This window comes from Leptodactylus fuscus, chromosome 2 (genome assembly GCF_031893055.1).
Source record: "Leptodactylus fuscus isolate aLepFus1 chromosome 2, aLepFus1.hap2, whole genome shotgun sequence".
In the NCBI taxonomy this organism is placed as follows: domain Eukaryota; kingdom Metazoa; phylum Chordata; class Amphibia; order Anura; family Leptodactylidae; genus Leptodactylus; species Leptodactylus fuscus.
In genome coordinates, this window is record NC_134266.1 from 226,986,168 (window position 1) to 227,058,256 (window position 72,089).

At 43.3% G+C, this 72,089-nt stretch overlaps 3 protein-coding genes across 3 annotated transcripts in view; all 3 read left to right on the forward strand.

The window, feature by feature from the left end:
* The first annotated feature begins 2,062 nt into the window (after positions 1 to 2,062).
* LOC142193867 (retinol dehydrogenase 7-like) lies at positions 2,063 to 12,933 on the forward strand. The gene is made up of 5 exons (XM_075262881.1): positions 2,063 to 2,360; positions 5,714 to 6,049; positions 10,619 to 10,877; positions 12,214 to 12,377; positions 12,500 to 12,933. The coding sequence occupies exons 2-5, from the start codon at positions 5,737 to 5,739 to the stop codon at positions 12,715 to 12,717; spliced, it is 954 nt and encodes a 317-aa protein (XP_075118982.1). The 5' UTR covers positions 2,063 to 2,360; positions 5,714 to 5,736; the 3' UTR covers positions 12,718 to 12,933.
* Positions 12,934 to 39,765: 26,832 nt separating this feature from the next.
* Positions 39,766 to 56,669, forward strand: LOC142195737 (retinol dehydrogenase 7-like). Its single transcript, XM_075265754.1, has 5 exons — positions 39,766 to 39,847; positions 44,664 to 45,006; positions 47,465 to 47,723; positions 54,678 to 54,841; positions 55,434 to 56,669. Exons 2-5 carry the CDS (start codon positions 44,694 to 44,696, stop codon positions 55,652 to 55,654), a joined length of 957 nt encoding a protein of 318 aa, XP_075121855.1. The 5' UTR covers positions 39,766 to 39,847; positions 44,664 to 44,693; the 3' UTR covers positions 55,655 to 56,669.
* Positions 56,670 to 69,427: 12,758 nt separating this feature from the next.
* The window catches only part of LOC142195739 (retinol dehydrogenase 7-like), a 14,918-nt gene continuing 12,256 nt past the window's right edge, over positions 69,428 to 72,089 (forward strand). The window contains exon 1 of the mRNA XM_075265756.1: positions 69,428 to 69,468. The gene's annotated coding sequence lies outside the window, so the exon portion shown is untranslated. The remainder of the gene's footprint in view (positions 69,469 to 72,089) is intronic.

Genomic DNA, 72,089 nt, shown 5'->3' on the forward strand with positions numbered 1-72,089 from the left:
TATAATCACTCCCAGCTTTCCTGACCATGCTCATAGATGGTTCTTTTCCTGTGGCATGCCTGCATGGTAGATGCTAGACTGGAATGGGTACTTGCCCTATACTTGCAGTTAAGTGTTCCTGGATCTCCTATGTTTTTGCTCTTATACAGTTACTCCTGGTAGAATTGCATGTAAACAACCAAACTGGTTATAATGGGTAGGGGATTGGCAGACTTCTCCTTTTGTACAAACCCACACCCTCTGACAAATGCAATATGTGTTTCAGCTACAATTTAAGAGTATCAGAAAAACTGATAGGACACAGTGTTTGAAGGTTTAGACAGTCATAGAACAGACTGCCCAACAAGATCCTGCACATACTTGAACTTATGAAAACTCAGGTACCCTTTAAGTCTTGTCCTCTGGCCTGCTGCAAATGAGACAAACTCACAACTTTGGGTGGGGTTTGCATATGTTACACCCATCCTGGGCAGAGTTTACTGATGACAAGTTGAATTTGTTGAGATTGTTTCTAAAAATTCATGACAGTAGGCAAGTATTCACCAAACAAGACACACAAATGGGCTACAGGGATATTAGTCTGGTGATTCACAAGGATTAGATGGGAAGGGGTTAAGGAAGGAAAAGGAAAATATCCAAAACATTCAGGCTATTCCATCTGCATATGCTGTATAAAGCATTAGGTCTTCTGGTTTCACCCAATCATTGTTCTGAGCAGAACAAGAACTTGTGAACTCCCTGCGAGTATTGTCATCTACCACCCCTGTTAGAGAGGCATTCCGTGAATACAACACCCTTTTCGGGAAGAAGTACTTCCTTATGTTTCCCTTGTGTAAGGTTAACAAACCCTATCAAAGCATGACCTCCTGTTTAGCATTTCCCCTCTAAAACACATTTCCTTTCATTGCTACACTATTCAATATATGCAATTTTCCATCTCTTCTGTAACCTCTATATGTACAGTTACATAGGAAAGCTTTGACTGTGGAATAGACCATCTCTGTACAACGTACAGAACTTACATTCTTCGGAGTACAGAAACTGAGACTGAACATAGGAAGAATATTGTATTTCTCCAAAGGTATGCTCTCTTGCTACAACATGGGAGACTTGGTTTGGGGTTTTCAGCATATTCAGATTCTGAACTGAAGCGTGACCATACAAACAGCAAAATAAAGGTACTATACTACTACCATACCACTAGTATACCGTATATGAGCCCTTTCCTTTTGATCCTAGTTTTTCTTTGCTGTATTGATCATGTGCTGTATCAAAGAATATATGAAATCTAACTCTAGCATCTTAAAAAGGAATAATACACTATGGAGTTTGAGCCATATTGTCAGTGCCTATAGGATAAGACCTTATGCCTGATAGGTCCTAAAGGGCATGGAAATGGATGCAAACAGATGGCCACGGAGATCATTCAAAGCTAATCTGTTTTTAGAATTTTTTTTTTTTTTGACTGTGTATAATACTTGTGTTGTCAGTAAAGACAAAAACAGATCAGATCTTTATATTTTGTACATTGATCTCGATGTAAAGAGTAGCCATTAATTTGCACCATTTTTTGCATCCATTAAATGGATGTTAAAAATATAAAAAAATAAAAAAAAAGAATTTTAGAAAACCATGGTGCGAATAGAGTCGAATACTGTATTTGTCCAGATTCATATCCCATGGCAAGCCTTGTTCTGTGTTACTCGTATATGACACAATAAGATATAATACACTTCTCTTATGCTGACATACAGCAAGGGGAGAAAATATCGCTTTTCCCACACTTTGTGGTTTTTGAGGACTTTTAATCCCTAAATTAGAAAACCTAAAATATGACAATCATACAGTAAATAAATCCGATAGACTATTATATATATTTCAGTCTACAGCATTGACTTGATCTCGCTCCTCTTTATAGCATTAATCCTAAATTACGTTGGCATTTTGGCCCAGGGTTTACGCGTTTCCCATTCAAAGGCATTTCCTGCTTACACAAAAGATCTTTGTCTTCTTATAAGCAGTTATGTACCTTTGCCAACCACTCTGTGATGAGAATTACAATCCTATTTATCCTTGACATCCAAGACACATCTGGAAGCTCCAGGCCCAGACTGTCTCATAGCAGTACAGTACATCCCAGGTCAGGAATGGGAGGCCTCATGTATGTGCTCCGAGTATTAGAGTCCAGTCAGATGTTGCAGCCGGTACAGCTTACTATAGACAGGTAAGTGGAAGACAACAGGAGACTGAAAAGTCCTTACAGATAGTCAATGCTATATCTGTATAGGAATATCTCTGGGACTTTGGCATTAATTCACATGTAACATTCTCTCTTGCTGTGATCAAGCTAATGCTGAATGGTCAGTGTGTTCTTCTTGGCATAATATATCCCTAAACCTATGTAGTTATACCGTTATCCTCTGCTTTGGCCATATACTTGTGACATCACTGTTTATCTTTCTACTGAATTATGCAGCTTTTATTTTCTAAAGTGTTTTTTTTTTCAGAAATGTGATTGGTTCTTCTAGGCATTTCTTTTAGACGGGTTATCTTTGTACTATGGCATCACAATGTTTGCTATCCCTGTACTGTTATGTCACTGTTAATCAGTATGTTATCACACCACTCATTATCTGTGTACATTAGTCAGACCAAAATAACCACAGGGTTTCCATTTTCTGAACCTGGTTATGGCAGAGTAGGGCCACATTCCAAGTTTTAATATGGGATCCCATGGTTTCTTATGACTTGTGTTTGGATAGATATGGCTCTGTGGATCAGGATCCGTGGTTTTTCATAACTTGGGATTAGTGGGTTTTCATGATTTAGTAATTTTAGTGACTTTGTAATTGTGACATTTTGAGCTCTTAATCTTGTCACTCTGGAAATAAATCATGGCAAATGACGGTTTCATGCTTCTAATAAAATCCAGTTTTAGGGGTAACAGTGGCTCAGTGGTTAGCTTTGCAGCACTGGAGTCCTGGGTTTGAATCCACCAGGAACAACATCTGCAAGGAGTTTGTATGTTCTCCCCATATTTGCGTGGATTTCCTCCCATTCTTCAAAGACATACTGATAGGAAGAATAAAAGTACATTGTGATCCCTATATGAGGCTCACAATCTACATTAAAGAATAAAAGTAAAATCCAGTTTTGCAAACAGCCTTTAGTGGCATATTTGGCATTTTAGGGGACTTTTTACTTCTGCCAAAATACTGTAATGAGAGGTTAGGTAAAAGCTTCTATTGAGTCATAAGTATAAAGGGGACACACACATACATTTAACTAGTGACTAAGTTTTAGACAGTGCAAATTTAGACTAGACATTACTAACCTGCAGCAGATTTATCAGTGTCTGATGCTATCTGATACATCTGTCTTATTGTTACACTGTCTAGTCTAACATTACACTACTTATTGGTTGGCTTGGTGCATTGTTGACGCACCTTAGGCCACGTCCCATTCCACAAGGGTGCTCTGTGTTCTCAAAGTTGGAAAAATATCCAACACAAAAATCCGAAAACTTGATAATTTTGACAGCATGGTGTTGTTGGTTGGTTTTTTTTTTTTTTTGAGGCTTTTGTAGTGTTTTTGAAGTAAATGATGGTTTTTAGCAAACTGCAGCAAGCTCTAGGTATGGTACTTATTCATGAGACTGTGCAGTGCAACTATGAAGCGGCAGCAAATATACTTTTACGAAGTTATACTAAATCCTGAATGCTGCTAAAACCACAAGTCCAATGTGAAGCAGGCCAGAAATCATATGTGTGCACTCTAATGTAATGTGCTTGTTGATCTAGTCAGCTCTATAAGCTTATCACACGGCTCACTGAACCTTATCCTGCTTCTCTGTATCACTCACACACTATGGATGTGAATGTGCAGGGCATGTTCCTTTATTACAGTCTCGCTAGTTTGGCACTCATAACAATGAACTTGATTCATAAGGTTTTGATTCTCTTATGTGGATCATGTGGAAACAATAGTTCCTTTTTCTCTGCTCGTGACTGTTGGTCTTTATTGTATTTACTGGAATTGCACATTTTTTATTTATATTTTTTTAAATTGCCCTAAATATTTTCCCTTACAGTAAAGTCATGTAACTTATTTTATGGGGTCTTGGAATCTGAATAGTTAATTCTGTAGGAGCAGCTACAAATATCCATAAATATTCAATTATCAGTTGAGAACAGAGATTTTGTTACAATTTCTCTGTTACATACTTCCAACTTGTCTCTTGAGTTGTTACAAAACTACAAATTCCAGCAGGAAACGAGTGCTGGAGCGAGCTAACATGGTGTCATAATAAAAATAACCAGAAGATGGTGATAAAGGTGTAACGCCAGAGGAAAATGCTTAATAGATTTAAGTCTCTATACAGTACACAAGACTGGAGAGTGCTGTATGTAGTTCTTCAAAAAGTAGTGCATGCTGTACTTCGTTTGATCTCCTATTGCAGACCCGGTCTTTCCTATTGAATGTCTGGATGCCACACAGATCACAGTTGTGTGAATATAGCATAGTCCTCAAAATCATTAGACATGCAGTTATTAAAGGGGTTGTGTCGCAAAGACACTCTCTGAACAGCATCTGCTTTCCTAACAAAGTGAGAACCAGTACTATACACCGATTAATATGGTTAAGACAGTGCCGTGTGTCCGACACCCCTGGGGCACACCAACTCTAACCCTACAATGGTTTTCACCACATCCTCAGATGGTGGGGATGGACTTGGCTGCACTACTGGGCAGAGCGGTACGGGTTAGGGAACTCCAAACACAGCGCACCACAAATCACAGTAGAACCAGACACTGAGATCTTACCAGCAGATGTTTCAGGTTGAAATGTTGGTCCAAGGATCCAGAAGGCTGTGGCAGGTGGCAGCAGAGGGTAAATCGTAGTTTTATGGTCTGGGTTGTTGGCAAGAGGGGAAACGCAATACAGTGGGTAATTGAAATGAAGTGTCAAAGGCAGAGTCAGTAACAGGAGCGGTAGCAAAGTACAAAAGAGTTCAGGGAGCAGAGGTGTAGAGGCAAGCCGAGGTCATGAACAGGAAGAGTACGGAATTGGGAAGTAAAACCAAGGTCAAGGCAAAGGGTCAAAAACACAGGCAATCAGGACAAGAGAACGCTTACTACCAGGACATGGAGTTCAACTAAATGGCCAGCAGTGGTCTGGAGCCAGAGCCCTTTTTAAATGGGCTCCGGCCTACCACTAGGCTGAAACCGGAAGGCCCCCCTCCAGCTCAGGAGTAGACGGCACCCCCCAAATCGCCATGGAGGTCCTGGCATGCCTCCCAAGACCTCAAAAAAGGGGACTTGGGAGCACAGTGAGGATAGGGCTGGCTGTGGAAGCTCTGGTCCTCCCTGTAACACACTTATCTCTAATCCACAGAATGTCGTCTGATCTTTGTCATTACCAGAGATGTGAATAGACTGGTCACACAAGCACAATAGCACTAAATTCATATAGAATGTACCTGAACACTAAATCTTTGGTCGTTCTTATGATCGCTGGGGATCTCATGGGTCAGACCACCTGCGACTTGACACTTATCTCCTATCCTGTAAGAAATAAGTGTCTTTACTGGAACAACCCCTTTAAACTTAATCTGTTGCAGAAGGAAAGGTTACAAATTACAGCGAATTGAGTTGTCTGTAAATAGATCAGTTTCTCTACTGTATTATAACACATTAATAACCTCTTATTGCAGCTTTAGTTCTCCATCCTCTATAAATGTGGATCCTCGTGCCGGCATTATTGGGTCTCATTCCCTTGTACAGATGGTACAGGCAGTGTTGGATACTAAGGAATCTCACAGATAAATACGTCTTCATTACTGGATGTGACACTGGATTTGGAAACCTGCTGGCCAAGCAATTGGACAAACGTGGAATGAAGGTTCTGGCTGCTTGTTTGACACAGGCAGGAGCTGAAAATCTGAAGAATGAGGCATCAAGTAGACTGCAAACCATCATCTTAGATGTCACTGATAGTCAGGGTGTGAGATCTGCCATTGACTGGATTGAGCAGCATGTTAAAGGAGAAGGTAAAGATTACACAATCCCTTATATTCATTTATAACCATTGATAAGATGCTAGTTATACGTGCAACATGAGATCTTGATATTGGAGTATTACGTTGTGTTGGAGCGCTGACAATCCAATAGGTCAGAACTGTTCTATACAGCAGGACCCATTTAAAGGCAGCCTGTTATCATATCAGCCCAGTCCTGCAGGTAGACAGTTTCAGGTGGCCCTAACTTGTCTTCCCCTTATGAATTGCTGAGATTTCTGTTTTTTTTTTTTTTTAATCAATATGCAAATGCCACCTATAGGGATCAGTAAGATCTATCTGCTAAAGCTTTCAGACAGATGTTTATACCATTAGGTTTGCTGTGACTTAAAAGGGTTTTCTGGGCCAAATCTTTAAAAAAAAAAAAAAAAAAGCCTGTTAGTGGTTAGTAAGTGCACCCAAATACCTTTAGCAGTGATTTCTGGGTTTCTATGGGTGAGCCTGGCATCTTCTGCATTTGTTTACAAGGTGTAGCTTTCTGCGGCCTTAGCTAATGCAATGCATTCTGGTAGTTGTAGGTTCTAGAGATGAGCGAACACTAAAATGTTCGAGGTTCGAAATTCGATTCGAACAGCCGCTCACTGTTCGAGTGTTCGAATGGGTTTCGAACCCCATTATAGTCTATGGGGAACATAAACTCGTTAAGGGGGAAACCCAAATTCGTGTCTGGAGGGTCACCAAGTCCACTATGACACCCCAGGAAATGATACCAACACCCTGGAATGACACTGGGACAGCAGGGGAAGCATGTCTGGGGACATAAAAGTCACTTTATTTCATGGAAATCCCTGTCAGTTTGCGATTTTCGCAAGCTAACTTTTCCCCATAGAAATGCATTGGCCAGTGCTGATTGGCCAGAGTACGGAACTTGACCAATCAGCGCTGGCTCTGCTGGAGGAGGCGGAGTCTAAGATCGCTCCACACCAGTCTCCATTCAGGTCCGACCTTAGACTCCGCCTCCTCCGGCAGAGCCAGCGCTGATTGGCCGAAGGCTGGCCAATGCATTCCTATGCGAATGCAGAGACTTAGCAGTGCTGAGTCAGTTTTGCTCAACTACACATCTGATGCACACTCGGCACTGCTACATCAGATGTAGCAATCTGATGTAGCAGAGCCGAGGGTGCACTAGAACCCCTGTGCAAACTCAGTTCACGCTAATAGAATGCATTGGCCAGCGCTGATTGGCCAATGCATTCTATTAGCCCGATGAAGTAGAGCTGAATGTGTGTGCTAAGCACACACATTCAGCACTGCTTCATCACGCCAATACAATGCATTAGCCAGTGCTGATTGGCCAGAGTACGGAATTCGGCCAATCAGCGCTGGCTCTGCTGGAGGAGGCGGAGTCTAAGGTCGGACATGAATGGAGACTGGTGTGGAGCGATCTTAGACTCCGCCTCCTCCAGCAGAGCCAGCGCTGATTGGTCGAGTTCCGTACTCTGGCCAATCAGCGCTGGCCAATGCATCCCTATGGGAAAAAGTTTATCTCACAAAAATCACAATTACACACCCGATAGAGCCCCAAAAAGTTATTTTTAATAACATTCCCCCCTAAATAAAGGTTATCCCTAGCTATCCCTGCCTGTACAGCTATCCCTGTCTCATAGTCACAAAGTTCACATTCTCATATGACCCGGATTTGAAATCCACTATTCGTCTAAAATGGAGGTCACCTGATTTCGGCAGCCAATGACTTTTTCCAATTTTTTTCAATGCCCCCGGTGTCGTAGTTCCTGTCCCACCTCCCCTGCGCTGTTATTGGTGCAAAAAAGGCGCCAGGGAAGGTGGGAGGGGAATCGAATTTTGGCGCACTTTACCACGCGGTGTTCGATTCGAACATGGCGAACACCCTGATATCCGATCGAACATGTGTTCGATAGAACACTGTTCGCTCATCTCTAGTAGGTTCACACCATCTCCCTCTAACACCCCTCCCTGTCTCCCTAGCTATCCTGTCCACTACTAGCCCTTCCCAATTAACTCTGCACCCCACCCCATTATACATGACTCCCAACTTTTGAAAAGTAGAAAGAGGGACAAAATGTGTGGCGCACGCAGTGTACTGTGGCAAATTTGACTCCGCCCATTCTCATTCATTTTTCACTTGCTCCCACACTGCATAATTTTCCTACAGTCACCCATAAATTATATGTCCCCCCCCCTCTCTCCCCCAGTTTCATATACCCCCTTCATCTCTGCCCACAGTGTCATGACGTTTCCCCCCCCCCTGTTCATCTGCCCCCAGTTTTCATGTTCCACCTCAATGTGTACATACATTAAACTCTCCTTTTCCTCGCTCCTCCGCCGCTCTCTCCGCACTGTCGCTAATATTGTTGCAGGCGCGATGTGACATCATCACATTGTGTCTACACAGCCACTAGCCGGAGTGCAGTGGCAAAGCAAGGAGCTGAGCTGTGACAGCTCCTTGCTTTAGTCGCGTATGTATTCAACTTCCTTCTGCAGAGTGACTCCTCCTCTTCTCTGATTATGCCTGTGCAGCACTTTTGGCACACTGCTGTAGCCTTCACTCAATCCGTACTGCACATATGGGTGACGTGGGCAGAGGTCACAGAAGGAGGAAGAGACTTTCCTTGCAAGGGGGAGTCTAGAAGGAAGAAGTGTGATGGTGAAGGGGATTAGTAGTGACTTTCTATCCTGGACAACACCTTTAAAGGGATTCTATCATTATCAGAGAGGCTATTCTTCCCCCTACTTTTAGAAGTCTTCAAGGCTGCCGCTATTTCGTAGATATCCCGGTTTTCATCAATATGCAAATGAGTTTTCTTGCAGCTCTGGGGGCTGTCCCCCCAATGCTGCAAGAGAACTCCAGCAACAGCCTCTTATTCCTCTGGAACACCCTCTCTGTGACATGTTCTTCTGATGGTGGCTTCTGGCTTTAAATAAGATGCATGCACAGTATGCTCGTGTAAGCAGCCACAAGAAAATGGCTGCAGGCACACGCAGTCACTCTGCCTGATGGCAGAGGTGACAGCGCATGCATCCCATTTAAAGACAGAAGAAGCCATCCGAAGAACACAGAGGACACCCCCAGTGCTGCAAGAGAACTAGTTTGCATAAAAATTAAAACCAGGATATCTACAGAACGACAGTGCGGAGAAGACTTCTAAAGGTAGGTAAAGATTAGGGGGGGAAACAATTTTAATGATAGAATCACTTTAAGCAGAATTAAGAGACTTCCTTCCCCTATCCCATACACGTGACCCCATGAACCTGGGGGCTTGGCTGGGGTGGTGTGGATACTTTCTTATATTACTGAAGTTGATATCTGGGATGTTCATGTTCTGACAGAAAGCTGGTGTAAGTTATAGTGAATATATCTTGCTGAGGTGCCCCCCGCCATAGCCCACCGTGCTACCCACTCATTTGTACAGTGTGGCGAGCAACGGCTCACATTTGGCACAAGAAACAGCCTGGTGTTAAATGTGTCACAATATTGCCCATCTGTGCCAGAAATCTGATACATTGTGGAATTTCTTGCCACAAAAAAAGAGAAATTTTAAATATTTTTACAAAAATTCATAATTGTTCTTATGCCAGATTTTATGCTATCCCTTGCCACTTTTTTCAAAAAATTCCTTAAGGAGAATATTTCTCTCAAGCTGTTAAGGATACAGCCTGGTTTGATGCTTAAGGATGTGGGAACTTGCTGACTACGAAGATTGAGCTTGTCCATTGTCATGTATTTCAAGATCGGAAAGTGAAAGCCTTACAATATAAAACTTTGGCAATAAGAAGTTTTTATAAAGGCTTGTGAAGATGACACAGGGAGCCTTCAGTAAACTTTACAGGTTCCCGGTTACTGGTCAGTGGTTACAGGAGAATGTCAGCTGTGTTGGTTATTCAGCTTTGGAGCCCCATTTCCATTAGATTTCCTTTGCCAGTGTCCATTTCACTGCAGCACACTCCTATCATGTATATGTAGATGACTGAATCCACCAGCTACAATGGGTGACTTCACGGCTTATATCCTTCCCTCTTTGCACAGGTCACAGAGACTATGAAGGAAACTCTCCAGTCTATACAGTCTTCTCCAGACCATTATGTCCATGGTCCACCTCTAGAGAACAGGAAGTGACAGACTATTTTTAGATTTAATTGCCAACAGTTGTAACTTATAGGGGTTGTCCAGGACATGGGATAAATATCCGAACATATGGGGCTTGATCACCAGAACCCTCAGTGATCAGGAGAATCGAGGACTGAAAATAGTAGCCGTGCACTTCTGTAACTGACACTCCATCCACTTCTATGGGGCTGCAGGTACTGCCGGACATTAGTCCTGGCAGCGCAATAGAAATAAATGCAGCGCCGGTCATGCAAGTACAATTGTGTTCCATTCACAAGGAAGCTTTAGGGGGACAACCCCTTCAATGACTGAGGAATTCAAGTATATTTCCTACATTGGGTATTAGAAGTGTATGGCTATAGAGATTTTCACGACCTACATGCAGAATAGCTACAATCGTGTTAATTGTAGTTGGTAATTATATTGGATTTAACCTTTTTAATACTGTCTTTTAGGTTTGTGGGGGCTTGTGAACAATGCTGGTATTTCTATACCTATGGCCCCAAATGGGTGGCTTAGCAAAAATGACTTTGTCAAAGTGCTGAATGTGAATTTACTTGGGACGGTTGATGTGACACTGCAATTACTTCCTCTCATCATAAGAGCCAAAGGACGGATTATTAACTTATCCAGCGTGATGGGCAGGCTAGCAATTGTAGGAGGAGGATACTGCATTTCCAGATTTGGAGTAGAAGCTTTCTCCGACTCAATAAGGTACAAATTGTACTAGATTTTAGTTTCCATTGTAATAACCACTTTATAGATGTCCTTCAGGAATATATTTGTGACGCATGAACTGCATCCTATTACTCCAGGCAGGGATTATACAACCAGGCTAATTGAGTAAAAGTCTCGGGCCAGAAATCTTTAGGCATATTGGTGTGGCACTTCCATTTCAGTTATGCATGAATGGGACATCTAATAGAACATAATTATACAAGTAGCTACTAGTAGTAGTATCAAGTAATGCTAAAGTTTGTTTTCCTAACGTATATTCTCGTATCAATTCATAAAACGATGAATCCATACAGGGTATTTCCAGAGTGCACTTTGCTAGCTAATTACCATATCAATAAAAGCAGGCTAATTCAAAAACTACTGGGAGGACTAACAAATTAAAGGAATGTCTGTAATAGCCTTTCTAAAGGCTATGCAAATATATGTTTAGTTAAAAATGCGTTTTCCCGATGATAGAATCCCTTTAAGATAGGCCTTTTAGTTCTAAATTGGTGGAGGTCTGACTGTTCAAACTCCTTTAAGGCACCTCTTTTTAGCTGACCATGACACCTGACATTGTTTACATGCTGAAAGCCATGGTCACATAAATACAGCTGATCTGTAGAAGTCATGAAACTTGGTAGCTCATATGCAACGTACTATATGTTTTGCCACCTTTGCATTGTATTGCCAGGCTGGTAAGTCATCACTCTCACATGCATCAATAAGCCTACAGTATAACACAGATGATCCGGCCGCTGTTTAAGTTGTATTATTGTGGATTACTTTTGGTAGGTACGAACTACTTTGTAAGGCCAATTTTTCTGCTTTCAAAATATCAAGTTTAACCCCTTCCTGGCATCTGGTGTTCAGCAGATGAAGGACTTTAAACAGGAACTGAGAGGGGGCAATAGGTGCCAGGTTTCAGCTGTTTTACAGATGGAAGACCTTATGGCAATGTCCACAATCAAAGTCCTCCAGTTTTCAAATGCCAAGATTCCAGGGCGGTGATCTTGTGTCATGACAGTAGGCAGCCTATTGATTACAATATACTGCAATACACTTGGGCTCCACAGTAGTGTCTGGTCGTCTTTCCCAGGCGTATTTGGCATGTTCCATCTCTCGATCCTAGGTCAACATTGAAGCCCAATTATATGGGGTGCAACTTTTGATTAATTTGGCACAAATTCTAGTGCAGTCTTGCACAGTCTATAAAACTAATGAAGTCATTTTACATGTATTTCACTAAACCTCTTAAAAGCTTGCGTAGATGTATAGAAGAAAAATCTATGTATAGTTATTGCATGAATACTAACATGTCTGTTTTTATTAGGCGTGAACTTAAAACTTTTGGGGTTAAAGTTTCTATCATTGAACCAAGATCATATAAAACACCGGCTACAGATGTGGAGAACACGCTACAAAGCCTCCAAACTGCCTGGTCCGAGGCTCCACAATGGGCAAAGGAAACCTATGGCCAGCAGTACTTTGACGCCTGTGAGTAATGTTTTACGTTTTACTTCAGGAGACTGGATTCTGAAACTGAGTTCCTATATTACTATACCTGGTGCTTTATTTTTGGTTTGGTAAATATATTTTGACATGTTTTTCTATTCCAGATTGCCAATTCATCCAGTATAGATTATCTAAGTGTAGCCCTCACATAAAGCAGGTGACTGACTGCATGGAACATGCGCTGACTGCTGTATATCCTTGGACACGATATTCTGCAGGATGGAATACCAAACTCTTCTTCCTTCCAGTCTCTTATCTTCCAACTTTTATGTCAGATTATCTACTGGCACATCCTTTGCCAAAGCCATCATATTTACAGTGACAAAACATTTTTTTTTTTTTTTCATGTTTGAGGTAGAATATTAAATTTGTATTGCTCTATTTTTATTTAACTTCAAATGACCATGTGACCACCTGTGTGTCCTGACCTTAAATACAATGACGACTCCTGCCCCTCTCTCTCTGGAGAAAGCTGTAGAATGAACTAAACCAAAGTTTTCTATGTAAATTTTAGGCCTATTTTGAGCCTTCTAATTAAAGACTAGCATTTCAAAATTGATTGATTGGTCATTTGTCACTTTTATGTTTTCTTGGCTTCCTCCTCACAAAGGGGGTAAATAATATATAGTATATTGCCATGTGCTAAGCAGTTGCTTCTGTCCCTCGCTTACTGTGTAAGCGGCCATTTTTCTTGTGGCTGTGGGCATGTGCAGTCTGCTCTGCTTGAGGCCTAGAAGTTTGACTGCACGCACCTGAAGAAGATGGAGGCGGCACTGGAGAGTTCTCACTGCATTGTGGACGCCCCCAGCACTGTTTGAGCGCTGGGGCCTTCCCCTAGTACTGCAAGAGAAATCATTTGCATACCGATGAAAGCCGGGGTTTGTACCGAACAGCGGTAGGAGAAGAATAGCCTTTCTTAAGGCTATTCCTACATGTCAATGAGGAAAAAAATAGATTTTTAATGGTAGAATCCCTTTTAAATAAATATCTTCATTATATAGGTCCTTTATTAGTACCCCCATATGTCTCACATGTTAACACTTATGTGAAGCGCACTGGGGTTAATGTAAGGGACATGATGGGGTTAATTGCAATTAATGTGAGGCACATGGAGTTACTAAAACTAAATTAATAAGCCCAAATGCCTGACACTATTAAGAATAGTTACTAACTAGAGTTGAGCGAACAGTGACATGTTAAAAATTTGATTCGAGTAGCCGCTCAATACTCGACTGTTTGATCGAACCCCATTATAGTCTATGGGAGAAAAAATACTCGTTAAGGGGGAAACCACTATTCGACTCAGGAGGGTCACCAAGTCCATTATGACACTTCAGCAAATGATGACAACACCTCTGCAATGCAACTGGGACAGCAGGGGAAGCATGTCTGGGGGCATCTAACAAGCTCAAGTTAGTTTTACACAACTATCACAGACCATCAACTACACACTTTCCACATTCCATACAACCTCTATGGAAACTGGGAAAACACCTGGAAACGTTCTTTCCTCCCCAATTGTATGGACAGAAACCCAAATTTTAAGCTAAAGAGAGATTAGCATGCGCTCCCCACAATTCCTAATATGACATGTGTTAAGCAGGGTACAATGCAGACCAGGCACTAGCACCAGGAACCTGTGTTACAATAGCTAGTGGATAATGCTTACAGCTCCTTATCCACCAGCCAGTCAGCCACTACCTCAAGTCCTCTTCCTTGCCAAGAGTCTGCTGGAACAAGAGAAGAAGAAAAATACGGCACCGAGCCGACCCTAGTGTAGTAAATTCAGCACAAGTATGAGTAAAGGTAAGCAAATGGAAAGCCGCACACCTTAGGGGGTTGTGTAGGACACAACAACCCCAGCAATTAAAAAGATATTAGAAACAGAGAGGGAAGCAGCTGGAAGAAACGTCACTGGGACGTAGAGGCATCAACAGACTTGGACCAAAATCTTCAGAAGGTTTGGCAAGGAGAAGCGCTCACCCAGTTGGATAACGATATGTTTATTAACCCCTTCCTGCCGATGGCATTTTTTTTTTTTTCGTTTTTGACTCCCCTCCTTCTAAACCCCATAACTTTTTTTTTTTTTTTTTTTTTTTTTTTTTTTATTTCTCCGCTCCCAGAGCCATGTGAGGTCTTAATTTTTGCGGGACAAATTTTTCTTCATGATGCTACCATTAATTATTCTATATAATGTACTGGGAAGCAGGAAAAAAATTCAGAATGGGGTGGATTTGAAGGAAAAAAATGCATTTCTGCGACTTTCTTACGGGCTTTGGTTTTACGGCGTTTACTGTGCAGCCAAAATGACATGTCCCCTATATTCTGTGTTTCGGTACGGTTCCAGGGATACCAAATTTATATGGTTTTATTTACATTTTGACCCCTAAAAAAATTTCCAAAACAGTGTTAAAATTTTTTTTTTCTAAAAGTCTCCATATTCCGACGGCCGTAACTTTTTTTATACATAGGTGTACGGGGATGCATAGGGCGTCTTTTTTTGCGGGGCCGGGTGTACTTTTTAGTTCTACCATTTTTGGGAAATGCTATTGCTTTGATCACTTTTTATTCAAATTTTTATCAGAATCAAAACAGTGAAAAAATGGCACTTTTGACTATTTTTCCTGCTACGGCGTTTACCGAACAGGAAAAATATTTTTATAGATTTGTAGAGCGGGCGATTTCGGTCGCGGGGATACCTAACATGTATATGTTTCACAGTTTTTAACTACTTTTATATGTGTTCTAGGGAAAGGGGGAGATTTGAACTTTTAATACTTTTTATTTTTTTTTATATTTATTTATTTTTTTTGCATTTATTAGACCCCCTAGGGGTGTTGAACCCCAGGGGGGTCTGATCACTAATGCAATGCATTACAATGCTAATGCATTGCAAAAAAATCATCATCTCTTTTGCAGGCTGCATACACCATGTCGGGAAGGGGTTAAGGCACAATGCGTTTCAGGCACTTAGGCCCTTTATCAAGTGCAATAAATCACCTTAAAAATAAGTACAACATACAGACAAAAGGAACATCATCTAAAATTTAAATAGTAGACAACAATTAAGCTGGTCAACAATGTAAAATCAGTTTTTTTCACAAAAAACATTTTGCATATATCTTATAAAAACCCTAAATCACAATATAAAATTATAAAACTATAATATGTTGCCATATGAATAAAAAGACCCTGCATGGCCGTAATAACAATGCTAAAATAATAAATCACTAGGAGGTAATCCCCACAAGTTCCTATAGGACGTGAAGGTCCACAGGTATAAAGTAGCCCATCTTGTTACCCAATTATTCCCGAGCACAGGCATACCCCATTTGTCGTCAAAAAACGCTATTTGGGCACAGAGGAGGGTTCAGAGACAAAGGAGTGTTATTTCTTTTGGAGCTCTGATTTTACACAAATGATTTATAGTTGTGTTTGCAGATCCCTAGAGGTACCACAACAGTGGGAAATTCCCAGAATGACCCCATTTTGGAAACTAGACCCCTTATGTTTGTATAAGGATTTAGTGACACTACTTGCTTTTCTAACCCCTTAGAGACACAGCCCAAAAGTGACTTAAGGACCAGGCCTCTTTTTTCAAATCTGACATGTGTCACTTTAAATGGCGATAACTTTGAGACGCTTTAACTTACACAAGTGATTCTGAGATTGTTTTTTCGTAACACATTGTACTTCATGTCAGTAGTAAATTTTCGTCTATGTTTTGTCTTTAATTATGAAAAAATAGGAAATTTGGTGGAAATTTTGAAAAAAATGCAGTTTTCAAACTTTGAAATTGCAAGCCTTTCAAATAGAAAGTCATACTACCCAAATTTTTTCATAAATATAATTAACCATGTCTCTGATTTATGTAGCAATCAAATTTTAATCACCCTTTCATTTTTTTTCAGATATTATAAGGCTTACAAGTCAAGCAGTAATTTTCCAAATTTTCCAGAAAATTTCCAAAACACATTTTTCAAGGGACCAGTTCAGTTCTGAAGGGAACTTGAAAGGCCTCTCTAATAACCCCCCCCCCCCAAAAGTCACCCCATTCTAAAAACTGCACTCCTGAAAAAATCTAAAACAGCAGGTAGAAAGTTTCTTAACCCTTTCAGCATTTCACAACAGTTAACACAAAATGGAGGTCAAATTTACATTTTTCAATTTCTGTTACTAATATATTCATTTAGCCCTAGAATTTACACATTTACTAAGGGTTAAAGGAGAAACTGCACCCCACATTTTGTTACACAATTTCTCCCGAACACATTACCCCATATGTGCTGGTACCCTAATGTATGGGCACACGGTCGCTCTCAGAACAGATGAAGCGCTAATTGGATTTTGTAGGCCAGATTTTGCTAGAATATTTTTCAGGCGCCATGCCCCGATTGCAAAGCCCCCAAGGTGCCAAAACAGTGGAAAACCCCAAAATGTCACCCCATTTTGGAAACTAGACCCCTCAAGGAATTTATCAAGGGGTATAGTGAGCACTTGGACCCTACAGGTGTTTCACAGATTTTTTTTTTACCATTGAGATGTGAAAATGAAAAATTACTTTTTTTTTATAATAAAATGTCACTGTAGCCCCAAATTTTTCATCTTCACAAAGGGTTAAAGGAGAAACTGCACCCCACATTTTGCTACACAATTTCTCCTGAACACGACAATACCCCATATGTGCTGGTACCCTAATGTACGGGCACACGGTCGCTCTCAGAACGGATAGAGCGCTAATTGGATTTTGTAGGCCAGATTTTGCTAGAATACTTTTCAGGCACCATGTCCCTTTTGCAGAGCCCCCAATGTGCCAAAACAGTGGAAACCCCCAAAATGTGACCCCATTTTGGAAACTCTACCCCTCAAGGAATTTAACAAGGGGTTTAGTGAGCCCTTTGACCCTACAGGAGTGTAACAGAATTGGCCCAACAAAAGGAAAAGTGACATTTTTTTGCTATAAAATGTAGCTTTAACCCCAAATTATGCATTTCCGCAAGGGGTCAAAAGAGAAAATGCACCCCACAAATTGTCAAGCACTTTGCCCCAACTACAGAAATGCCCCACATGTGGATGTAAAGTGATGTATGGGCACACTGTAAAGTCCAGAGCTGAAGGATCGCTATTGGGATTTTGGAGGGCAAATTTAGCTGAAATCTGTTTCAGGCACCATGTTGCATTTGGAGAGCCCCTGAAGTGCTAGAACAGTGGAACCCCCCCCCCCCCCCCCAAACGACCCCATTTTGAAAACTAGACCCCTCAAGGAATTTATTAAGGGGTTTAGTGAGCACTTGGACCCTATAGGTGTTTCACAGCTTTTTTTTACCATTGAGATGTGAAAATGAAAAATTACTTTTTTTCCAATAAATCGTCCATTTGGCGCCATATTTTTAATTTTTGCAAGTAGTTAGAGAATTAAGAGTCCCCCACAGTTTGTTACACAATTTCCCCTGAACACGGCAATACCCCATATGGGATCATAATCTGCTGTATGGGTACATGTTGGGGCTCAGAATGGAAAGAGCGCTATTTGGATTATGGAGGACATATATTGCTGGAATAGTTTTGAGGTGCCATGTCGCATTTGCTGAGCCCCTAAAGTATCAATACAATAGAAACCCCTCAAAAGTGACCCCATTTTAGAAACTACACCTGTCAAGGAATGTATCATGGGGTATTATGATTTTGAGACTAAAAATGCTTCCCAAAAATTGAAATTTTTAAAGAAATCTGCCATTTTGGTGTCCAATACATTGCACCCACTTTGTGTTGTCAGAGACCTGCACTTCTAAAACTATTAAGTGGGCCATCCAGGGGGTCAAAAAATTATATATGTGGGTATAAACTGCTGCTTGGGCACACAGCAGGGCTCAGAAGGGAAGGAGCACTGCGCTTTTTAGCTTTTGGGGTACAGATTTAGAGGGACTTTCTGGGTGCCATGTTGTTTTTGCAGAGCCCTGGAGGTGCCAGTAAACTGGAATTCCCCAAGAAGTGACCCCATTTTGTAGGGGAAATTTTAGAGTCTCTGCAAAAGTGCCATGGCATCCAAAAACCAAACCGTCTAAGTCTGTGCTCCAAAAACCAAATAACCTTCTTCCCTTCTGTGTCCGGCTGGGCCCTAATATCAGTTTATACTCACATGACATTACCCCGGTTACACCAGTATCATACATGTGGCATAAACTGCAGTTTGGGCGCACAGCAGAGGGCAGAAGGGAAGGAGCGCGATGCGGCTTTTGGAGCACAGATTCTGAGGTTTGGTATCTAGACGCCATGTCATGTTTGTAGAGCCTGTAAGGTACCAGAAAAGTGGATTCCCCAAAGGAGTGACCGCAGTTTGAAAACTGCACCCCTCAAAGAATTTATCAGGGGGTGTAGTGAGTATTAGTATCTCAGACGTGACTGCACAGCGGATGGCGAAGAGGGAATGTGTGAACTTTGCGGAGTACATTGCAAACTCCAGATTCCCTACTATGTCCCAGTAGCTCCTATGATTGGGGGAGTCACACTGGGGTCACTTCTGGTATATTTTCCCTCGTAAGCTCTAAATCTGGGGTGTCCCCTGATATTCGCTCGCACAGCTTATATATTCCCTTCCTGCGGCAGCCAGTTGTGTTCTAATAATTTGGCGATTTTGCGGGATTTTGTCTTCACATTGGTAGAGGCTATATTTTCTTTATTTTTCTGCTGACGCGCCCATATAAGGGCTTGTTTGCGGGATGCGATGTATTTTGTAATGACACCATCTTGGGTGCCTACAACTTACTGATTACATTTTATTAACACTTTTTTTGCTGGATTTAAAAGAGAAAAAAATCAATTCTGGTATTGAGTTTTACCTTTTACATTTTTCACCATGCAGTGTACAGTATAAGTAACATGTAGCCTTTATTCTGTGGGTCGGTACGGTTACGGCGATACCTCATTTATGTTATTTTTTTATGCGATACTAAGTCTGCAGAACAAAAACACATTTGGGGACATAAATCAGTGATTTTTGCATCACCATCTTCTGAGAGGCGTAACATTTTTATTTTTCGCTTGACAGTGTTGGTTGAGGGCTTATTTTTTGCAGGACAACCTGTGCATTTTATTAGTACTATTTTGGGGTGCATATGACTTTTTGATCACTTTTTATAGCACATTTTGTAAGGTGAGATGGCGAAAAATCACTACTTCCGGCGGGTTTTTTCCGTTATTTTTTCCCGCCGTTCACTGTGTACATTAAATATTGTCTCAGTTTTGTTGTACAGGTTGTTACGGACACGATAATACCAAATATGTATTGTTTTTATTAATTTTTTTGTGTTTTTTTACATAATTCATTTTTTATAGAAAAAAGGGATTTTTGGGACTTTATAACTTTATTAATTGTTTTCAAATACTTTATTTTTTACTAGAGATGAGCGAACACTAAAATGTTCGAGGTTCGAAATTCGATTCGAACAGCCGCTCAATGTTCGTGTGTTCGAACGGGTTTCGAACCCCATTATAGTCTATGGGGAACATATACCCGTTAAGGGGGAAACCCAAATCCGTGTCTGGAGGGTCACCAAGTCCACTATGACACCCCAGGAAATGATGCCAACACCTCTGGAATGACACTGGGACAGCAGGGGAAGCATGTCTGGGGGCATCTAACACACCAAAGACCCTCTATTACCCCAACATCACAGCCTAACAACTACACACTTTACACACTCAATACCACCTCTCTGACAGTAGGAAAACACCTTGAAACATGTGTATTTGGCACTTGCAGTGAGGAGAGCTTGTCACCAGCAGTGAATTTGGCCCTTGTAGTAAGTTGAGGTTGGCACCAACATTTTCTTCACAGGGGTATAGTACAACCACTATTTCAGTATTGTCACAGCCTGGCTGACTGGTCTAAAGATTAATGTATTTCACTAAAATATATAACTTTTATTATTTGCCACTTAGGCTAAAAACGTCTAAACACATTACAACATAAACACCCTTATAGGTTAAAGTTGCACAGCTAAATATGCTGACGTGCCCTCCCTTAGGACAATTCACAATATTTGCACTATGTGGGTGATAAGGTGCCGTTCACACATAGATGTTAAGTTGCACAGCTAAATATGTTAACATATTTAATCTTTAGACCAGTCAGCCAGGCTGTGATGGCACCAACATTTGTTTTGAAAATCAGGGTGGATTGAGCCTCTAACCAGCAGAGTTTGGGCAAATTCATGGTGGAGGGAGCCTCTAAAAACCCCAGTTTGGACCAATTCATGGTGGAGGGAGCCTCTAAACAGCCCAGTTTGGGCAAATTCATGGTGGAGGGAGCCTCTAAACAGCCCAGTTTGGACCAATTCATGGTGGAGGGAGCCTCTAAACAGCTCAGTTTGGGCAAATTCATGGTGGAGGGAGCCTCTAAAAACCCCAGTTTGGACCAATTCATGGTGGAGGGAGCCTCTAAAAACCCCAGTTTGGACCAATTCATGGTGGAGGGAGCCTCTAAACAGCCCAGTTTGGACCAATTCATGGTGGAGGGAGCCTCTAAAAACCCCAGTTTGGACCAATTCATGGTGGAGGGAGCCTATAAACAGCCCAGTTTGGACCAATTCATGGTGGAGGGAGCCTCTAAAAACCCCAGTTTGGACCAATTCATGGTGGAGGGAGCCTCTAAAAACCCCAGTTTGGACCAATTCATGATGGAGGGAGCCTCTAAACAGCCCAGTTTGGGCAAATTCATGGTGGAGGGAGCCTCTAAAAACCCCCAGTTTGGACCAATTCATGGTGGAGGGAGCCTCTAAAAACCCCAGTTTGGACCAATTCATGGTGGAGGGAGCCTCTAAACAGCCCAGTTTGGGCAAATTCATGGTGGAGGGAGCCTCTAAAAACCCCAGTTTGGACCAATTCATGGTGGAGGGAGCCTCTAAAAACCCCAGTTTGGACCAATTCATGGTGGAGGGAGCCTCTAAAAACCCCAGTTTGGGCAAATTCATGGTGGAGGGAGCCTCTAACCAGCCCAGTTTGGACCAATTCATGGTGGAGGGAGCCTCTAAAAACCCCAGTTTGGACCAATTCATGGTGGAGGGAGCCTCTAAACAGCCCAGTTTGGACCAATTCATGGTGGAGGGAGCCTCTAAAAACCCCAGTTTGGACCAATTCATGGTGGAGGGAGCCTCTAAAAACCCCAGTTTGGACCAATTCATGGTGGAGGGAGCCTCTAAAAACCCCAGTTTGGGCAAATTCATGGTGGAGGGAGCCTCTAACCAGCAGAGTTGGTGGAAATCAGGGTGGAGGGAGCCTCTAAACAGCCCAGTTTGGACCAATTCATGGTGGAGGGAGCCTCTAAACAGCCCAGTTTGGACCAATTCATGGTGGAGGGAGCCTCTAAAAACCCCAGTTTGGACCAATTCATGGTGGAGGGAGCCTCTAAACAGCCCAGTTTGGACCAATTCATGGTGGAGGGAGCCTCTAACCAGCAGAGTTGGTGGAAATCAGGGTGGAGGGAGCCTCTAACCAGCAGAGTTGTGGGAAAGCAGGGTGGAGGGAGCCTCTAACCAGCAGAGTTGTGGGAAAGCAGGGTGGAGGGAGCCTCTAACCAGCAGAGTTGTGGGAAAGCAGGGTGGAGGGTGTTAGGAGTATTTAGGTTCTTTAATTTCTATTTTTCTTACCTGGGGAGTTTTTGGCTGCGCAGTGTCTGGGGTGGCATCCTGGCGCTGCGGGGTTGTCCTGTCGTGGGTATTGGTGCACACCTTCTGACTTGCATGCGCGCACTGCTGGTAGGCAGCTTTATCTCCTGGTTGATTAGTCTGTCCTCCCATTTGCACCTGGGAGGAGTGGTCTCTACTCTGTATTTAAACCCATGCCTCCCATGGTTCTGTGCTGAGTGTCGCTTTTACAGAGCTAGGCCTTAGCAGGAGGAGTAGGTGGTGTTCTGGGATAGAGGAAGTTCCGTGGTTGATTTTTGGGAGGTTTGGGTGAACGAGTTGGTTTGTGTGTTTTCCCTTCTGTGTTCACCAATCCTCCCTCTGTGTATAATTGACTGTGTGAGTGAATTGCCTTATCCTTTGATTTCTACTCAGTTTCCCTGTGTTTGTTTCCTAGTGTATGGTTCCTTCCCATATTGGTTTGGGGGAATCCTTTCCCACATTTTTCCTGTGTGCTGCTTGTGTTGTTAGTCAGCGCACACCCTTGTCAGTCCCTGTCAGTAGCAGCTTCACTTGTTCGTTAGGGGTGACCCCCTTTAGTCTCCAGTCCCTAGAGGTCTTATAGGGCATTCCTTCTCCCACTTCCCTCTAGGCCTACGGAATCAGTGAGAGAGGAGCTGTCGGGGTCAGGCTTAGCCTGAGTACAGCCGACCCACACCCGTGAGGCAGGGACCGGGATAGCTAGTGGGAGTAGTGCAGGGCGAGATTCCCTACTGCTATCCCTTAGCCCCTTTGCAGCTACCTGGACTGACATAACAGAGGGAGCCTCTAACCAGCAGAGTTGGTGGAAATCAGGGTGGAGGGAGCCTCTAACCAGCAGAGTTGGGGGAAATCAGGGTGGAGGGAGCCTAGTATTAGCAGAATTGTGCAACGCTTATGGTGGATGAGTATGAGGATGCGGAGGAATTGGAGAGGTTGAGTACAGACATGGAGTTTCATGTTGGGGTGCTTTACACAGGTGGGCACAAAAATGAAGGCTCTATCCAGTGGTGGTTCATTTTTATCAAAGTGAGCCGGTCGGCACTCTCAGCTGACAGACGGGTGCGCTTGTCAGTGATGATGCCACCGGCTGCACTGAACACCCTCTCAGATAGGACGCTGGCGGCAGGACAGGACAGCACCTCCAAGGCATATAGGGCAAGTTCAAGCCACAGGTCCAACTTTGACACCCAATACGTGTAGGGCGCAGAGGGGTCGGAGAGGACAGGGCTGTGGTCGGAAAGGTATTCCCGCAACATGCGCCTATACTTCTCACGCCTGGTGACACTAGGACCCTCCGTGGCGGCACTTTGGCGAGGGGGTACCATCAAGGTGTCCCAGACCTTAGACAGTGTGCCCCTCGTTTGTGTGGACCGGTGAGAACTTGGTTGCCTACTGGAGGAACTGCCCTCCCTGCCGCCAACGTCACATGCTGGAAACATCTCCATCATATTCTGCACCAATTGCCTGTGGCAAGCATTGATGCGATTGGCCCTCCCCTCTACCGGAATAAAAGACGAGATGTTGTTTTTATACCGGGGGTCAAGGATAGCAAAGATCCAGTACTGGTTGTCCTCCATGATTTTGACAATACGCTTGTCGGTTGTAAAGCACCCCAACATGAACTCAGCCATGTCTGCCACAGTGTTAGTTGGCATGACTTCTCTGGCCCCACCGGAAAGTTCAATCTCCATTTCCTCCTCATCCTCCATGTCTACCCATCCGCGCTGCAACAATGGGACGATTCGAAGTTGCCCGGAAGCCTCCTGTATCACCATCACATCATCGGACAACTCTTCTTCCTCCTCCTCCTCCTCCTCCATTAAACGCAGTGAAGCGGACAGATGTGTGGACCTACTCTCCAGCTGTGACGGATCGGATGCTATCCCTAACTCCTATGTGTGATCTGAGTTATCCCTGATGTCAATCAGGGATTCACTCAGAACACACAAGAGCGGGATTGTAAGGCTCACCATCGCATCCTCAGAGCTCACCCTCCTTGTGGACTCCTCAAAGACCCGTAGGATGTCACAAAGGTCTCTCATCCATGGCCACTCATGGATGTGAAACTGAGGCAGCTGACTTTGTGGCACCCTAGGGTTTTGTAGCTGGTATTCCATCAAAGGTCTCTGCTGCTCAACCACTCTATTCAACATCTGAAACGTTGAGTTCCAGCGTGTGGGGACGTCGCACAAAAGCCGGTGTTGTGGCACATGCAGGCGTTGCTGGAGAGATTTTAAGCTAGCAGCGGCTACTGTCGACTTGCGAAAGTGGGCGCACATGCGCCGCACTTTCACCAGTAGCTCTGGAACATTGGGGTAGCTCTTTAGGAAACGTTGCACCACTAGGTTGAAGACGTGGGCCAGGCATGGAACATGTTGGAGTCCGGCAAGCTCCAGAGCTGCTACCAGGTTCCGGCTGTTATCACAAACGACCATGCCTGGGCCCAGGTGCAGCGGCTCAAACCATATTGCCGTCTCATCGAGGAGGGCATCCCTCACCTCGGAGGCAGTGTGCTGTCTGTCCCCCAAGCTGATCAGCTTCAGCACAGCCTGCTGACGTCTACCAACGCCAGTGCTGCAACGTTTCCAACTCGTAGCTGGGGTCAATCTAACAGCGGAGGAGGAGGCGGTGGCGGAGGAGGAGGCGGTGGCGGAGGAGGAGGCGGTGGCGGAGGAGGAGGCGGTGGCGGAGGAGGAGGAGGGGGGTGTTCTTCTCGTGTCCCTGCCAGGAATGTTAGGCGGGGAGACGAGGTACACCGGGCCAGTTTGGGAAGCAGTCCCAGCCTCAACTACATTCACCCAGTGTGCCGTCAGTGAAATGTAGCGTCCCTGTCCGCATGCACTTGTCCACGCGTCGGTGGTCAAGTGGACCTTTGTGCAAAGCGCGGAACTAAGGGCCCGCCTGATGTTGAGTGACACGTGCTGGTGCAAGGCGGGGACGGCACACCGGGAGAAGTAGTGACGGCTAGGGACGGCATAGCGAGGTGCCGCAGTTGCCATCAGGTCCAGGAAGGCGGGAGTTTCAACAAGCCGGAACGCCAACATCTCCTGGGCCAGCAGTTTAGCAATGTTGGCGTTCAAGGCTTGCGCGTGTGGGTGGTTAGCAGTGTATTTCTGCCGCCGCTCCAATGTCTGAGAGATGGTGGGTTGTTGTAAAGAAGCGCCTGATGGTGCCTTTGATGGTGCAGGAGAAGGAGATAAGACAGGAACAGGGGAGGATGAGGGAGAAGTCAACAAAGTGGCGGAGGCAGATGAAGTGGTGTCCTGGCTCGTCCTCTGGAGTGCATCGCCAGCACAGTCAGCAGTGGCAGTGGCAGAGGCAGTGGCGTGAACGGCAGGCGGCCTTTGTCCTGCCGTTGCTGCCTGCCACTGATTCCAGTGCTTGGATTCCAAATGACGGCGCATTGAAGTGGTGGACAGGTTGCTCTTCTCAGAGCCCCTAATCAATTTCGAGAGGCAAATTGTGCAGACAACACTATATCTATCCTCGGCGCATTCCTTGAAAAAACTCCACACCTTCGAGAAACGTGCCCTCGAGGTGGGAGTTTTTCGGGGCTGGGTACGAACTGGAACATCTTGGGAGATTCCGGGTGTGGCCTGGCTTCGCCTAAGCTGCTGACCTCTGCCTCTGCCTCTAGCTACCCTTTTTGGTGCTGCACCTGCCTCAACATCCACACTACTTTCCCCGCTTGACATCCCCCCTGTCCAGGTCGGGTCAGTGTCCTCATCATCCACCACTTCCTCTTCCAACTCCTGTCTCATCTCCTCCTCCCGCACAATGCGCCGGTCAACTGGATGCCCTGACGGCAACTGCGTCACATCATCGTCGATGAGGGTGGGTTGCTGGTCATCCACCACCAAATCGAACGGAGATGGAGGAGACTCTAGTGTTTGAGCATCTGGACACAGATGCTCCTCTGTTAGGTTCGTGGAATCGTGACGTGGAGAGGCAGGTTGAGGGACAATGAAAGGAGCGGAGAACAGCTCTGGGGAGCAGGGACAGTTGGGGTTATTGTTCTGTGAAGCTTGGGAATTTTGGGAGGAAGGAGGACAAGACTGTTGGGTAATAGGAGGAGAGGAGGCAGAGTCTGACTGGCTGCTGGACAATGTGCTGTAAGCGTTCTCTGACAGCCATTGCAAGACCTGTTCCTGGTTCTCGGGCCAACTAAGGTTTGTACCCTGCAGTTTAGTTAGTGGCAAGCAACCCTGGCACTGTGGAGTGGCGCAATGCTTGCTGCCCCACAGGAGTAGGCACGGGACGCCCTGTGGCTTCACTGCTACCTTGCTCCCCAGAACCATTCCCCCGACCTCGCCCACGGCCTCGTCCACGTCCCTTTCCGGGAGCCTTGCGCATTTTGAATTCCCAGTTAGAAATTGGCACTATATACCAGTAGCAAAAATTGTGGGTGCACGTAACCCCAATATATTCTTTGAATTACCAGTCAGAAACTGGCACTATATGGCAGTAGCAAGAAATGAGGGTATTTGTAACCCCAATATATTCTTTGAATTCCCAGTCAGACAATGGCACTATATACCAGTAGCAAGAAATGAGGGTATTTATAACCCCAATATATTCTTTGAATTCCCAGTCAGACAATGGCACTATATACCAGTAGCAAACAATGAGGGTATTTATAACCCCAATATATTCTTTGAATTACCAGTCAGAAACTGGCACTATATGGCAGTAGCAAGAAATGAGGGTATTTGTAACCCCAATATATTCTTTGAATTCCCAGTCAGACAATGGCACTATATACCAGTAGCAAGAAATGAGGGTATTTGTAACCCCAATATATTCTTTGAATTCCCAGTCAGACAATGGCACTATATACCAGTAGCAAGAAATGAGGGTATTTGTAACCCCAATATATTCTTTGAATTCCCAGTCAGACAATGGCACTATATACCAGTAGCAAGAAATGAGGGTATTTGTAACCCCAATATATTCTTTGAATTCCCAGTGAGACAATGGCACTATATACCAGTAGCAAAAATTGTGGGTGCACGTAACCCCAATATATTCTTTGAATTACCAGTCAGAAACTGGCACTATATGGCAGTAGCAAGAAATGAGGGTATTTGTAACCCCAATATATTCTTTGAATTCCCAGTCAGACAATGGCACTATATACCCGTAGCAAGAAATGAGGGTATTTATAACCCCAATATATTCTTTGAATTCCCAGTCAGACAATGGCACTATATACCAGTAGCAAGAAATGAGGGTATTTATAACCCCAATATATTCTTTGAATTACCAGTCAGAAACTGGCACTATATGGCAGTAGCAAGAAATGAGGGTATTTATAACCCCAATATATTCTTTGAATTCCCAGTCAGACAATGGCACTGTATACCAGTAGTAAAAATTGTGGGTGCACGTAACCCCAATATATTCTTTGAATTACCAGTCAGAAACTGGCACTATATGGCAGTAGCAAGAAATGAGGGTATTTGTAACCCCAATATATTCTTTGAATTCCCAGTCAGACAATGGCACTATATACCAGTAGCAAAAATTGTGGGTGCACGTAACCCCAATATATTCTTTGAATTCCCAGTGAGACAATGGCACTATATACCAGTAGCAAAAATTGTGGGTGCACGTAACCCCAATATATTCTTTGAATTCCCAGTCAGACAATGGCACTATATGGCAGTAGCAAAAATAGTGGGTGTATAGAGCCCCAATTCTATTGCTAGGGGACTTGCAGGGTATTTCTGGGGTGAAGGTGGGGGGGCACACCGCTGGAACGGGTATCGGGGTATATATCGGGTATACGGGAATACACTGACAGTGTATTCCATTCAGGATCCTGGGAAAGCTGGGTTGCGGCGATTGAGCCCGTCAGTGCCACGTTACACTGACAAGCTTCTCCCTGGAATTTAGCTCTTATAAGAGCTGTTGGTTGTCTTCTCCTTCCTATCCTAGCCTGTCCCTGCCTACCCAGAATCTAACCCCTAGCTAACTGGACGGAAACCTCCGTCCTCGGTGAATTGCAAGCTCAGAATGACGCGAAGCTGGGCGTCGCTGTTCTTTTAAATTAGAGGTCACATGTTTTCGGCAGCCAATGGGTTTTGCCTACTTTTTTCAACGTCACCGGTGTCGTAGTTCCTGTCCCACCTACCCTGCGCTGTTATTGGAGCAAAAAAGGCGCCAGGGAAGGTGGGAGGGGAATCGAGTAATGGCGCACTTTACCACGCGGTGTTCGATTCGATTCGAACATGCCGAACAGCCTAATATCCGATCGAACATGAGTTCGATAGAACACTGTTCGCTCATCTCTATTTTTTACACTTTTTTTTTTTTTTTACTTGTTCTTGTGTCTCTATGGGACACTTGGATCAGTGATGATTGCATCACTAATCCTCTACTATAGACTGAGACACAGGCTGCAGTGACAGCCTGCACGTGTCTCACTCTAGAAACAGGAAGTGAGCTGTGCGGACGGCACAGACTCACTTCCAGAAGACGCCGGGAGCATCACCAGGTAAGTGGGGGCTCAGGGCTGCCTGGGGTCACTAACCAGACCCCAGACTACATATTACAGATACTGGCACCCCCCGATCTCGCCGCGGGGGTGCCAGCGGGGGGGGGGGGGGGGGGGGTTTGGGAGAGATCGCGGCACCCTTTGTTTGCGGTGGTCATGTTTGACCATCGCAATCAAAGGGTTAAAACCTCCGATCGGTAAAAGTACCGACCGGAGGTTATGGAAAAGGGTAATAGCTGTCAGTAACAGCTATCACCCAGTTCCGATTCCGCCCGCGCAGCTAGTGAGCGGGCGGAATCACCATGACGTACTATTACTTCATGGTGCGCGAAGTACCTCGCGTCCATGACGTAATAGTACGTCAAAGGTTGCTAAGGAGCTAAATGATATGTCACAGCAGATGATGCAGAATGAGAATTGCAATTTTCCAATCATATATGCCATTTCAGTGCCAGATATATTGTGCCCAGCACATGCCACAGGAGACACTGACCCCCTAAAGGGGTCTCTTAGACTCTAAACAGACATCCTTATGAAGCTTATAACAGAAAATGCTTACAAAATGGCTGACAGAATACAAGATGGAAGATGTGATCCTAACATCCTGAAGCCCTACAGCGCCATGCGCAAATCAAGGGTGTGGTATAAAAAACTGGCTGTGCACATCGTACAGATGGCAATGTACAATGTGTACATGTTAGTTCGATGTACAGGCCAGAGGGGAACTTTCCAGGATTTTTCAAGAAGTTGTTAACAAGAACCTCCTGTTTAGAGACCAGGAAGGGAGAAAACCCAGTACATCTGGAAGCGAGGCCCCACGCATAGTTCCAGGACAACACTTTCCAGGAGAAGTTCCTCAAACTTCCAAGAAAAGAAAGAATCAAAAGAGGTGCCGAGTCTGCGCAAAGAGCGGGATAAGGAAGTACACTATATACCAGTGTGATACGTGTCCTGAAAAACCAGGGCTCTGTATGAAAGAATGTTTTCACATTTATCATACATCCCTTGATATTTAATTTTACCCTAATGCACTCCATATTGCTTATCCCCTTGCCGCATGCTGCCTCTTTCCCTTCTCTTTCCCCTGTGTGCCCAGGTTTCACATAGCAGCCATGGGGGATTGCCATTTCCAGGAGAACCTATGGAAATAAATGCTGGGCACAATATATCGGGCACTGAAATGGCATATAGGATTTGAAAATTGCAATTCTCACTGTGTACCAGTTGCTGCACAATACCTTTTGAAAATACCTGTGGGGTATACCCATAGATGAATAAGTGAAGTTTTAAAATGGGGATAAGGCGTGTGGAATGTTAATGGTTGAGTTATAACTCCTTATCTATTTGTGGTCATCTTTGAGGGTGGGTGTAGAAACCGGTTCAAATAACCTGTTTGGTCGTTAGCCCCAAGGCCGGAGCGGACCAGCATGTGATCATTATCTCTCTGGCTGTGATATACATCTAGAATTAGTGTAAGATGTTGGTTTACACATAAATATCTTAAATTCTTCTTCATGACAGGAGAAAGGTCATCCCAGGTTGGAGTGTAATAAGGAGATGCAGACCTTATCCAATAGTCATGTGCCACAGCTTGCTTATGTCATAACCAATCATGTCAAGTCCAACCTGCTTTTGTCTGTATAAATATTGACTCCCTGTAACAATAAATCAGAACTCTTGATACACAGCCATCTTGTGTCATTAATCAGTTCTCCAGGCTTAAAAGAAGATGGCTGCAGTCCATCTAGGCCTGTTAATTAATTATTTAATTTGGAGCTCTGCAACATACTATGAGGACTCTTTAATGTCCACAACAAGGACTTGATCTGACAAGTCCACCCCTCCCATGTACCTATTGTAGTCCAGGATGCAGTCTGGTTTGGGGGTCTCTGTACTGGTACCTCTTACTGGTACATGGGTGCTGGTGTGGCCATGTATTGTTGTCAATACAAGAACTTCTCTCTTGTCCTTGTACTTGACACACAATACATTGCTGGTACATTGAGCCCTGCCCTCACCCCTTCTGAGTGTTTTCCCAAGCAGGATCAGGCCTCTCTGATTTTTTTCGGACGGTGCCGCATGCTGCAGTATTTCTGGAGGCAAGGCTACTGAAGAGTGCCATGCTGGTATAAAAATTATCCAGGTAGAGGTGGTAATTATCCAGGTAGTGGGTGTACCAAATCCCACACAATTTTGGCAGTAACTCTAGGGAGGGGAGGGGGGGGGGGGTTCTGTACCAGCGATTCATCTATAGAAATACACTTCTCGGGGAGGGGAGGGGCGGTGGGGTATGCTTGGACACTACGGTTTACTAGGGGACTCAATTTATATAAGCAATCAAAACTGGTGTCATCTCAGGGTGGGCACTGTTCATTGTCTGCATAGTGTAGGAATCAAAGTATGGCCTCATAGCGCATCCTGGACATTTTAGTTCGATATAATGGGGTGTAGTATTATGTCCATGCTCCAGTAGTCTCTAAGGGATTTTTTTTTTTTTTTACAAGCTCCATGTTTAACAGGAGTTCCCAGAATATGTACATTTCTTTTACTGTTACAGGGGTCCACCAGTGGGGTTGAGAAAGAAATGCACCAAGGTCTTTGGTTTTGTACTGTTGGGCGTACAAATTAGCCTGCACCACCATGAGCTCAATGAGGTCCTCAGTAAAAAAAAAAAAAATTAAGAAATTAAATTCTCTGAGCCCTGCCGTGTCAAATTTAATCCCTGGGGTGCCTGTGTACTCGTGGATCGGGTGAACATAGTTCTCAGGAACCGAAGTTCAAATGGGGCCACTTTGCACTGGGCTTTCTACAGTGCTGTCACTCCTTTCTGGGGTCTCAAGTGCAGTTGGCCTTGGGGGTCCCTTATCATCATGACTTGACTATTTGCTTTCAGAGGCAAGAAATGCATATGCTTCTTCAGTGGTAAAGGAGTGCTGGGACATTTGGTATGAAATGTAGGTGTGTTCACATTAAACTTTATACACAGTAAAAACTGTATAAAGAAAAAAAAAATACCCCCTAAAATCAGGTATATAAATGAAAAGTTTAGACTTCCCTACACTACACTAAGGACTCCTTAAACTACACTACACTAATTTTATGTAAACTTCCCTGATGCTAAACCTAACTAACCTAACAAAATTTTAGTAAATTTCCTGATATTAACACTAACTAATTACTAACACTGACTGAACCCCCCCCCCCCCCCACAAATAAGACAGACAAGACGCAAGTAATACAACAAAGATGGTAGAGAGAGAGGACACACCTAATTAACAGTGAACTACACTAAACTAGTCCCTATTACTAAAATTAAGGTGACTGTTTCCTGACACTAAATACTATAATATACACACACACACACACAACAAAAAAGGACAGACAAGACGCAGGCAATACAACAAAGATGGTACACAGGTACAATAAGCAGGTAGACAGACTGGGGAATTAAGTGTTGCGCAGTGTAGTCGCAGAAGACAGCTTCAGAGTAGATTATATGGGTTAATCTTCAGTTTACTTCTCAGAACATGAGGTAACATCATCAACATGTCAATACAGCAATACACAAGGAACACACTGGAAAGAACTAACCATAGATAGATGCAGCATGGTGAGATACAGACAAGTCTCCATAGCATACAATTATACTGTATTCCACATTTAACAATAAGAACATCGCCATCTAATGTCCAGAAGCTGTAAGTTCCTCCAACACAGTATAACACAATAAGTCTATATCTGTTGCATATATGTATATACCAACATTCAGGTGGTGAAATAAGGAGATGGGCAGAGGGGGAAATTCAGTTGGTACACAGAAGTGGGCACAGACACACAGGAACAGAGTTTTGGATGTATGGCAAAATACAGCACAGCAACCACTAGCAACCTCTCTCAACTATTCACTAAACCCAACAGAGAAGTTGAGGGCAGTTACAAGGAGTAGCAGCAGTTCTGTGACATCACTGATCGCTCCTATTGGTCAGTAGTCTGTGACTAACCAATAGTGGTGATCAGGAGGCAGGACTAATACTACAGTAGCCTATCACAGCAAATGGCACCAATCCCACATCTGGATAGATGGAGAAATGCAAATAGCAGCATATCGCTCACATATGCAATGGCGTTCTTCACTCACTTACTTCACTTACTGGGGCCTCCTGTTACTTACAGCAGCCATCTCAGCAGCGATTGCATATTGGTGATCACTGCCATTGCAGACATTGTTCACATGTTGCACACACTTGTTGCACACATCTTGGAAGAACCAACCACAGATCCATTGTAATATAGGCTTGTCAAATCCTTCCTGTAATCCCAGACAGGCTGGACACTGTTGGGGGCTCAGGGCTCTGTGGGTGTCATTTTATGACTACCAGGACTCCTCCCCCAAAAGGTGCTCACACGACATATTGATTTGATGTAGAACATTTCTTTTTTTTTTCGTTCTATCACTTGAGGGGAACCCGTCAGGCGTTGTTCTCCCCAGCATCTAATAATGGCCATTCCTAAAGTGGCCCTCACTAGGATTCTTGTTCCTGAAAAGTAAATTCTAAGTTTTTAAAAACACAGCTTGACATATGAAAATTTACCTTGTAGTCATTGTAACAGTCCTGTGGTCCTTATAAAACTAACTCCTTATATAAAGAGGTAGAATTTTTTTTTAAAAAAAGTCTGCAGTGGAAGATCAACAACAAATCCTTTTCGTATACCGTAGTGTGTGAACCTAACCTAACAGCACCTTCACTTCCTTCCCCTGTGTCCTATTGTTTTATGCCGTGTATGAAGGTCACCGAAGACAAATGGAAAAAAAAAGTTTTAGACTCCTGACATAAACAGAGTGTTGAAATAAGATCTAAATATATCTCCCCTTTGTGCTACTAAAATGTGCCAAGGGACTGGAATTGTACAGAACGTCTCTGTCTAATAAATCACAACAATGGCTGTCAATTATTGTCCTCTATTGGAGTTTATGACATGTCGAGAGGGAGTGGAGGTTTTGTTTTCAGTTATTATAAAAATATGATCTGAATGTTCTTGGTTTTTATAGATTGATACCACCGATCCTTCCGGTTAGGGTAATGTGACTTGGAGCAATATGTCATAACCACTTATGTCAAGATGGTTAATGCCAATTGCCAAAACCTGTTTCTTGCGTATGATTTACAAGTCTCATCAGTCAACAGAAAATATCTATATCACGATATCCTAGGTGTGATATATGATAATGCGGTATTGCACACTAAATGAGGATCATTTTCGATGTTTGGTTTTTATGGAGAGAGAAAGAGAAAAAAAAAATCTGAAAATCATAACCTTCATACATCGGCAGTGGCAAATAAACCCTTCATAGTGAAGTTTAAAGAGTTATCACAGACTTTACTAACTTACAGCAATTAGGTGGCCAAATATTACAGTGTAAATGCAGTAATACATGGCGGCCATTCAACCGTCCACTTATCAAGGATTGACTGTGTCCATCAGAACAGCTTCACCATCCATTGAGTTCACCATTCTGGCTTACGCTAGGTTCATACTAGCATTCCGCGTTCTGTTCTGGAAAACTAACCCGCTTAAAAAGTGGTTACCTGCAGACCCCATAGACTATAATGGGGTCTGCCCGATTTCCACCCAAAAAATGCAGAGGGAAAGTGCTGCTTGCAGGACTTTTCTCTCCACATTTTTTAAAGCAGGTTCAGGGATGGAAACCCTGAATGCATAGTGAGCGCTAGAGTGAACCTAGCCTTAATGAAGCAGCTTTAAAAAGCAATAAAGCCAGAATACCATTTTCAAGCCTTTCCCAACATCTGACATACTATATAATGATGGATTGTGCGAATGGAGATGGCTCAGGAGGTAGGTGAGGCCCAGCTATACTATACATCATACAAACAATACTGGGTTAGTACATAATAATACCATCAATGGCGAACGTCTGGACTACTTAATAATTTTATTTATATAGCACTGAAATATTCCGCAACATTTTACAAATCAGAGGTTACATGAACAGACAATATGAGACATTACAATAGAACAAAGAATTTAAATATCAAACAATAGAAGTGAGGGCTCTGCTGATGATCTATAAAGAAATAGGAAAACACAAGAGGTAGGAGGGTTTACAATCCTAGTACAATCCAGCCATCTTTTAATAAATAAGGTCTTAGAACTGAAGCTGTATGAGCCCGTCACCAACCAGTATCTGTGAATATACAGATGTTAACCTTCTCAGCAAAAAACTAATTGTAACCCCTGTGTGCAGTTCAAGGCAACAAGGGGTTAACAGTTTGCAGACATTGTGAATGGGGTTTGAAAGCAACTGTATTTGTTTATCAAATCCTTGGAGATGGGAGGGCTGCTTTACAACCAAGACTATGTGTTCAGGAAGTCTGCAAGATAGAGGGATCACAGGTGGATGCAACAGGACGATCTCCTGATCTCCCAGGGGCTGAAAGTAAAAAGAAAGAGTATTTCATGCTTTCAGAGAAAAGGTTACTGGCTCTGCAAGAGATTCTGCTGAAGAGACTGGGTGTTGATACCTTCCACAAAGGACGGAGGCGCCTCCCAGCTACACCTGAACATTTTTCCAGACTTAAAGGGGTTGTCCCATCACAAGCATCCTATCTATACTGCTAGTTTATGTGGATTTAAGACTTTTCCTAAATACATTGCTTTATCAAAACTGCTTTGTTTGGCCGCTATCTTAATTTCTTCACTTTATTATTTACACTCCATTTCTATGGCCCTTGGGATTATCTGCTCATTTGTCAAGTGATGTAGCTGCCTGCTCTTAAGGGGGAGGGAGGGAGGGGCTGGGAGCAGCTCTGAGCTGTTTGTGTCTTTTAAGTAGCGGAGCTTCTCGGATAGAGCTCCGGGATTTCTGAGCTCTTATCAGTCGGTTTAATTGAATTTGGCTGAGATAGGGAAACAGGCCTTGTATTAAGACTGAGTTTTTGTGATTGCTATGCATTGTCCTAGGGCTTTGCCATTTAGACCTGCCATTTTCTAGATAGGTTTATCACTTAAAGTACAACCTCTTACTGATGCTGTGAATGTTCTTGCATATGTTCTTCACCATTTCTTGCAATAAGTTCTCTATAAAAGCTTCTTTGTTTATACCACAATCCTCTCTGGTGTGTTGGTGTGGGCGTGGGTTTCCCTTGTCAAGCCTTGGGCAGAGATCTGAAGAAAGGCACTGGCAACCCGGAAACACCAGAATATAACCATCAAATTTAATATGAAAAAAAACACACCAGACTTGGCACTTACCACACCAGGGCCAAAAGTTAACCGCAGTCAGCAGCATTGTATTTCCACAGGCGGTCTAGCCACAGGTGATTTATCCATCCTGCTGCTTTATACAAGTAGTGGGATAGGTAGACCATGTGTGGAAATACAATACCACATGAGTTTTTGAAAAAGCAGCTTTTTCACAAAATGTGGATGAGATTATGCAGCAGCCAAGAACACTGTATTTCTGCAGAATGGGACCTGAGCCTAATAAAGGTTTTATTGCGGATTTATTATATAACATGTGTATATATATAAAATATTACATAACAGGTACTCTTTAATACATGCTAATAATCCTACGCTAGTTAATTTTTTATGACATTGAACTGCAAAGAAGACTTTCTCTTATCCCAGTGGGATCTCTCTGAATTTGTATTCAGTGTTCCCCTTTACCGGTGGCTGTAGATTTATTACATTTCGGTGTGCTGGCTTTGCGGATGACATCAGGGATTCAGTACTTCATAAGAGGAAAATTAATCTTTTAGGCCTCGGGCAATACAGTGTTGGCCAAAAGTATTGGCAACCCTGCAATTCTGTCAGATAATTCTCAGTTTCTTCCAGAAAATGATTGCAAGCACAAACTCTTTGGTATTAATATCTTCATTTATTTTGCTCGCAATGAAAAAACACAAAAGAGAATGAAAAAAAAGTCAAATCATTGATCATTTTACACAAAACTCCAAAAATGGACCAGACAAAAGTATTGGCACCCCTTTCACTACTTGGGGCATATGCGGTTTTATATACCGCTAGAAAGTAGACAGTGCGCTGAATTCAGTACCCCTGGTGAAGAGCTATCGGTGCCGGTACCGTAGCTCTTCACCGTCAGAAGGGCGTTTCTGACAGTCAGTCAGGAACGCCCTTCCTCATAGTAGCGCCTATAGCGCTATGGACGAGCACTATGAGGAGGGGAGAGGGCGTGACTCACTGCTCACACAGTACAGCGCTATAGGCTACCGTGAGGAAGGGCGTTCCTGACTGACTGTCAGAAACGCCCTTCTGATGGTGAAGAGCTACGGTACCGGCACCGATAGCTCTTCACCTGGGGCACAGAACATGAAAGCCGATGAAGGGCTATTGGTGTTGGTACCGTAGCTCTTCACTGTCAGAAGGGCATTTCTGACAGTCAATCAGGAAAGCCCTTCCTCACGGTAGCCTATAGTGCTGTACTGTGTGAGCAGTGAGTCACGCCCTCTCCCCTCCTCATAGTGCTCGTCTCGGCGTCTATAGAAAGTGGCATTGCTTACTGTACTGTGAGAGTGGCGTTGCTCACCGCCCAACGATGACGCTGAGCAGTGAGGAACGTCCCCCAGTACTCGTCTGTGGACAAGTACTATCAGGAGGGGAGAGGGCGTTCCTCACCTCTCTCACAGTACAGCGCTATAAACACTACTGGGAGTTCCTGACTGACTGTAGGAGACTGGAGCTCTTCACCAGGGGCACAGAACGTGAAGGCCGATAGTGAACTGAATTCAGCGCACTGTCTGCTTTCTAGCGGTATATAAAACTGCATGTGCCCAAGTGGTGAAAGGTCCTTATTAATGGCCCATTCATGTAGCACTGAGTCTTCTAGAAGTAAACAATTTGTCCTGATAGTGGACTTTATTTATGATGCCATATGGCTATATTTAAAGGAAGAAGTGAATCTTTCCTATTACTCGTTTTTTGGCTTATTGCTCAATAGGTCCGTCCTCTTTAGAGCTCTTACCTTATCTTAATCCTGTTCTATTAAAAGTCATGGGTAGCCTCTGGATCGACAACCCCCCCCCCCCCCCCTCCCCCCGTCCGCCTAAATTATTAAATGTTCCTGTTTCTTAAGCCTGGCTAGAGCTTCTTGTTCCTCTACAGTCATTCGTCTTTTCGTTGTTATATATTAGGGTCTGCATGTTCCTAGTTACCTGCTTATGGAACATATCCAACCTCCCACCTGGTTGCAAAGGGGGATCAAAGGTTAAAAAATTTCCAAAGTGGGTTCCAAGTCAATCTCGCACTATGGGATTCCTACCATGTTCAGCATACACATCTGATCATTGCTATCATAAGCAGGCATGTCAAACTCAGGGTATCCCGAGGGCCACATGAGTAACAAGAGGTTGTTGCGAGGGCCGCACACAGCAGCTAATGGCTAGGGCCTACGGGACTGATCACTAATACCATGCATCGCAAAAATCCGGCATTTCTATTACAAGGTGGGTGGGGAAAAAAACAGTCCTCAAGCCTAAGGAAGGGCCAGACAGACAACAAAAAGCCCCCCTCTCCCAGCACCCCCTCCCCCAGCACCCCACCCCTTCCCTAGCACTCCAACCCCCCCATCATCATAAATCTAGTATTTATAAATACTTGAAAAATCACAATTTCTTCTGCAGAAGCTTACCTGCCTCTGCTCTTCAGCCTGCGCAGCGGTCTTGTGAGACCGCGTAGGACGCAGGCACACGTCGGGTGCGGGCCTGATTACGTGGCCACGTCACCCGGCATGTGGGGAGGAGGGGGCGGAGCTGAGCAGGCAGAGACTTTTGTGCGGGCCGCAGATATGCCTGTAAAGGGCCGCATGTTTGACATGCCTGATCATAAGTATCGCTCAGAAAAAATCCCAAAGGATCTATGTTACAGGGTTGTATAGAGGGATGCAGTTTAGGGATTCTGGTGTACTGACGTAGGGTCCCAACCCGTAGTGATCATGCAGAAAGGAACGTCACACTTAGGATGTGCTAGTGAACTTTCTTTATCATTCACACTCGTGATAGTAGACTCTACTATCACGAGTGTGAATAATAAAGAAAGTTCACTAGCACATCCTAAGTGTGACGTTCCTTTCTATATGTTACAGGGTATTTCCTCTTCTTTACTCGTATTTTTTAACATGGGATTTTGAGAAAAGTGTTTGAGGAGACCTCAATTTCCTAAAACTCTTAAATAAATTAATTTCAAACTCAATCATAGATTGTAAGCCCTCGCGGGCAGGGCCCTCTACCCCACTGTGCCAGTCGGTCATTGTTAGTATTATATCTACCTGTATATTCTGTGTATCGTATGTAACCTCCAAATTGTATGTAACCCCCAAATGTAAAGCACCATGGAATTAATGGTGCTATATAAATAAATAATAATAATAATCATATCAAAGTCCTCGACAAATTCAAAGTTCAAGTCTCTAGCCAATACCGACAAACACTCACCGTCTAGTGATTGTCTATTCAACTTCACAACTATTGTAGTGTCCGGTCTCTCTATTGCCTCCACAAGACCTCTTTCCTTTTCTAGCCCATTGTTATGTTTCTTTCCCCATAGCAATGGTGTGGGGGGAATGTACAGCTTGGGGATTTGGTACCGGTTCTCTGGCGCTGGCCCTGCACTGCACACATGCCGGCCATCATTGGATGGGTGGAGTGAGAAAGGTCTTTTTATACCAGGCAAGTGCCCTGGGGGGTTTGTATAATTTGGCCAGAGGAAACGTTTGTAGCACGAAACAGCTTTTGCTTAGACAATTGCTTCTCTCTCCTTCTTCTGATGATTTTATGCCTCATACGGAATAAAGGTGAACTTTTATTATATGAAGATATAGTGAGTGCCCCCTTCTTTGTGATTTGGTTATACTCCTACTTTCCTTGTTTCCCATACAGGTTGTGGTTAAAAAAAACCAAAATATTGAAAATATTTGATCATTTTATTCCAAATCCTGTGGACTGTTTTTTAGTGGATTCTGTTTATGGATTGTCTGTTTCAATGAATCAATCTATTTGTATCAACAGCAGGGTATATGTTACATGGTCTTCATGGATGTAATACTTTTAAAGTCACATTAAATAACACATAAATCCTCACAAGTACATGTTATGCATGTTGTGACAAGAATGGAACTTGTATACATTTTTAGCTGTACAGCTCCCATTCCTGCTGCTGCAATGCTGTTTGTAAGAGAACACATCACTCTCTGCTGTCAGTGAGAACTGAGCGTCTGCTGTATGGGATCTCCTACAAGATCGGCATACATACAGGTGAGTTATATACAGTGCTGACTATGGTTTATATTTTGGGCAGCCTTTACTATTATGTTAGAGCACAGGTTTAATCCTTCTTATTTTATTACGGTAATGGGTAGATATAAATGATTTACATGCTTGCAGGGAATGACAAATGTCCCACATTCACCTTGAAAATCTGTCACAGTATCATCGCTACCTTTATAAGTGAAATAGAGACTATAGGGTTACGTGGGGTATTGCCAAAGCTTAGGGGCCAGTTGATGAATAAAACAAAAATGTTATTCTTTTAAATATTTTTCGCCAACCAGTTGGACACTGTGTCCAAGATGCTGATAAAGCTGTATGTGATGGGGTACAATTGGGAAGGGAGCAAACGCCATCATAAGCGGAGATTTCCATGGATAACAAACATCTAGAGACAAGAAAATGATTCAGCAAGAAGAATGATATACCTCTCTATTGGTATACAATAAAATACTGTATATAGTGTGCCCTTAGAGGGTTTTTGCTGGGACTTTTGGATCCAGACCATTGTTTGCCCAGGCACAGTAACATACATACACACATACATACTGTTGTGGCTTGTACTGATGCTCACTTAACCCATACCTAACCTCACAAGAGGACCTGTCACGAGGTATGAAAAGTCCAATGACTTACCTCATCTAGTGGGTGCTATCACCCCAAGCATTTTGGTGTTATATCCAATCATTCCAAAACTATAAGCCCTGTTATTGCTTATACAAATTTGGAACTAAAAGACAAGTGGTTGTAACACTGGTTTCCCTCAGAGAGGTGTGTCTGTGTATTGTATGTCATACAATGTTACTGCCTGTTTGGCTAGTATACCCTAATTTTTATAAACACAAACAGGGCCTATATCTTTGGAATGGCTGAACAGATTTGTGGCTGAACAGATTTGTCTAAACAAAATACTCAGGATCATATTGCCTATCAGTTGATGTATGTCATTGGGTTTTTGAAATCTGGTGATAGGTGTTCTCTAGAGATGAGTGAACACTAAAATGTTCGAGGTTTGAAATTCGATTCGAACAGCCGCTCACTGTTCGAGTGTTCGAATGGGTTTCGAACCCCATTATAGTCTATGGGGAACATATACTCGTTAAGGGGGAAACCCAAATTCGTGTCTGGAGGGTCACCAAGTCCACTATGACACCCCAGGAAATGATACCAACACCCTGGAATGACACTGGGACAGCAGGGGAAGCATGTCTGGGGGCATAAAAGTCACTTTATTTCATGGAAATCCCTGTCAGTTTGCGATTTTCGCAAGCTAACTTTTCCCCATAGAAATGCATTAGCCAGTGCTGATTGGCCAGAGTACGGAACTCGACCAATCAGCGCTGGCTCTGCTGGAGGAGGCGGAGTCTAAGATCGCTCCACACCAGTCTCCATTCAGGTCCGACCTTAGACTCCGCCTCCTCCGGCAGAGCCAGCGCTGATTGGCCGAAGGCTGGCCAATGCATTCCAATGCGAATGCAGAGACTTAGCAGTGCTGAGCCATTTCTGCTCAACTACACATCTGATGCACACTCGGCACTGCTACATCAGATGTAGCAATCTGATGTAGCAGAGCCGAGGGTGCACTAGAACCCCTGTGCAAACTCAGTTCACGCTAATAGAATGCATTGGCCAGCGCTGATTGGCCAATGCATTCTATTAGCCTGATGAAGTAGAGCTGAATGTGTGTGCTAAGCACACACATTCAGCTCTACTTCATCGGGCTAATAGAATGCATTGGCCAGCACTGATTGGCCAGAGTACGGAACTCGACCAATCAGCGCTGGCTCTGCTGGAGGAGGCGGAGTCTAAGATCGCTCCACACCAGTCTCCATTCAGGTCCTCCTCCAGCAGAGCCAGCGCTGATTGGCCGAATTCCATACTCTGGCCAATCAGTGCTGGCCAATGCATTCTATTGGCGTGATGAAGCAGTGCTGAATGTGTGTGTTTAGCTCAACTACACCGGTGGAGTAGTTGAGCTAAGCACACAGATTCAGCTCTGCTTCAATCAGCGCTGGCCAATGCATTCTATTAGCTTGATGAAGCAGAGTGTGCACAAGGGTTCAAGCGCACCCTCGGCTCTGATGTAGCAGAGCCGAGGCTGCACAAGGGTTCAAGCGCACCCTCGGCTCTGATGTAGTAGCTTCATCAAGCTAATAGAATGCATTGGCCAGCACTGATTGAAGCAGAGCTGAATCTGTGTGCTTAGCTCAACTACTCCACCGGTGTAGTTGAGCTAAACACACACATTCAGCACTGCTTCATCACGCCAATAGAATGCATTGGCCAGCACTGATTGGCCAGAGTACGGAATTCGGCCAATCAGCGCTGGCCAATGCATCCCTATGGGAAAAAGTTTATCTCACAAAAATCACAATTACACACCCGATAGAGCCCCAAAAAGTTATTTTTAATAACATTCCCCCCTAAATAAAGGTTATCCCTAGCTATCCCTGCCTGTACAGCTATCCCTGTCTCATAGTCACAAAGTTCACATTCTCATATGACCCGGATTTGAAATCCACTATTCGTCTAAAATGGAGGTCACCTGATTTCGGCAGCCAATGACTTTTTCCAATTTTTTTCAATGCCCCCGGTGTCGTAGTTCCTGTCCCACCTCCCCTGCGCTGTTATTGGTGCAAAAAATGCGCCAGGGAAGGTGGGAGGGGAATCGAATTTTGGCACACTTTACCACGCAGTGTTCGATTCGATTCGAACATGGCGAACACCCTGATATCCGATCGAACATGTGTTCGATAGAACACTGTTCGCTCATCTCTAGTGTTCTCTAAACAAACTTTGCTAAATCAATAGTACAACGTGAGGATATATATTGGATTACACTATTTCTGGATATTTGATATGTATTCTGCTATTTGTAGCAGTTTTACAATCTGTAGGTTCTATCTGAAGTTTGCAGTTTGCCCTGAGATAATGAGTGAAGACTAGCTGTCATACACTGTCCTCAGTAAGTAGAGGATAACCTGATCCATAACCATCTCTTTCCCTGACTAGTAACAGCACCATGACCATGCAGGACATATATAGAAAAGTAGTGATCAGGTGTTACTCCTAGCACAGGCTTCAGGCCTTTATGGTAATGTTCCAGACGTCACGTGGAGTAACATCGGATCCAGGAAAGGTGAGTAACAGTTTTTTATATTTCTTCACCTCCCCTGGGGCTCTGATTATTATATTCGGGGGGTCTGAAAAGAGTATAATAATAATGGTAGTTGTTGGGGTTCATGGGCCCACTCCTGCTCACAGCCACTTCAGCTCCCCTCTTCTTCATCCTATAGCAGAAAGAGAAGCGGGGTGGAGGGGCTGCCATAAGCAGGACCGGGGATAGGTAGGGGAATAGGCTGCTACCTGCTGGGGATACTCTAGCAGGTAGCGGCCTATTAAAAAAAAAAAAAAGGTATCACTCCCCCTATTTGTGATCCCTTGATGGAGAAGGAGCTGCCACTTCCACTTCATTCACCTGGCAATAAGACGTCTGCGTCTCAATGCAGGAGGTGTAATGACGTCTTATCATCACTGCCTGTGCTGAGACTCTTAGCCAGCCCATGATAGGTTCGCTCAGTTTTGTTTTCAGAGCGGCCTCTCTTGGGCTAGTTTAGAGAAAAAAAAAAAAGGAAAAAAAAAATTGTAAAATTGCCGCCCCTCCAAAAGTGCCACCTGAGGCAACCGCCTCACCTCATGAACGGTATACCCCTACCTCTAATATAGACATGGATACCACTAACCTTGATTACCAGCAGTGAAACTCGATCCATGTGTTGTCTGGATTATGTACCAAGTACAGTACAGGACATTATGTCGCTGGGAGGCAGGGAATCCTAGCAGTATAGATAAAACTGTATTGCTAGGAATCTTGCTCTCGGCATAAGGTGCAGGCTGTTAAATCCAGCCAAAACATGAATCAAGTTTGACAGCTGAAACTCAGTCGTGTGAATGTGTCTAAATAGTACTAGACCCAAAATATCAAAAATATACATAAAATACCTTGTATTCAGGACCGTTCAGACAAATGCAACATAGAATAAATCATATCAGTATAATCAAGACTTAAGTCAAGGGCAAAAGACAAGTCAAACACATGAAATAACAAAATGGAATAGTGTGTATACATTGTAGTTCAGCCATTGGGAGGGTGGCCAGAAAAGGCCCTTGCATATCACCAAAAAAAAAAAAAAAAAAAAAACTATAAAAGATTGCTGAATCATTCTGATACAAAGTCATTGGAGCTAAAATATATGATTGTATTGTTTACCCAGGTAACATTGATAAAAATACAACCAAAGGAAGAAATAACAATGGAGTGAATTCACACAACCGAGTGTGAAGCTTGTTCCGTGTATTGTCTGGATTACAGTACAGGACAGTATGTCGCTGGGAGACAGGGAAACCTAGCAGTATAGATAACTGTATTAACTCCCGAACCAGCCAACACATCAAACAAGTTTCACAGCTGAAACTTAGTCGTGTGAATGCGTCTAAATGATACTAAAAGAAAAATATCGAAAATATACATAAAATACCTTGTATGCAGGAGAGTTAAGATAAATGTAACATAGAATAAAGCATATACCAGTTAGTATAATCAAGACTTAACTCAAAGGCAACAGACAAGGCAAACACATGGAATAACAGAATGGAATGGTGTATACATTGTAGTTCAGCCATTGGGAGGGAGGCCAGGAAAGGCCCATGCATATTGCCAAAAAAATAAAATAAAAGACTGCTGAATCATTCTGATGCAAAGTTATTAGAGATAAAAAAAAACGTGATTGTGTTGTTTTCCCAGATAACATTGATATAAATATCACATTCAGTGATGTGGCTCCCCCTGCTGGTGTTGGTGGGTCTTAGTCTCTTGTACAGATGGTACAGACAGAGTCTGATCCTGCAGAATCTCGCAGATAAATATGTTTTTATCACTGGATGTGACAGTGGATTTGGAAACTTGCTGGCAAAGCAACTGGACAAACGTGGAATGAAAGTGCTGGCAGCATGCCTAACAGAGGAAGGAGTTAAAAACCTGAGCAAGGAGACATCAAGTCGCCTACAAACAGTCATTTTAGATGTTACAGACAGTGAAAGTGTGAGCTCAGCTGACAAGTGGATTACGAATATTGTTGGAGATAAAGGTAAGATACAATACAATAAAACATTACTGTATATACATAACTAGATTGTAATAGCTGGAATGTTCTATTGATCCAGAAGGTCTCTTTATTGAGAAAGAAGAACGAAGCTTAGTTTTAGGAGTGGTTACCGAAACACCCAGTTTTTAATATTTTGTTGCCATTTTATTCCTGCCTTAACATTTGTAATAATGAGCATTAACTTTGTAATATTTTGGCTTAAACAGGGCTTATTATTTGCAGGTTTATGTTGTATTTTTAATGGCACCATTTTCTGTATCATATAATGTATTATAGTAGTAAAGACGGACTTCCCACAGACGTGTAGATATAATCCATTTATTAATCACCAATCCGGTGTAATTGCAGATAAATACGGTACATCCAAAAAGCGTTGCTATTCTATTGATCCGCATCTGTAACCATACAGAATTTTCTAGAGGGCCCATTACCAGTGAGACTGAGAGTCTGAAGAAGGTCATTCTGTGACCAAAAAATGTGACCAAATGTTTTGCGCTACTTATAATACAGTAGTCTCTGTAGTGTTTGGGATATACTACAGCAACACTTTGTGGATGTATTTATCTGCAATTGCACCAATTGGTGATTAATAAATGGATTATATCAGCATGTCTGTGTGAAGTCCATCTTTACTACTATAAAATGGGTTGTGACCCTACTTCAAAACGACTCCTGAGTAAGTTACCCGCACCCTATTGATATAATGTATTATGAGACTTAAAGAGGACCTTTCACTTCCTGGGGCACATGCGGTGTTATATACTGCTAGAAAGTCGACAGTGCGCTGAATTCAGCGCATTATCGACTTTCATGTTCTGTGCCCCTGGTGAAGAGCTATCAGTGCTGGTACCGTAGCTCTTCACTGCCATATGGGAGTTTATCAGGAACGCCCTTCCTCACAGCGGCGTCTATAGAGAGTGGCGTCGCTTACTGTACCGTGAGAGTGGCGTTGCTTACCGCCCAATGATGATGCTGAGCAGTGAGGTACGCCCCCCAGTACCGCCCCCCCCCCCCCCTCATTTTTTTCAGTTCCCCGAGTATAATTGAACACTCAGGGGAGGTGAAGAAACATGATAAATTCTTTTACTTACTCACCTCTCCTGGATCCAGTGTTTCTCCTAGCACAGGCTTCAGTCTTCATTGTAATGTCCCAGATGTCACGTGGACTGTCCACATGATGTCTGGGACATTAATATAAATGCCTAAAGCCTGCTAGGAGTAACATTGGATCCAGGAGAGGTGAATAACAGTGTTTTTTACGTTTCTTCACCTCCCCTGGGGCTTCAATTATTATACTCTGGAGTATAATAATAGCGGTAGTTGTTGGGGTTCATGTCCCGCTCCTGCTCACATCTGCTTCTGCTCCCCTCTTCTGTGTCCTGTAGCAGAAGGGGAACTGGGGGGTGGCCATAAGCAGGACTGGGGAAGTAGGGAAATAGACCGTTACCTGCTGGGGATACACCAGCAGGTAGCGGCCTATTAAAATAAAAAGAAGTTATTCTCACCTACCTTGTGATTCCGAGATGGAGCTGCCTCTGCTGCTGTCACCTCTTCTTCCTTCATCCGGCCGCGCATGAGATGTCTGCGTCTCGGTACAGGAGGTGTGATGATGTCTTATCATCGCCGTCTGCACATTGATGTAGAGGTCTAAGCCAGCCCAGAACAGGTCTGCTCAGTTTTGTTTTCAGAATAAGCCAGTCTTTGGCTAGTTTAGAAAAAAAAAAAGTTAAAATTGCCGCCCCTGGAAAGTGCCGCCTGAGGCGGCTGCCTCACCTCGCCTCATTAACGGTGCACCCCTGCTACTGGGGGTCCAGTGGCTGGGACACCCCGTCATACCTTTTACCTAATTGGTTAATGTCAGATGATGTATGTGTTTACAAGTTATGACGTATGTTACGTCAGCATTTGTTAAATTTAATTTTAAAGTAATTAGTAATTAATTAATAAAGCCATGGCTGACCAGCATCCTCCTAAAGGTTAACTCTTGTGTATGAGTGTTTTATAAGAGGGTTTTTTTATGGTGCCTGGGTGGAAACTTTTGTCCCTGCAGTCTTAGCAGAGGGAGAAGTGTAGCCCCGTTCCTGTTGAAGCCACTCTTAGCTTTGGCTCAAAAAATGCAGCAAAATCTACAACAAAAAAGAAGCTATTCTGCAAAATGTGGGGCTTTAGCCTAAATATGATTGTCACTTGGTAGGTAAATGTGTCTCCATGATAGACAACAAAACAAACCTTGTGTAGACTGACCTGCAGCCATACTCCTTCCGTCTCCCACTTCTGATCTATCTACTCTACTGAAAATATGTAGGAACTAGTAGTTGACTGATGACTATGACTGCAGGATAAGACTTCATGAGTTGGACAGTCTTTTATATCTATAAAAAACATCTAAATGCACATTTTTTTTAGTAGCTGTTTGTTTATCACAGTTTTTATTTTCCAGGTTTGTGGGGTCTTGTGAACAATGCTGGTTTTGGAAATTCATTGGCACCTAATGCCTGGCAAACAAAAGCAGATTTTGCTAAGGTTCTCAATATAAATTTACTGGGCCTCTTTGATGTAACCATTCACTTATTGCCTCTCATCATAAAAGCAAGAGGACGAATTGTTAATGTTGCTAGTTGTGCTGGGAGATTGTCCACCGTTGGAGGAGGATATTGTCCTTCCAAGTTTGGAGTTGAGGCATTATCTGACAGTCTTAGGTAAGTTTCTAGTACATTTTGCAATTTTTACATAAAAAAAACATGTACCCCACCTTAAAAGCTTATAGAAAAAAAGTATATAAATGTATAAATATATCAAATGACTAACATGAGAACTCACTTATATTAGTATCTAAGCTGGAATTCCTAATGCAGGTAGAGAAGAAGACTTGGATATGCTTAAAAAGAAGTGTTCAAACTACTGTCATTAAAGTCCATTCATTCTAGGATCAGAGCAACGGATGGAACCACCAACAGAATTAATCCTCTGTCTGCATCCATCTCTAATCACTGAATTGTTATAATCTTAACAACAAGACAGAAGCTTTCTTCTTTGTTAAATGCAAGAAAAAATCCTGCAGGTGCGACTTTCTCTTCTGTATGAAAACTTTTAAGAAGGCTTTAGCCTTGTATTTTACATTGCAGTGGATAGAGAAGGATGCAGAGTAGAACGTGCTCATTTTACATTAGTTATTTTGTTGTTATCGCTGTTCCAATTTCTGATTGGTTGAGCAGCATATTGGCTACTTATCCACCAATCAATGCAGCTCTGTGATCATAAAGTAAAGAAGAGGGAGGTAAAGCCCTCTCTGTCCCTGCTACATGGAAAGACCCTCCACTTCCCTACCCCTACCCTGGATTTGGATGAAATTTGGCACATATATAGTTTGTAACCTGAATTAACATATACGCTACTTTTTTAGTATGACATGGTTTCATGACTGTTATGAATTTATGTTCATATACTATATTAAACAGCTCTTGCCTGCAGGACTATCAGCTAATTGCACTTTGCTTATAAAACCTGGTCTGTTATCTCTCTATGTAAACACTCAGATAACACTGAGTCCATTCTTATTATCTGATCTGCATAATTGTTTTGTACAGCCAGAGGGAAGAGGGGGGAAGGCAAATATACTCCTAGCAGTGTGCTGACACACTGAGATAGAAAAACGACTTTAATCCAAATTGGCAATTTCCCAATTTTAAACATGCCAGGAAAAAGAAAATCTAATTTGTCGCAAAATTCTCAAAACGCTCGAGCAGGCGGATCATTGACACCAACCAAATGCTCATTATATGGCATCCCAGCGAGCTGCTGAGATGCCGAAACAATCACAGTCACGGCATGAGGAACAAAATCAGTGGCAGGCCAGCTTGAGAGCTGGCAAAATGCCAGAGCAGGCGGATCATCGACAACAACAACAAGCTCATTATATGGCGTCCCAGTGAACTGCTGAGATGCCAGAACAATCACAAGCATGGCTCGAGGGACAAGTTCAGGCCAGGCTTGAGAGCTGTTGAAATGCCGGAGCAGACAGACCATCGACGGCAACAATTTTTTGAATATAGGATCATCCATGCCAACAACACGCAGACGAAGTCACGGGCAGAAGCTAGTTGCTTTATAATTATTAGTTACACTTGTCATGCATTTTGGTATGTAACTAAGATGTTTAACTTATTCTGAAATGTTACCTAGAAACTAGAATCTCACAATATTGTGGTCTGGTTAGTCCAAAGTTTGATTTCAGTTGCTTTGCTATACTTATAGATCATCCCAAATAACGAAAGATTATGAAGATAATCTGTTTTCCCTTAGCCCAAACAGCGGCACAACATGGGGTATTCCTGCCCCTGTGTACTGTTTAGGACAGGTGGAATAAGTTTAATCAACTAACAAGTCTGACCTCCCCCTCCCCTATATTAGGTCAGAGAGACCTCTCCCCCCCCTGTGTTAGTCACAAGAATAATCCATCTACCTTACAGACAGTAAATCTGAAAATAAAGGGAGGGAGCCTTGTGCCGCTGTTTGGGCTAAGGGAAAACAGATTATCTTCATAATCTTTCGTTCCCCCTACGCCAAACAGCGGCACAACATGGGGATCTAGCAAGAAGGTACCCCACTAGGGAGGGAGACCCTGGCAGGCCGCAGCTAAGACGGTCTGACCAAAGGCTACTGCATCGGAGGTGTGCCAGCCAAGTCTATAATGCTTAGCGAACGTGAGGTGAGTGCTCCAGGAAGCTGCACTACATATTTGGTCCACTGAGAGGGAATGCCTTTCTGCGCAGGAAGCAGATACGGCCCTGGTAGTATGGGCCCTTAGGCACTCAGGAACAGGCAGGTCCTGAGTTTGTAAGGAGCCAATGATGGCCTCCTTTATCCATCTGGACAGGGTAACCTTGGATGCCTTGTTACCCTTGTTGTGACCAAATATATTTATGAGTAAGTTCTCCGACTTCCGAAAGGGGCTTGTCCGCTCCAAATATATCCGCAAAGCCCTCACCAGGTCCAGGCTATGCAACTTCTCCTCCTGCTCTGAGGTAGGGGAAGGAAAAAAGGAGGGTAGGGATATTACCTGGTTAATGTTATCAGGGGTGGGAACCTTGGGTAGGAACCCGCGGACAAACCGCAATTGAACCCTGTCGGGAAAAAATTGAATATAAGGCTCTGAAGCTGATAGAGCCTGTAGCTCTCCAACCCTTTTGGCGGATGTTATAGCCAATAAAAATGTTACCTTAAGTGTGAGGTATCTTAGGTCCACCTCAGACAAGGGTTCAATGGTGGTTCACAGAGACCCTGAAGCACAGAGGCTAAGTCCCACTGCGGGACCGGCTGTTGCACAGGAGGGTGGAGCCTAGAGGCCCCTTTCAAAAATTGTTTAACCAGAGGATTCTGGGACAACCGCGTCCCTAGATGAGCAGACAGTGCCGACACATGTACCTTCAAAGTGGCCGGGGTTAATCCCTTGTCCAGGCCACCCTGCAGAAATTCCAGAACTGTTTCAATGGACGAATTGTCGGCCTGACTCTCTATGCACCACTCTTGATAAATCCGAGCAATCCTTTGGTAACTGCGGTTGGTAGAGTCTGCTCTTGAGCTGGCCAATGTCCTCAGGACGGCCTGGGATAATCCTCTGTCTCCACATACGGTGCGGTTAACCTCCAGGCAGTGAGGTTGAACCTGTCCAGGTCCTGGCAGAGCTGACCGTTTAGAGTTACCAGGTTGTGGACTTGTGGAAGCCTCCAGTAGGTCCCTCGACTCATTGACATGAGGTGGGTAAACCATGCCCTTTTTGGCCAGAATGGCATGATCACTATTGCTGATGTCTTGTCCTGCCTGAGCTTCGCCAATACCTTCGGAATCATTGGAATTGGAGGAAAAACGTAAGCTAGTTTGAACCTCCACGGTATTGACAGGGCATCTATTGCCAAGGGATTGTCCTCCCGGTAGAGGGAGCAAAATACCCCTACCTTGGCATTGTATTGGGTGGCCATCAGGTCCACCTCGGGGAGACCCCATCTCTCCGTAAGATTATGAAATATACCTGGATCCAGCGACCATTCGCCTCTCGTCGCTAGGCCTCTGCTCAGTTGATCCGCTAGGATGTTGAGCTGCCCTCTGATGTGCACCGCTGACAATTGGGATAAGTTGTCTTCTGCCCAGGTGAAAATGCGGTCTGTCACTTCCAAGAGTGAGGGGGACCTGGTTCCCCCCTGTTTGTTGACATAGTGAACCACCGTCAGGTTGTCTGATCTTACTCTCACCGCCCTTCCCTCTAGGTAAGGGGCAAAGGCTAGGAGGGCGCGGTATATCACCATCAGCTCGCGCCAGTTGGAGGAACGGGTCTTCTCCAGTTGACTCCAGGTACCTTGGGCTAGGGTCTCCCCCAGATGCGCTCCCCAGCCCGAAAGGGAGGCATCCGTGGTCAACAGGGTCCAGGAAGTCTGGGCCGTGGACCTCCCGTCCTTGAGATGAGACCACCAACTCAGTGATCGACGGGCCCTGATGGTTAACTGGATTGGCTTCTGCAGTCCTCTGGGACTGTGGTTCCATTCTCTCAGGATCTCGGCTTGAAGAGGGCGCATGTGCCATAACGCCCAGGGAACTGCCTCGATGGTCGCGGACATTAGCCCTAGGACCTTCATTGCCGTCCTTATCGTAACCTTCCGGGTTCGGGAAAGGTGTCGTGCCACTTGACCAATCTTCTCCTTGCGTGGAGAGGGCAGGGAGATCATCATGCTGAGAGAATCTAGTTTGAATCCCAGGAATTGAATCCGGGTGGAAGGAACCAATACTGACTTCTGCCAGTTTACTAGCCAGCCCAGCTCGGTTAAGAAAGCCACGGTGATACTCAACTGTGTGGTGAGGGTCTCTCTTGACTGGGCTTTCAGGAGCCAGTCGTCCAGATAAGAGACAATAAATATCCCTTGGAGATGCAGGGCGGCTACGACCGGGGCCACCACCTTGGTGAAGGTGTGGGGGGCCGATGATATACCGAATGGGAGAGCTCTGAACTGAAAATGGCAAAGTTTTCCGCCTAAGCGGACAGCAATCCTTAGGTACCTCCTGTGAAGGGCAAATATAGGTACATGGAGATAAGCGTCCCTTAGATCCAGGGTGACGAAAAAATCTCCTGGCTGCAGAAAGGGGAGGACCGACTTGATGGTCTCCATACGGAATCGTACTCTGCAGATATACTGATTGAGGTACCTGAGATCTATGATCATGCGCCAACCTCCGGACGCTTTTGGGACCAGGAACACGGGGGAGTAGACTCCTAGACCCTGTTCCTCTATAGGTACCGGTTCCAATGCAGCCTTGTCCACATACTCCTGTATGGACTCCTCCAAATGAAGTTGTTTGGTGCCCTGAAGAGGGCGGGTCCTGATGTATTTGTCTGGAGGTGGTGTAGCGAAGCTGATCTTGTAGCCGCTGTGAATGATGTCGAGGACCCATGGGTCTTTGATGTGTCGGGACCACTCTGAGGCGAAAGCGGAAAGGCGACCCCCTACAACCGCGGCGCGGTGCATGGAGGCGTGATAGTTATATGCCTCTCTTTGCCTCCTGGGAGGAGCCCCGACCGCCGCCTCTGGATTGACCTCCCGAGCGCCTCTGGAAGCGACCTCTTGCTGTTCCTCTTGAGGGCGGTAGGTCCGAAAGGAGCGCTGGCCTCTTCCGAATGACTGTGGCAGGCATTTGCCTTTAGAATCTGCCAGCCCTTCCATTATTTTATCCAGCTCCTTCCCAAACAATCTTCCGGCCTCAAAGGGGAGACTGCACAAGGTAAACTTAGAGGCGTTGTCCGCCCACCATGGTTTAAGCCATAGAGGCCGCCTTGCGGCCGTAGATAACGCCATGGCTCTAGAGGCCAGTTTAGATTGGTAAAAACCGGCCTCGGCAAGGTAATCCACCATGAGACTAATGTCCGATATGGACTCCAGTAACTCGTCCCTATGGATTCCTGCATCTGTGTCCTTGTGCAGGGTGGCTAGGTCAGACCGAAGCTTGGACACCACCTCCCCTGCAGCAATGCTTACGGAGGCCTGAGCTGAAGAGGCGGCATATATTCTCCTTAGGGATCCCTCCGACCTCCGGTCCATGGGGTCCTGGAGATTGGAACCGTCTTCTGCTGGAAGAACTGTGCGTCTAGACAGTTTAGCGACCGCCATGTCTACTTTCGGCGGTGGTCCCCAGGAGCTCAGCTGGCTTTCGGCAATGGGAAAGAGGGTCTTGAACCTCCTGGACGTATTAAACGCCCTCTCCGGCTTCTTCCACTCCGCCTCCATCCTCTTGATTACCTCAGGGCCTGCTCTGAAGGACCTGAGAGATGCAGACGGGCCCTCACCGGACTCAGCCTCTGGTTTCCTGGCCCTGACAATCTTTAGCAGCCTAGGGATTTTCTCAAGCGGGAAGGAAGCCTTTACCGGTTCTTCCGGTTCCTCCTCAGAGGATACCTGATCAACAATCTGTAGGCCTTCCAAAGACGGGAGGGACAGCTGTGGAGACTCCAGTTGAGGTCTCTTGCCTAACTGGGCAATGGAGGTCTCCAGTTTCCTCATAGAGTCTCCTACGAACTCCTTCACCCATCCCACGACATCACGCAGAGAGGTTTCTTCTGAAGGCGAACCTCTGCACCCACGGCAGCACTGGTAGGCGTACCCATCAGGTAGCGGGATGTTGCACTTTACACATGCCAGGTGCCGGCGCTTAGCGGCGGACTTCCTTGGTGGGATGTCCCGTGTAGAGGAAGAAGACGACATCTGGAAGGCAAGAGACAAGGGTTAACCCTGTATTGGAACCTCACTCCACCTCCCCCTCTGCCAAAGAACTCCTTAACTTTAAGCAAATAGGGAACAGAATCCTAATACCACAAGGATACCAGTGTTCCAGCTTGAGTGCATGCAGTCAAGCACTCAGTAGCCGGAGCAAGGGCCTTATAAAGGCCGGCGGAGGAAAGGAGGAGGAGAGGAGGACGGAGGGAGGAGACAGGGCGGGACTCTACAAGTCCCACCCCCTTCCAAGGAAAAACCCCCCCTAAAAGACCCCCCCCTTTCTCAAAAGGGGGGGCGGGGGGCAGCCTAAGGCGGGAGAGGGGACCCCCGAAAGCCACAGCCAGATAGAGTCTCAATCCGAGCTCTATCGGCTCAAATAGGCCGAGTGCACAGCTAATACCGGCCGCCGGGAACCAAAACCAGGAGGTAGGTTCCCCGGAAACAAGGATCCTATGCGGCTGAAGGCTGCCGTGCTGCTGCAGACACCCAGCGGGACCTGCGGCCGCAGGCACAGGACGGAGGCTCCGAAGATCCCCCAAAGCTAAGTAACTCTAAGGGGGAGGAGAGAGATCTCTCCCCCCCCCCATCCACCTGTCTCTGTCCACAGGACAGAAAAAAACACAGGGGGGGAGAGGTCTCTCTGACCTAATATAGGGGAGGGGGAGGTCAGACTTGTTAGTTGATTAAACTTATTCCACCTGTCCTAAACAGTACACAGGGGCAGGAATACCCCATGTTGTGCCGCTGTTTGGCGTAGGGGGAACTCTAGTTACCTCCATATTCCCGCTATCACTGAAACAAATCCAATATCACACTGCATGGACTTTATAAACTGTTTGAGTAAACTTGAAGATATAACATGAGATAGTTCTCACCTGCTTTGTATCTTCTTTGCAGAAGGGAGCTTCGTGATTTTGGAGTGAAGGTCTCAATAATCGAACCGGGTGCTTTCCAGACACAATTGTGTGTGAAAGGACCTCACGTGAAATATTTAGAACGTGTGTGGTCGACTCTTCCTTCACAAATCAAGGATTACTTTGGTGAACAATACTACCAGCAATGTAAGTCACCCAATTCAGTCTCCCAGTTTTTATCCTACAGTCTATAAAGCGAACTTATCAGTAGCACGTTCTGAGAGAGTGATTCCTGCTTTCCCAGCCCCCACACAGTAACTAACAACCTTACCTTTATATTATTTAAGCTGTCAGCCATTCCACTATGTGGGTGGGATAAGCAGGACTCTCACTATTTCTCCTAGGAGTCCTGTTAGGATTTACTCGGCTTTACTCAGAAATCCTCCTGTCATATAAGTGTATATATAGTATCACAGAGCTTGGAGTCTCCCCAAGCAAAGAATATTTTTTTTTAAAAAAAGTACTATATGTATAAACATAGCATCCATATTACAACTTATAGAAAGGTTCACCATAATCATAAACCAGTTTCTTCCAAGACAGGCTCCAGAAGAATTTGGATTATGGTGAAAGTTATAATATCATATATTTCAGTGTCTCACACCTAATAAACATTGTATAATCAAATGTGTTTCCAGAGTTATAATTCCATATACATTGTATATTTGAACAATAATATGAATATGTTTCAATATTTCAGTGATATCAATGTGTGATTTATTTCTCTCTATGTACACAGATACCCGAAACTTGACTCATCTACTTGACAATGCCAGCCCTAAACTCTACCATGTCACAGACTGTATAGAGCATGCCCTAACTGCCGTACATCCCTGGACAAGATATACTGCTGGACTGGACAGCAAGTTTTATTATATACCTGTGTCTTATCTTCCCACAGTCATAGGTGACTATCTGGTGTGCCGATCATCACCCAAACCAGCGTATCGTATTAAGTAATCATATATACTTCTAAATGGAGATAGACTGTTGCGAAGCCTCATTCAGACATGACATAAATGTCACATTTTTGGGGAGTTCGGTGAAGGGTTGAGTTCATATATATACTGTATATTAAATCAGCCTTAAGATGTCTTCATTGCCAGCATTAGTGGGAGTTTGCTCTGTGATGCTTATAATATATCCACATTAAATGCTACTTATTGGACTGAACTAATTCACTGCTTCAGGATAGAAATATGGTTTCATATAGAGGTAAAATAAAACATCAGTAGAGACCGTGATATGGTTATGAGGGCTTGTGATATTTCTAAGTCCACTGAAGAGTTCACCAAAACCAAAATGCATGTCTGATTTTCCCCAAAAACAGCGCCACTCTTGACAACAACAAATATTAACCATGAAATTTGAGATAAAGGTTTTGAAGAGAAGTCAGCAACTCACTGGTTTTCCTTAAGATATAACTTTTAATCCATCTTGAGTATAAAATACAAACAAAAATTACAGAAAAATATGAAGAAGAAAACAAGAAAGTAGAGTGTGAATCTAAAAAATCTCTGACACGTTTTGAGGCGGAATGCCTCTTAATCATAGCATAGTCGGTCCTCTGAAAGTACCAAAGTTTTTGAAGTTTCTAAATTCTTAGCCACACCTCCTTGCAACAGGTGTACACAATACATAGTTACATAGTAGATGAGGTTGGATAAAGACATTAGTCCATCAAGTCCAACCTATAACCCTACAATCCCTACAGTGTTGATCCAGGGGAAGGCAATAACCCCATGAGGCTCATGCCAATTGCCCTATTTCAGGGGGAAAAATTCCTTCCCGACTCCAAATCTGACAGTCAGTATAAAAACCCTTGATCAACGTGTCCTTATCGTTTAATTAACATGCTACGTAACCACCCAAAGATGTAGTTGGAAAAGCAAACAAATAAAGTTTCAATATTGCCATTCTATTAATGTTGTCTATCGTTAATAATCTTAAAAGATATAAATACACGTATAATGCATGTTTAAACTCAATAAAGTATATTCATAAAACGTGTTCATTGTTATTAATAAAGTTGCTTCGGCTCTATAAGGTATATTTAATAAAAAAGCATTAATTGCATTATACTTGATTCTATGTGTCTCTTGCTTTAATTGCCTATAGAACTATAAACATATGTCTGCTATAGCTCAGATGAAGCTAAACACTCTTCACTTCTTTCTAAATTACATTATATACATCAATGCAGGCTTTTGTCCATTCATGACTGTACATGACTGTACTACATGCTGTGTAGTGATTAAAAAATGAAGCTATATCAGCATGTACTACAGCACGTAGTAGATGCTGATATAGCTTCATTAAGAGATCTGATGAAGGGGTGGCACTCATAGAGTACAAAAAGTACCCCGAAACACGTAATCTTTTACAATAAATCTTCTCTTGTCTACATATCCGTGTATCGATATTTGTCTACACCGTTGGTGCGCGTGTCTGGTTTATATATTGAGGAATTCTTTCCCCATTATATTTTGCATCATATATTCCGTCCCAAGAGTCGTTGCCGGTGGACGCTGCCTATTATACTCAGTTAATATTCTTATTTTGCGCCCTACCAGGCGCAACAAGAGCTTGGCTTGAATTGAAATTTCCTGAGGTTTCAAGATCTCCTAATAAGCGCGGCCATACTTGATCAATTGCGTTATAGGACTGTGATTAATGAAATTAAATAAATCCAACATACAAAGAGATTTTCTAACAAATTTGGGTTCAGCAGAATTTTTCTGGGGTTTGGTCAAACCTGAAATTTGGGGGGTTTGTCACCCACAAACTACAATTATACTTTGGGGTCTCTTCAGACCCTCGGAGTATAATGAGCAGAGGACCTTGGGAGATAAATACACATAACAAACAGTGTTACCTCCCTTGGGCTCCGGCACTGGAAGAGTACGGGGAGCAGCATTGGCGCCTAGGGGAGGTGAGTAACACTGTTATGTTTATTCATCTCCCTGGCGCCTCCACTAATTATACTCTGAAGGTATGGAGAGTCTCCAGAGGAAGCGCTTGTAGCACGAAACAGCTATCGCCTAGACATTCGCTTGTTTCTCTCTCCCTCTGGTGATGATTTTATGCCTCATATGGAATAAAGGTGAACTTTTATTATATGAAGATATAGTGAGTGCCCCCTTCTTTGTGATTTGGTTATACTCCTACTTTCTTTATTTCCCATCCAGGTTGTGTTAAAAAAAATAAAACAAATAAAAGCATAAAGTAGCTATGCAAAAATGTGAACAAAGCCTAATATAGTCTGCAGAGAGGGTGCGTGAGTCACACCAGCCTAATCCACTAAATTAGTATTCGATCATTTTATTCCAAGTCCTGTGGACTATTTTATAGTGGATTCTGCTCATAGGATTGCCTGTTTTAGTGATGTATGAGTTGCATGGTCTCAACATTTTTTTGTACATGTTATGCATGTTGTGACAAGAATGGAACGTGTATACATTTTTAGATGTACAGCTCCCATTCCTGCTGCTGCAATGCATCACTCTCTGCTGTCAGTGAGAACTGAGCGTGTGCTGTATGGGATCTCCTACAAGATCATCATACATACAGTATACAGTGCTGCCTATGGTTTACATTTTGGGCAGCCTATACTATATAGATTTAATTGTTTTATTATGGTAATGGGTAGATGTAAATGATTTACATGTCTGCAGGGAATGACAAATATTCCACATTCACTCTGAAAATTTGTCACAGTATCATCGCTACCTTTATAAGTGAAATAGAGACTATATGGTTACGTGGGGCATCGCCAATGCTTAGGGGCTAGTTGATGAATAAAACAAAAATTTCCTTCTTTTAAATATTTTTAACCAACCAGTTTGACACTGTGTCCAAGATGCTGATAAAGTTGTACGTGATGGGCTACAATTGGGAAGGGAGCAAAGGCCGTCAAAAGCGAAGACTTTGACGGGATAACAGACATCCAGAGACCAGAAAATGAGACGGGATACAGAGATGGGAGATGGATACATAGATATCCTGGAAGAAAACCTCTTCTAGAGTGTTCTGGACCTCAGACTGGTCTGAAGTTCCACCTTCCAACAAGACAATGACCTTAAGCACACAGCTAAAATAACAAAGGAATGGCTTCGGAACAACCCTGTGACCATTCTTGACTGGCCCAACCAGAGCCCTGACCTAAACACAATTGAGCATCTCTGGAGAGACCTGAACATGGCTGTCCATCAATGTTCACCATCCAACCTGACGGAACTAGAGAGGATCTGCAAGGAAGAATGGCAGAGGATTCCCAAATCCAGATGAGCTTTTACTCAATACTGAGCAAAGGGTCTTATGACCATGTGATATTTCAGGGTTTTTTTTAAATAAATTTGCAAAAATACCTACATTTGCGTTTTTTTTTCAGTCAAGATGGGGTGCTGAGTGTACATTAATGAGAAATAAAATGAACTTTTTTGATTTTAGCAAATGGCTGCAATGAAGCAAAGAGTGAAAAATTTAAAGGGGTCTGAATGCTTTCCTTACCCACTGTAGCAGTGAACATTTTCTGGGAAATTGTAGGACCTATACTAAGTTTTGCCCTGGGCTCACAGCCCCTATACAGACCAATGATAATACATGGTCATGTGAATGAGTACAGGACTCTTCTTTATCAAGTGTATCAGTTGGCAGAGGTCATAAAACAGTATTGGCACATCTCAGAGTAAGCTCCAATCACACAGTCCAGTCATATTAATGTGATCACCGCCTACTTTTGACGTCAACATTAAATAACCAATCAAAGAAGGCTCGTGTCATCAGCCATCTGGGTGCACTCATCATTGTGGAAGGCGCGATGGATCAACACAAGTATGCACCTATCCTTGCGGACCATGTTCACCCCTACATGTGAAATGTTTTTCCTCAGGATGATGGCATCTACCAGCAGGACAATGTGACGTGTTATAAAGCTCGCAGTGTACATGCGTGGTTCGAGGAGCAGCAGGATGAGTTTAACATACTCCCTTGGCCAGCGAATTCCCCGGACTTGACCCAATCAAGAATCTATGGGACCACTTTGATCGGGTTGTTGGCGCCATGGATGCTCAACTGCATAACCTAGCACAGCTGGTCACGGCACTGGAGTCGGCATGGCTCAACATCCTAGTGAACATCATCACAATGTCCCCTCTCTTCTTGCACGTCTCGCAGTGGTCCGCTCTGCCAAAGGTGGTTATTCTGGATTTTGACAGGTGGTCACATTACTGTGACTGGACTGTGTATAAACAAGTGAGCACGCGCGATACTCCACGCTGACCCGTGCGGATTGACCAACTCTTCTCTGTCATGAGTGCACAGGTGTGGGCATGGTGAGTCCCACAATTGTGTTCTCTCACCGCTAATGCTGACAGAACTCTGAAGATGTGTTACTGCCTCCTCAACTGTTGACAGCATGGTAAGGATGGGAAACTCTCCCTCTTTTCTTTAGAACCTTTAGAACCCAGAACTTTTAAAAGTAACATTGTATATACTTGTGGCACTAATCTGACCCTTTCTATTTTTAACCTGTCACATATAATAAAATTTGTCCTATATGCCGCCTATTTGTTTTTTTTTATATATTTACCTGATTTTTGGCACGATTTACAAAATGGTGAGACACTCCCCAGAGGTGTGCACTTCTGTTACCATTTCCTATTTAAGGGAGATGTGCCAATACTGTTTTATGACCTCTGCCATACGCTTGGTAATAGGAGTGTCCTGTACACCGAAACGCGTTGTGTTTGTGGTAACCAATAAAGAGTATCATATCAAGAACTTCCTGGGTAAACGTGGATTTAATACTTTATTTCTTAACTGGGTCCTGTTCTTAATCATCTGCCAAACGTTCTTGGACTATTTTAATCCTGCGGCTAGAACAACCCAGCATTTATACTTCTGTCTCTTCGGGAGTTTCGACTCACTCACAATCCCAAAAGGTGAGTAAAACACCTATTGAATCACTTATGCCTATTTTCCCATACGGTATCACTCAAGGCACCGCTCTGTATTCTCTTTTTTATGTTTTCACATATAGAAATTAATTGGTCAACGTATTAGGTGTTAAAAACACAGATAACACACTAAAAAAACACATATTCATGTGTATGGAGCCTTAGGCTGAGTTCACATGTAGTAAAGTGGAGCGTGATCTGACACGTATACGGCGTGTCAGAGTATGCGTACTCAAAAAGATCCCATTGATTTCAATGGGAGTTACGAGCATATACGCAGCGTAATTTTGCGCCCGTAATTTTGCTGGAGAGGGGCTGCCAGCAGTGCCCCTCAACAGTAGCAGCAGGGGATGTGGGCGAGGAAGTGGATATCCAGCTGGGTATCCAGTCCACAGTACAGGTACTGGAGAGGGGCTGCCAGCAGCGCCCCTCGACAGTATAAGCAGGGGACGTGGGCAAGGACGTGGATATCCAGCTGGGTATCCAGTCCACAGTCCAGGTACTGGAGAGGGGCTGCCAGCACCCAATTCACTCATCCTCCTCCTCCTCCTCCTCCATCCCCAGCCCCTTCATCCTAATGTAATTCTGAAAAAACTTTAAAACTTTTTTTTTTTTAAATTTTAATTAATTTTTCACGGATACCCCCAAGGGCCTGCAAATCAATTTTTTAGGGCTCCAGCCCAAGGGCCTGCAAAATAATTTTTTAGGGCTCCCCCCAAGGGCCTGAAAATTAATGTTTTATGGCTCACCCCCAAAGGCTTGAAATCTAATTTTTTTAGGGGTCACCCCAAGGGCCAAAAAATAAAACACTGCTGGTGCATAGCTCAACTCACCTGAAGGTCAAAAAACACTGCTGGTGGAAGGCTGAACTAAGCTAAAGGGTCTAAAACTCTACAGGTAGAAGGCTGAAGTCACCTGAAGAGCCTCAATCTCTGTTGGTAGCTCAGCTTAAGGGCCTGTAACTTAATTTGGAAGGGCTCACGTTAAGGGCCATAAAAGTGAATTTTAGAAGGTCTTACCACATCACACACACACACACACACACACACACACACACACACAATGACAGTTCAGTGTGGGTACTGATGGATTTCCCATTGCCTATTCCATCTGTGGTTGTCATGGACAATGTGACTTAAAGGGGTGCTTGTTAATGTTTCTTTATCTTAAATTGGGGTTTGTGTCCATCCAATTGGGGAGTAAAGAAGGTTTCCAGGTATTTTCCCACTTTGATAGAGGGTTTTTTGAGTGTGGAAAGTGTGTAGTTGTTAGGCTGTGATAGTGGGGTAAAACTGTGAAACGAATATCGAATATTTTACTGTTCGCTCATCTCTAGTAACCAGTCATGGTGTTCCATAAAACTCATAAAGGTAATATAGAATCAATACTACTAACCAAAGGAAGAAATAACAATGGAGTGAGTTCACACAACCGAGTGCGAAGCTTGTTCCGTGTATTGTCTGGATTACGTACCGATTACAGTACAGGACAGTATGTCGCTGGGAGACAGGAAATCCTAGCAGTATAGATAACTGTATTGCTAGGGGTCTTTCTCCCGATATAAGGTACAGGCCGTTAAATCCAGCCAACACATCAAACAAGTTTCACAGCTGAAACTTAGTGATGTGAATGCATATAAATAATACTAAAAGAAAAATATCAAAAATATACATAAAATATCTTGTATGCAGGAGAATTAAGACAAATGTAACATAGAATAAAGCATATACCAGTAAGTATAATCAAGACTGAGCTCAAGGGCAAAACAGAAGGCAAACACATGGAATGGTGTGTATACATTGTAGTTCAACCATTGGGAGGGAGGCCAGGAAAGGCCCATGCATTTTGCCAAAAATAAATAAATAAATAACTAAATAAATAAATAAAAGACTGCGGAATAAATTCTGATGCAAAGTCATTAGACATAAAAAAAATATATGATTGTGTTGTTTTTCTTAGATAACATTGATATAAATATCACATTCAGTGATGTGGCTCCCCCTGCTGGTGTTGGTGGGTCTTAGTCTCTTGTACAGATGGTACAGACAGAGTCTGATCCTGCAGAATCTCTCAGATAAATATGTTTTTATAACTGGATGTGACAGTGGATTTGGAAACTTGCTGGAAAAGCAACTGGACAAACGTGGAATGAAAGTGGTAGGTTTCCGCTTGGGGAGTCCTCATGCAGACTCCACGAACAGAAACCTGAATGCAGATGTGAAACAGGCCTAAACATCACATTATAATATAATACTCTTGAGACAGGGGCAGCCAGGGACAGAAGACCGTGCAGGAGCCACAGACGTTAGGTCAGGAACTGAGGTTATGTGCATCGCGCTACCCAGCGTGGGGGCGGGGCGGAGACGGAAAACAAGGCCAAGTGAGTACTTAGGATAGGGGGCGGGCGTTGGAGCAGCGCTGCTGATGATAGATGACTGGTGAAGCGCCCTGTCTCCATACAGCCGCCCCAAACGCTCTCCTTCCCTGTCTAAAATGCTAAGCTAGTCCAGGACAGGTTGTGCTGAGCTGGTTTTTTTTTTTCAAAGCAGTCTGTCTTGGACTGGCTTAGGTCAGTCAAAATGCCGCCCCTCCTGATCGTGCCGACTCATTAGAGATGCGGCCCTATGATGTGCCATAAATGCTCACATAAGGTTCAAAAGCACCAAATGGATAAAGAAGTTCAATGGGATGTCAAGTGCTAATGTTTTATAAAAAAAAAAGACTCATGTTTTTGCAGAAATGCTTGAGCTTGGATAGTAAAGAATGTGTTATCCGTTTAAATAGATAACACAAAATAATAAAAAGTGAACTTTGTACAAAACTGAACTTGGCAACAATAGAGGACACACATTATGCTTAGTCATAAACAAGGGTATGACTAGGTAAGACGGTCTCATAGAAAGCTTTTGACTGGTGCCTTTCCCACTCCTTACACAATATAAAGCTCTCTTTACTGGCCCCCACATGGTACAATCCCCTTTTACCAATCCCTACACACAGCATATTGCTCCTTTATTGGCCCCCATAAAATATACAATCCCCATTACAGGCCCCCCTACAGCAGATACCCCTGTAGCAGTACTATAATAATAAGAAGATATAAGAATAAGAAAAAGAAAAGAATAAGAAGAGAATAGTCACCATTTGATTTAGTAGGAGATCATCGGAGACTTTTGTAAGGGCCGTTTCAGTAGAGTGCAGAATGCGGAAGCCAGATTGTAAGGGGTCAAGAAGAGAGTTACGCTAGGTTCACACTAATGTTCGGTTCTTCATTCCTTGGGTCCGCCTAGGGACCCAAGAAACGGAAGCCTAATCCACTTAAAAAGTAGTTACCACCGGGTAACCTCTGTGAAACATGAAGGGTGAGTCCATACCCTTCCACATAATCACATCCAATGAGGATGTCCACAGCAAAGATCGTAACCTGGACACATCTCTGATAACATTCATAACCACCCCAAATTACATATTTGTGGAAGGGATTATGATTTTATTTGCATGTTTCATATGACTGGACTGGTAAAAACCCTCTGCAACACTTTCCAGGTAAATAATACCTGTATATAGCCCTATGGATTTGGGGCATTTACCAGTGAAAGGTGAAAGGTTCCAAGAAGAGGGCTGGGCTAAGAGTCCTACAAATGGGCCCGTAGTCTGTTCAACTTCCTACCAAGTTCCACAGCCAGGCTTGTAAATGTTCTTTTTATTTTATCTAATGTTTGCTTTTATTTATCTCTTTTATTATATTTTTCTTTAAGCACTATAATATTTGTGTATATTAAACTCTAAAATGCAAACAAACATTTAACCTTTGCCAGGCTGCATAATTTTACAACGTTAACAGGCTGCATAGGTACAAATGTACCTTCATATATTTTGAATGAAGATAATGCACAGAAAAAATAATATTTTTTTTAATGATAATGCTATTTTATTATTAGAAAGAAGTAAAAAAACCCTGTTCATTTACATTATAAAAGAAAATGTAAGAAACTTTTTTTATTGATTTTCTTCGCAAGTAATGCATGTTGTGTTTGCTACCGAGTGTTCATCGCAAATGGGTTTCACACAAACCACACAAGACTTTCTAGTCTTAGGTTATGTTCACACATCAGTATGCCATCAGTCCGTTTGAGACTTTAAAACGGACTGATGCACATACTGATTGTATACTGACACCTTTTTATGCTGATAGCAAACGCTGTCCATCCCCTAGAGGACAGATAAGGGGATTAAAAGTAGAAAATTGTAAACAAAATAGAGATAAGGAAATTTATTATATGTTCTTATCTCTACTCTGTTTACAATTTATCAGCATAAAAAGGTGTCAGTATACAATCAGTATGTGCATCAGTCTGTTTTTAGTCTCAAACTGAATTCAAACGGACGGATGGCATACTGATGTGTGAACATACCCTAACGTTGTTTTCGCTTCAGGTCTCGGCAGACATAGCAACTACAAAAAATATTCAAGCAATTTACTGAAACTGAACTCCATGCATTTTTGGGCATACTGATTGCTGCTGGTGTGCACAGAGAGAAAAAAAGAGAATCTGGAGGAAATGTGGAATGTTGCTGCTCTGCCTCTTAGACGTGCAGCCATGTCTCATGACCGCTTCAATAAGATACTCAGATTTATTAGATTTGACAATGAAAATACATGTGCAGAACGTGTGCAAACAGATAAAACTGCACCAATACGGGACATTTGGAAAATGCTGAACAGAAATCTGGAGAGTGCCTACAAGCCATATAATTGTATCACCGTCGACGAGCAATTATTTCCATTTAGAGGCCATACTAAATTTACCCAGTATATACCTTCAAAACCAGCTAAATATGGGATAAAGATTTTCTGGGCTTGTGACTCGTCAAACGCCTACCCATTACAAGGTCAGCTCTACACTGGGAAACCAACTGATGGTCCTCGACAAGTAAACATTGGTGAACGAACAGTATTGGACCTAGTGAGCTCGTGTAAAGGCTCTGGAAGAAATGTCACCACCGATAACTTCTTTACAACCATGGAACTAGCTAAGGTATTGAACTCCTGGAACATGACACTAGTTGGTACAGTGAGAAAAAACAAAAGGTTCCTACCTAACAACATGCAGCCTGCCACAGAAAGGCCTGTAAATTCGACAAATTTTGCCTACAATCATGATGCAACAGTCTGTTCATATGAAGAAGAACAAATCAGTTGTGCTTCTATCATCTATGCACATGACGGGAGAAGTTGAAGAGACACTAGCAGCCAAGCCAGAGATAATAAAATACTACAACAAAACAAAAGGCGGAGTTGATGTTATGGATAAAATGTTGGGAGAGTACACTGTGAAATGACGAACATTACGTTAGCCTCTGGCATTTTTCTACAATATGATTGACGTCACTGGGTTAGCATCCTACATCATCTACAGAGAACACAATCCAAGCTTCAGGACAAAGGATCAATGAAGAATGTTCTTGAAAGATCTCGCAAATCAGCTGTGTATGCCTGCAATTGAAGATCGTAGTACAAACCGAATTATGATGAGAAACCATTTTCTTGGAGGTGCAGTAGAAATGGTGCTTGGACGATGCATTCTGGTAGCATCGCAAGCAGCAGCTGGCCCTCAAATACCTCATGGTAGTCGCGGACCCTCCCCTGTTGTTGGTAGTTGCTATGTCTGCCGAGACCTGAAGCGAAAACAACGTAAGACTAGAAAGTCTTGTGTGGTTTGTGTGAAACCCATTTGCGATGAACACAGCAAAGACAACATGCATTACTTGCGAAGAAAATCAATAAAAAAAAGTTTCTTACATTTTCTCTTATAATGTAACTGAACAGTTTTTTTACTTGTTTATAATAATAAAATAGCATTATCATTAAAAATAATATTCTTTTTTCCTTGCATTATCTTCATTCAAAATATATGAAGGTACATTTGTACCTATGCAGCTTGTTATGGATGCAAAAATATCTCGACCCCTTATCTCGGAAGGGGGTGGAGATATTTTATTGAAATTTGGCCAATATATTCTGGACCAAAACTGCAGAGATGTCATGAAATTTCAGCCCTCTACGGCTTTTCGAAAAAAAAGTTATTGCAATTTTAAAACAGAATAGTTACAATTGTACCTAGTCAGCCGGACAAAGATTAAAAAACAGTTACACTTAGCTCGTCCCATTCCCCAGCCTTCAGGGAGCAGCAGATACAATGTAAATGAAGTCACTACTTCTAAGCACAGAGAGGCCAAATGTTGAAGTTGGGAGCAGAATCTGGGACTGTCTCCCTGGACCTGGGATGGTGGGGAGGTATGATATACTACATACTGTACACATCCCATCCAGGGAGCTTCATTTACTGGTAAGATACATGTGTACTATCATTGAGTATGGATTCCCCATCCAGAGCTCATATCCAATAACAATGGTTAGAAATATAACAGCCAACCCCTACTAATTCTCCCTACCTGTACATGCCTATATGTTTCTATGTAAACATTTCATCAGGGCACTAATACAGAGGTTCAGTAGGTTAACGATTCTATGTGTTGTTTTGAAACAGATGATATATTGAGCAATTGTACAGGACCGCAGCATAGCTATATGGTATCAACACTACGGCCCATGCTGCATCTGAATATAGACCGAACCACGTCCTACAAGAAGGTACATCAAAACCAAAAGATCAATCAGTCTCAAGCTGACACATCCTCACTACAACCTACCCTCTGTAGTCCCCGACTGGCAAAACAGACCAGAGGCTGTCACTTGCAGCTGACATCATCACATCCGGCCTCCGGAACCACCCCTGAGGATCAAGTATGGTCTGGTAGCAGCCTATCAGTGGTGCTATAGGAACACTCAATAGCATCCTAGCATCTCTGGGTGTAAACAGGCAGATCCTCATCAGATTGGTAATGGATAAAAGCTATATATGACAACAATCAGATAATCAGTAGCCCTTATATATTGCTGCAATGTCTTATCTGCAGGTCAGATGGCAATCTGAAGTATATAACACTGCTTATTGCTAAATGCCATATTTAATAACAGACATGCCCCAGAGGTATTAACTTGATAAACAAGTGTGGTAACCAGGGCTAACACCGTGGGTATGTAGGGTCATGTGACAGATTATGTACAACCCTAGTGTTTCTGGTGTCCTACAACCCTAGATTTTTCTGAAATATCCATGTGCAATGTGCAGGCAACTGACTTCTGGACACAAGCTTAGAGTAAACCAGGTAACAGTTCTTTACTGAAGGATTGTACATAAAACAACTGTAATCCAGACATAGATATGCAGAGGAAAAGTCACTTCAGATGTCGGCACATTCAGTGGTGCAGAAATGGAAGATACGTGCAATAGTCTGTTCACACTCTCCTATGGTAACTTCCGCTTAGAGCAGGTAATATACTCGGTTGCTAGAGGGTGATGACCATTAAGGAATAGACAATTCAAGTAACAAGCCCTCTTCCTAGAAAGAGCCTTTTATGCCTTGGCTCAGCGTGGAGATGTAGCTACACACGTGGATATAGACTGTATAGTGCCCAGGCTGACAGAACCATAAAGGCTTGGAGCATGCAAAGGGGCACTGGAGATAGGATTATCCCCTCTGGCTCTGAAATACCTGTAGGAAGATGTTCTTCTGGTGTGGACTGGTGGACAGGAGAGAAGCTTGTCCAAGTCTTACAAGGACACTAATTAATATTCCTATGCAGAGCATTGGCCAGTGGTACACGAAGGCCCAATGTATACAGAAATAATGGCCATTCTGGGACATTACAGAAGAAAGAATCACAATATACGAAGAGGTCCAGAGAACCCTCAAAGAGGAAAGTACAGATGTCAGAAGCATCCATTTCATCATATAATAATGTTACATCCACTAATTTATTATTATAATGGCAAATGTGACTATTAATACAAGGCTTTTCCCTCCCCCGACTTTCAGCAGTTTCTGCGCCGGAGTCTCAAAAGGAGAACCCGGCCTTACTGGTAAGATACATGCTAGTACTAAATATAGTACACATCCCCTCCAGGCAGCTTCACTTACTTTCAGCAGAAGATAAAGATCTGAATGGGAGACATGAATGTGAGTAAAAATATCAATGTTGACAGATCTAAAGAGAAGGCACTCTGTCTGCATCCATCATTGTGTGAACACAGCCTAAGGCTACATGCACACTAACATATGTATGTACGAGTCCATGAGAAAACAGCATGGCCAGTATATGGTGATATGTGTGTCCCATCCATAATGAACAAGAAAAGAACCAGACTCGCAGCTCCCTACACTGACCTATGATACTACATGAACGAGTGCAGGGGGCCATAAGAAAATCATGTATCAGTATGCTGGCTGTTGAAAACACATTAGAACACTAACAAAGAACACGTTGGTGTGTATGGAGCCTAAGACATGCACCTAGGTATGTACCAAGGTATGTACTGCACACAGCCCATCAGGACAGCTTCTCTGCTGATGTATAAGTGAATAATAAGACGTCTGTGGAAGGAGCAGCCCCCAATGCTGGCTATTTAGGAATGTTATTAACACAGTACACGTGACAAACTATTAGCTCCATACAGTAGATGTATCTTATATGATTCTTCGGTACATCGGCCCCCTATGGAAATAATGAATATTTTTTACTGTTAGAGCTTATCTGGCACATTTCACTTGTTAGGTTGGATCTGTCCTTTACCCACTTCTGCTGCCAGCAATGTGATTGATTAATAAGGAACAGACCCAGCCCTTTGCCTGCGAGTGTGCTTTGTACACCTTCTGTATGAGGTTACCTGAGGTATCTTCACACTGTCCAAGGTGAGTTTAAAGCACTTTACTATAGACTATGTTATAGTGAGCATTTCACAATGTACCGCTTTCTTTCATGTAAATAGTAATGTGCTATGAAGCTTATTTGCCATATTTTCTGAAGTGTAAGAATCAAAATCTATATTTACCACAATCATATTCTATATTTTACTCCATTTTAGTCCATTTGGCTCCTCAGCATTGAGTCTGCATGTTTTGTGCTCTATATGGGTCACTTATGCAGCTAGTAATAGCCTGTTCTCAAATTGGTAAAAAAGCTATATGGGGAACTCTGGAATAATTACCCCCCGACCGACCACTTTTCCCCTTCTCCCCGGAAGACCCCGACCGACTGACTCCGCCCTGAAAACAGTAGTATGCCCCATTGTGGCCCTTGCACACAGTATTATGTCCCATAGTCACCCCTGCACACAACATTATGCCGCATTGTAGCCCCTGCATACAGCATTATGCCGCATAGTGGCGCCTGCACAGTATTGTTCTCCATAGCAGCCCCTGCACAAAGTATACCCGTTAGTGGCTTTTGCACACAGTATTATGCCACGTTGTGGACCACCCATGTACAATTACTATATTCTGGGATCTTTTCATACCCCAGAGTATAATAATTCGGAGACCCAGGGGAGGATACAAATATAAAAAATAATGTTACTTACCTTTCCTGGGCTCCGGCGCACGTTCTGGCAAATTTAAGCACAGGTAATAGCAACAACACAGCAACATATGTTTGTGCCTTATTAGTTAATACTGGTAAGTGCTCTATGAATCTGTATCACTGTGACAAATACAGTATATCAAATACATTATTTTATTTCCTGTTATCTACTATAAAATCAAACAGGGGGACTATGGAGGACTTTTCGGTATGGAAAAGATTTTCCCTCCTTGTTCTGGGGCACAGTCCAAAAATCTAGAAAGGAAAATTGCTGCTTGAATGATCTTTGAAAAGGTAACCTGGGAGGGACCTTGACAATCCATCAAGGTTGCAAAATGATTTCTAAGTCCACTAGTTTAGTTCTTTTGATATTTGATACATTTTTATATTTTATGAATAATTGTATTCGCATCATTGTTATATTCACATCATGTTCAGGGAGAACTATTAGAAATAGTGACATTGAGTATGTGGTTAGTAGGATACTGCCATACACGTACACAGAAAAAGAAAGGGGATAAAAAAATCCCAAAAAGGTTGAAGAATACTCAGCATATAACAGAATATACAAAAATAGCTTTTATTTATGAAAAATTCACATCACTTAAAATAGACACATAGGACACCGTATTCCACAAATAGGGTAACCGACAGGTACGAGACGTACTATAGCATAATAAATGTCAGAAGGTGATAACATCATAAATTTATAGCTGTTCAAAATACATCCCCTCTATACAGACTAAATAATCTATCACATAAATACCCTCAAACAGAGGGAATGCATAGATGAGATGTACTAGAAGTAGCAACAGAAAGCTATGTATGTCTAAGGGAATGAATCAAACAAGTATATAAGACAAGTGTCGAGTAGTGAAGAAAAACTCCATTACTATAGAGAATGTAAGAGACCTCCATGCATACAAAGCATCTTTAGCAATACTGTAATCAAACCAAGACACAAAGTATCTTACCCATTGCTAGAGTAGTGAAGCACACACTTCCGTAGCTGCAGGCACCCTAACCCGACGCGCGTTTCGGCACCCCCGGAAGAAGGCTGGTCACGTGCCGAAACGCGCGTCGGGTTAGGGTGCCTGCAGCTACGGAAGTGTGTGCTTCACTACTCTAGCAATGGGTAAGATACTTTGTGTCTTGGTTTGATTACAGTATTGCTAAAGATGCTTTGTATGCATGGAGGTCTCTTACATTCTCTATAGTAATGGAGTTTTTCTTCACTACTCGACACTTGTCTTATATACTTGTTTGATTCATTCCCTTAGACATACATAGCTTTCTGTTGCTCCTTCTAGTACATCTCATCTATGCATTCCCTCTGTTTGAGGGTATTTATGTGATAGATTATTTAGTCTGTATAGAGGGGATGTATTTTTGAACAGCTATAAATTTATGATGTTATCACCTTCTGACATTTATTATGCTATAGTACCTCTCCGTACCTGTTGGTTACCCTATTTGTGGAATATGGTGTCCTATGTGTCTATTTTAAGTGATGTGAATTTTTCATAAATAAAAGCTATTTTTGTATATTCTGTTATATGCTGAGTATTCTTCAACCTTTTTGGGATTTTTTATCCCCTTTCTTTTTCTTGGAATATTGTGCATGGTTGGGATACGCTTTGTATTATGGGGTAGATATATGAGAGTTAGATATGTGTATTTGATGGTTACATAACTCTCTTGTGCTATGCGTTTTCTATATTCATACACGTACACAGCTGTGTATGCAAGTCATTTATATCATGTATAGGTTGTATTGATGTGCTTAGTATAAATTGAACTGAACAGCATAGTTGAGACATAGGTTCAGCTATTAAAGTCTATATGGGTACACCACCGTGTACAGTAAGAAGAATACTGGCACATTTGTGCATTTATGTTATGGCCACAAGTCCTGTCTTCAGTGTGGGCTTAGAGACCCAAAATGACATCATCA

Bases quoted from the DNA above. Each gene is read 5' to 3' on its own strand.
- LOC142195737 (XM_075265754.1), top strand. From the start codon at position 44,694: ATGTGGCTCCCCCTGCTGGTGTTGGTGGGTCTTAGTCTCTTGTACAGA. The intron at 45,007-47,464 runs GTAAGATACAAT...TTTATTTTCCAG, and splicing joins GAATATTGTTGGAGATAAAG to GTTTGTGGGGTCTTGTGAAC. The intron at 47,724-54,677 runs GTAAGTTTCTAG...TCTTCTTTGCAG, and splicing joins GCATTATCTGACAGTCTTAG to AAGGGAGCTTCGTGATTTTG.
- LOC142193867 (XM_075262881.1), top strand. From the start codon at position 5,737: ATGTGGATCCTCGTGCCGGCATTATTGGGTCTCATTCCCTTGTACAGA. The intron at 6,050-10,618 runs GTAAAGATTACA...ACTGTCTTTTAG, and splicing joins GCAGCATGTTAAAGGAGAAG to GTTTGTGGGGGCTTGTGAAC. The intron at 12,378-12,499 runs GTGAGTAATGTT...TTTCTATTCCAG, and splicing joins CCAGCAGTACTTTGACGCCT to ATTGCCAATTCATCCAGTAT.